This window comes from Mesoplodon bidens (genome assembly GCF_964165515.1).
Source record: "Mesoplodon bidens genome assembly, chromosome: 19".
NCBI lineage: Eukaryota > Metazoa > Chordata > Mammalia > Artiodactyla > Ziphiidae > Mesoplodon > Mesoplodon bidens.
Window position 1 is genome coordinate 22,223,386 of NC_138179.1, and position 68,189 is coordinate 22,291,574.

The 68,189-nt window shown below is 49.6% G+C and overlaps 5 protein-coding genes across 13 annotated transcripts in view; 2 read left to right on the forward strand and 3 right to left on the reverse strand.

The window, feature by feature from the left end:
- Positions 1 to 5,516: 5,516 nt before the first annotated feature.
- Positions 5,517 to 6,936, forward strand: RANGRF (RAN guanine nucleotide release factor). 3 transcript variants are annotated; one of them, XM_081219147.1, is made up of 5 exons: positions 5,517 to 5,716; positions 5,805 to 5,921; positions 6,123 to 6,258; positions 6,370 to 6,455; positions 6,678 to 6,933. In XM_081219147.1, the coding sequence occupies exons 1-5, from the start codon at positions 5,640 to 5,642 to the stop codon at positions 6,799 to 6,801; spliced, it is 540 nt and encodes a 179-aa protein (XP_081075273.1). In that variant the 5' UTR covers positions 5,517 to 5,639; the 3' UTR covers positions 6,802 to 6,933. The 3 variants fall into 3 exon arrangements, with proteins under 3 accessions (XP_081075273.1, XP_081075274.1, XP_081075275.1); XM_081219149.1 differs by having other exon boundaries at positions 5,625 to 5,716; positions 6,123 to 6,279; positions 6,678 to 6,936; XM_081219148.1 differs by lacking the exon at positions 6,370 to 6,455 and having other exon boundaries at positions 6,123 to 6,279; positions 6,678 to 6,806.
- A 167-nt stretch (positions 6,937 to 7,103) lies between these two features.
- SLC25A35 (solute carrier family 25 member 35) lies at positions 7,104 to 10,625 on the reverse strand. Of its 2 annotated transcripts, none has more exons than XM_081219146.1 (5): positions 9,711 to 10,625; positions 8,753 to 8,818; positions 8,171 to 8,323; positions 7,680 to 7,814; positions 7,104 to 7,384 (listed from the first exon to the last, which is right to left on the reverse strand). In XM_081219146.1, exons 1-5 carry the CDS (start codon positions 10,083 to 10,085, stop codon positions 7,352 to 7,354), a joined length of 762 nt encoding a protein of 253 aa, XP_081075272.1. In that variant the 5' UTR covers positions 10,086 to 10,625; the 3' UTR covers positions 7,104 to 7,351. The 2 variants fall into 2 exon arrangements, with proteins under 2 accessions (XP_081075272.1, XP_081075271.1); XM_081219145.1 differs by having other exon boundaries at positions 7,104 to 7,525.
- Positions 10,626 to 19,107: 8,482 nt separating this feature from the next.
- On the forward strand, positions 19,108 to 30,807 carry ARHGEF15 (Rho guanine nucleotide exchange factor 15). 4 transcript variants are annotated; one of them, XM_081218498.1, is made up of 16 exons: positions 19,108 to 19,213; positions 20,948 to 21,606; positions 22,092 to 22,424; positions 22,656 to 22,710; positions 23,523 to 23,581; positions 23,684 to 23,895; positions 24,020 to 24,180; positions 24,355 to 24,507; positions 24,642 to 24,771; positions 26,163 to 26,237; positions 26,340 to 26,432; positions 26,521 to 26,681; positions 26,765 to 26,917; positions 27,078 to 27,160; positions 27,271 to 27,375; positions 28,839 to 30,807. In XM_081218498.1, exons 2-16 carry the CDS (start codon positions 20,997 to 20,999, stop codon positions 28,988 to 28,990), a joined length of 2,535 nt encoding a protein of 844 aa, XP_081074624.1. In that variant the 5' UTR covers positions 19,108 to 19,213; positions 20,948 to 20,996; the 3' UTR covers positions 28,991 to 30,807. The 4 variants fall into 4 exon arrangements, with proteins under 4 accessions (XP_081074624.1, XP_081074625.1, XP_081074622.1 ...); XM_081218499.1 differs by having other exon boundaries at positions 23,684 to 23,736; XM_081218496.1 differs by having other exon boundaries at positions 23,523 to 23,895.
- Positions 30,808 to 53,470: 22,663 nt separating this feature from the next.
- On the reverse strand, positions 53,471 to 63,150 carry KRBA2 (KRAB-A domain containing 2). 3 transcript variants are annotated; one of them, XR_014013908.1, is made up of 4 exons: positions 62,304 to 63,150; positions 59,758 to 60,572; positions 54,996 to 58,438; positions 53,471 to 54,884 (listed from the first exon to the last, which is right to left on the reverse strand). XR_014013908.1 is itself a non-coding variant. In XM_081218244.1 (4 exons), the coding sequence occupies exons 3-4, from the start codon at positions 59,789 to 59,791 to the stop codon at positions 57,183 to 57,185; spliced, it is 1,290 nt and encodes a 429-aa protein (XP_081074370.1). In that variant the 5' UTR covers positions 59,792 to 59,943; positions 60,135 to 60,572; positions 62,304 to 63,150; the 3' UTR covers positions 53,471 to 57,182. The 3 variants fall into 3 exon arrangements, 2 of the variants coding, with proteins under 2 accessions (XP_081074370.1, XP_081074369.1); XM_081218244.1 differs by having other exon boundaries at positions 53,471 to 58,438; positions 59,758 to 59,943; positions 60,135 to 60,572; XM_081218243.1 differs by having other exon boundaries at positions 53,471 to 58,438.
- A 1,085-nt stretch (positions 63,151 to 64,235) lies between these two features.
- Positions 64,236 to 68,189, reverse strand: part of RPL26 (ribosomal protein L26) — a 4,942-nt gene continuing 988 nt past the window's right edge. Inside the window, exons 2-4 of the mRNA XM_081218502.1 lie at positions 68,099 to 68,189; positions 66,822 to 66,962; positions 64,236 to 64,407 (exon numbers count right to left, since the gene is read on the reverse strand). The exon at positions 68,099 to 68,189 is cut by the window's right edge and continues 82 nt beyond it. Of these exons, the coding sequence (XP_081074628.1) occupies positions 64,279 to 64,407; positions 66,822 to 66,962; positions 68,099 to 68,189 (361 nt within the window). The 3' untranslated portion in view covers positions 64,236 to 64,278. The remainder of the gene's footprint in view (positions 64,408 to 66,821; positions 66,963 to 68,098) is intronic.

Genomic DNA, 68,189 nt, shown 5'->3' on the forward strand with positions numbered 1-68,189 from the left:
CAGCCTCACAGCTCCCTGCCATCCATTCCCCAGGGCACCCTCGCCAAACTGATATACATACACTCCCCAAAACATGGCCCTCTCATTTCCAAGTCTTTGCTCCCAACGTTCCCCTTGGCTAGAATACCCCTAGGTTACCCTGGTGAATTCTGAGTCAACCTTTAAGACTCAGAGTGTCCTCTACTGTTCATTGTATACTCCTGGTGAGGCAGGGGCTCTGTCCTAATAGCCTTTATATCTCCAGCCTTTTGCTTAAGGCCTGGTAAGGTGAGGGACCAAAGAATATGTGCCCCTTGGCCCCAGTGTCACAAAATTATTACGGTCCAGAGGTATGATCGGCACTTGGAACCCAGTGGGTAGACAGGCTGGGACCTGGGACCTTTTGCTGCAGTGCTACAATGCTTCCACCTGGACACACCTCTCCTCCAGCAACCAAATACAAAGAAACGGTATGGGACTAAAAATAACTATGTGTGCATGCACAGTTGGGGTAAATTCTGGACAAAAGATACAAAGAGACCAAAAAACCCAACTGCCACTTTTGAGGAGCCTGGAGCAAAAGCAGGGGGTGGCAGGGCCTTGGCTTCTATGACTTCATCTAGACTAACTGTGGCATACCCTGCCTTTCGGTTTCCCATTTCTAGAAAACTGCTCCCGTCAGTAAACCATTCGACCTTAGGGCTGTCAAGAGGCTCATCTAGAAGATCAGGCCTGCTGGAGTAAGTAAGTTTGTTCTCTGGTCTCTATGCACTGGTGCAGCAAGTCTCCACTCTCCACTGCTGGAAGCAGAGTTGCTGGGTTCAGGGTTTGGCACACCTTTAAGGTAATGTCGGGGGTGTCCATTAGGAGGGACAGATATCTTGTTAACCTTCCTCTAGTCAACCAATGATGTCCTTTGACCTCCAGCACAGACTGTACCTGATGAGGGGTCAACACATCTAAGTTGTAAGGCCAACTGGCCCGAAACGCAATCAGATTCACAGGTTGCATCAGACCGAAACTCTCCGGACCACCCAGTTCCAGGAACTGACCTGGGGACCTTCCACCCGGCCCAGCCTTCCCGCCTTTCGAGGGACGGGACTAACGGTCCCAAGACTGATGCAACCGGCACCAGATATTGCCACGATACCCCGAAGAGACCACCAAATAAGGAATACCCTGCACCCTCCCAGATTCACCACACCCCTTTCCCTTCTTCCCCTATAAAATCTTGCCCAACCCTCGCCGGGGTGCGACTTCTCTGGCCCCTTTCTCTTGGACCAGTGAACCTCGCCCGGGAGCGCCCCCTAATAAAGCTCACTTGAAGCTTTCCTCTGTTTCGCGATGCCGTTTGTTAAGATCCGACCTTACATAAGTGTTGTCCCAGGGTGAGCTTGGAAGCCTCATTAGCCAACAGGGCTGCAGCTGCTACTGCCCGCAGGCAGCTTGGCCATCCCAGGCCCACTGAGTCCAGTTGTTTTGAAAAGAAAGCCACTGGTCTCTGATCTGGTCCCAGCTTTTGGGTCAGGACTCCTGGTGCTCTCCCTGACCTCTCGTGAACATATAGGGTGAAGGGCTTGTCCAAACGTGGAAGCCCCCGTGCTGGTACTCTGATCAACTCAGGCTTTAGAGTCTCAAAGGCCTGCTGGCGGTCCTTATTCCATTGAAGGCATTCCCTTTCTCCTCCCTTTAGAGCGTCATATAGAGGTTTTGCTACAAGGCCGTAATTTGGAATCCAGGTACGACAGAACCCAGCCATCCAGAGAAAGTCTCGGAGCTGCCTCTTTGTGGTTGGAGACGGTAATGCACTAATTGCTATTTTTCGATCTGTGGCCAGGACTCATGCCCCTGGGGTCAAAACAAATCCTAAATATTGAACCCCTTGCTATGGGATCTGAGCCTTGGTTGGAGAGACTTTATATCCTCTTTTTGCCAGAAAATTTAGGACCCTAACAGTATTTTGATCTGAATCTTGTTTGGTCTCACTACTTATCAATAACTCATCAACATACTGTAACAGAGTTCCCTTCTCAAGGCTCAGTTCCTTCAGTTCCCTTGCAACGCATTTCCAGAAAGGTGGGGGCTGTCCCGAAAACCCTGCGGACGCACCATCCATGTATACTGGGTAACCTCCAGGGGGTCAGGGTCCCTCCAATCAAAGGCAAAAAGGTATTGAGAGTGTGAGTGTAGGGGAATACAGAAAAATGCATATTTGAGGTCCAAAACAGAGAAATACTGGGCGCTCCCTGACACCTGAGTGAGGAGGGTGTATGTATGGGTTTGGCACCAGAGGGTGAATAGGGATGACTCCCACATTCATGACTGTTGCACAAACCGACACTCCCTGAACGGGGAGGATCACGGTGGTGCAAGGCGATTGGCAGGGCCTAATGAAGTCGTGTTTTAGGTTGGATTCCCCTCAGGGCCTCAGGCTTTAAAGGATATTATCTCTTCCAGGGGTATTTTTCCCCAGGCCTTAACCTTATTTTTATTTGGGGAACACATTTTGCCCTTCCTGGCACCGAGGTATCCCAAACTGCAGGATCTACTTGTTCTCTAATTTCTTGAGGGATGTCTCAGGGAATATTTTGATGCCCAACAGGTGGGTCACCTGGGGCTACTAATAGATGCACTCTCTGTTCGAATTCTTCACCTCCTTGGACTTCACCCTGTCCTAAGAATACACTAGCTTCTAACTTATTTAGCAAATCTCTCCTGAGGAGAGGGACAGGGCGTTCTGGCATGTACAAAAATGAGTAATAATAACGGACCCGATTCCGCAGGCAAGGGGAGACGTAAATCGCCTTACCTTTAGCTGTCCATCAACTCCTGTCACAGTACAGTCATGGTTGGAGAAGGGGCCGGCTGGCCAAGTCAGAACAGAGCAGGCAGCTCCAGTGTCTACAAGAAATTCAGTTCTCCTACCTGCCACATGGAGGGTGACCCGAGGCTCCACTGGAGAAATGAGGATGGATCGAGCGGGATCTGGAGCTGGGCAGGCGATCGGGCTGTCAGTCAGTGTGTGGGAATTTCTCATCTGAGACATTGGCAAGGAACTGGGGCCAATCGGGTTTGCCCCTCGGGCGTCCCACAGGAGGGCGCTCAGGGCATTCCCCCTTCCAGTGCCCCTCCTTCAGACAAAAGGCACACTGGTTTGGGCCCAGGTGGTTTCTTGGTGGTCTGTCCCGCCTTCTTGTCCTTCCAGGGTCCCCTTGAGGTGGTGGGTGAATCAGAGTAGCCAAAAGCTGCGTTTTCTTTATTAGCCTCTTATCCTTATTGGCCTCCTCCGTTAAGTCTCAGTTGTTATAGACCTTGAAGGCCTCCTCTACCAGGGTTGACAATGGGATTTGGGGCCCAGCCTCAAGCTTTTGTAATTTTCTCCGGATATCAGGAGTAGCCTGGGTGATAAAATGCATGGCCGACAGTGTCCTCTCTTCGGCAGACTCAGGGTCAGTACTGGTGTCCTTCCTGAATGCCTCTGTCAACCGGCTCAGGAAGACTGCCAGGTTTTCATCTTTTTCCTGTGCAACCTCTCAGACCTTATCATAATTTACAGGCTTCACCATACACCTTTTCATTCCTTCTGATAAACGAGTAATATAATGTCTCATCCTAGCCTGGCCTACACAGTATTCATAGTCCCAGTGTGGGTCATATTCTGGGATTGCATCCCCATCCACCTGATAAATCTGGTGGTGTGGATTGGTGGCCAGTAGGCCATCTGTGTGTTCCCTGGACTTCCTCAGTATACGCTCCTTTTCATCCGGGGTACAACAGTGGGCCAGAATAGCCATGATGTATTTGGGGAGTCTGTCAAAAACTTTAAAAAGTTTTAAAACACCCGGTTGGATAGGATCATATGTTGCTGTGAACCAATATTGATTCCTTGAGCCAAGGTAGGGAAAAAAATCAAAAGTAAATATAGATAATTTAAAGGCACAGGAACTCACACGATCTGTTCTCAAAAGCAGCATTCCAGGACAACTTTGTTCTCTTATGAGAGACACAAACCAAATCCAGTCTTGCATCAGCCTGATCTTCATAGTCTATCTACCTAATTAAATTTAATCCAACCTTAGAAAATCCTGATCACATACAAAATTCTTTTCTCACTGTTCCTGTTCCGCAAACCTTCTGAGGCCATACTCTGTCCCGTATTCTTTTCCCATTCAGAAATAGCCAGCTCTAGTGATACAGGCTGCAACATGGGACCCTTTGCTGCAGTGCTGCAGTGCTTGCACCTGGACACACGTCTCCTCCAGCAACAAAGTACAAAGAAATTGTATAGGACTGAAAATACTGCACGCATGCACAGTCGGGGCAAATCCTGGATAAAAGATACAAAGAGACCATAAAACCCAACTGCCCCTCTTGAAGAGCCCAGAGCAAAACCAGGGTACTGCGCATGCCTCCTGCACACACCACCTACGGGGTGGTAAAACCACCAAAGCCCCCCCTCCGGCCTGACCCCTGGACACACCCCTACCCTCACCCACATAAAGAACAAGTTCACCACGCCCTCAGGGAGCCGGCAAGCAAGGGAAACTGTTGTTTGCTCTCACTTCCCCCTGCTGCAGCAGGGGCCCCAATAAAGCCTTGCCTGAATTTCTTGTCTGGCCTCTGATCAATTTCTATTAATTAAGGAGGCCAAGAACCCTGGTCAGTAACAGGATGGCCTCAGGATGAGAATCACTCTTGCTCAGTTTTTGGATTGGAAGTAGATGACATCTAGAACCCCTGAGGGTATGGGTGGTCCCCTGGGTTCCAAAATTCACCCTGTTGGGTTTATTCAATCACTCAACAGTACATCATGGGTCTGTTATGCTCTAAACACTCTTCCAGGTGCTGGGGATCAAAGATGAATGGAGCAATTAGCTGGGAGGATACACTTGAGCTGAAACTTTAAGAACACTCAAAATCTATTAAAAAAAACAGTTTATTCTGTGCTTTCGTCCAGGCCTGTGTGTGAGGGGTGGGCCACGCCTCCCTCCCCACCCCTCCATCCCCTCGCCTCACCTCAGTTTCCAAGGCGAAGATTTGAAGGGGATCACATGTATAATCCCCGGTTTGGGTCTTGCTTTCAGGAAGGCGTGAGGCCTGAATCCTAACCCGGCCCCGCACACCTGGCCCCACTGTTCCCCTAATTCCATGCATCCGAGAATTAGCGAACTGGCTGGCAGCTCACTCCCTGTCAAGAGGCCCGGGAAAGTGATATGGGAGACCCTGAAACTATCCCCACCAACTCAGGAGACCCCAAAGATATCGGTCCCTTGGACGAGCAACGCCCCTAAGGAGGGTCTCAGGCAACACTCTTAGAAAGTGCGACCCCTTTAGAAGGGGGAGACCGGCGGGCGCGGGTGAGTGACCACGAGAGTGTCACAAGTCCTAAACCGAAGTCTCAGCTCCTAGCGGACCCCGCGGTCCCACCCCGCGCCCTTCTAAGAGCTTGGCTTCCGGGAGGAGCTCCACTGGGGCACCGCCCCCCCAAGGCGCGGGCGCCAATTGGCCAGCGTGATCGCGGGGCGGGGCCAAATCCTAAAGGGTCAGGAGCAGAGGAAGACCTGAAGGGGGCCGGGGCTGCTGCGAAACGGAGGTGATGCCAAGTGGCCCCATGTGGGTTTCTTTTAAATCTTTAATGCCCATACCCTAGTCTCAGGCCCATGGAGCCTACGCGAGACTACCCACTGTTCGGGGGCGCCTTCTCCGCCACTCTCCCTCCGGGGGCCATCGACGTAAGGTAAGAAGGCCCGGGTGCCAAAGGAGGCTGACCAGGTGGGTTGCGGAAGTAGCCGGGGTCAACCAGGGCCTGCCTCGCCTCTCTTCAGCGACCTCCGACCGGTCCCGGACAATCAAGAAGTTTTCTGTCATCGCGTGACAGACCAGAGCCTGATCGTGGAACTTCTGGAGCTGCAGGCCCACGTGCAGGGCGAAGAGGCGGCGCGGTGAGGGAGGCGGGCCCGCGGCTGGCCAATGGGAGGACCAGAGCCGAAGGAGTGGGCGGGGCCTGTGGCGGGAGGGTTAATCTGGGCAATGAAAGCTCCAAGGGTAACACCACATCACCAGAAATGAGCGAAGTTTAGGATGAGATACTTGTAAGGGGCAGTGAGAAATGCCCCTCCCTGACCCTGCTCCCCCAACTCCAGGTACCATTTTGAGGACGTTGGCGGGGTGCAGGAGGCTAGGGCTGTGCAAGTGGAGGCTGTGCAGCCCCTCCTTTTGGAGAACCTGGCCCTGAGGGGCTGCTGTCAAGAAGCCTGGATCCTCTCTGGCAAGCAGCAGGTAGCTAAAGAAAACCAGCAGGTGAGGGCCAGGGGAGTGTGAGACGTCTTGGAGGGGTGAAGGGGGTGGCTCTAGGGAATCAGGTAAGCATCCTGACTCTGATCACTTTAGGTAGCAAAGTATGTGACAATGTACCAGGCCTTGCTGCGGCTGCCCCAGTACCAGACTGATTTCCTGCTCACCTTCAATCAGCCCCCGTAAGGAGAACAGAAAGGGCACATGGCTCATGACTGGGTCCCCAGGAGAACTGGCTTGGAGGGGCAGAGTAGGGAGACTGGCTGGTGGGGTCCTCCAAGGAAGTGGGAGTGGGCCAGGGGTTTGGGGTCACAGATAACCAGGTCCTCTGGGAAACAGGAAATGGGAATTTACAAGCCCAAGGCCCGGATGATGTTCTCTCTCTATCTCTTCCCCACCCCAAGCCCTGAGAATAGGTCATCTCTTGGCCCTGAAAATCTGTCACTTCCGCCCTGGAGCCTGGGTGACTTTGAACAGTTGGTGACCAGTCTGACCCTTCACGATCCCAACATCTTTGGTCCCCAGTAAGGAGGCTGAAATGCTGCATGCTGCTTTTGAAGACTTGGGGCCTCTGTTCTGCAAGGGGATCAAAGGGTTGGATATATTCCCCTAATTCCTTCCCAGTGCATAAACATAAGACACCTCCTCTCTGCAGAAATAAACTTGCTTTATAACCAATATAATCTGTGCCTTTGAATCTAACAGAACACCTGGGTCCCCCCAATTCCCTTTGGTCTTGGACAGTGGAGTTTAAAATTGTGCATGGGATCAGAAGGGACCCAAGGCCGGCAGTGGAAGAAGGGAGGACATACACTTTGCAGTGACTGGTTCAGCCCTGAGAGAGGGGTGTGAAATTCACAGGGGTACGGGTAGGGAAGGTTTAAAGCGACACCCAAGGAAGGGAGGGAAACGATCCCTTGTAGTGATTCAACCCTGAGAAAACAGATGGGGAGTGGGGTTGGTGGTCCCCCTCTGATGGATGAAAGATCATCTAGTCAGAAGTCACCAGGTCATAACAATGGAGTCAGAAGAGTCCAAGGAGTGCCGACTTGGTGGAGTGTTGGAAGAGTGGCTGTTGTTATTTGGTATACATGTAGTAGAGTGTGCGCAGCTGGTCCCAGAAGAAGAGGGAGAGGATGGTGTGGGGGCCGAGGCGGAAGTAGGAGGCACCTATACCCTTGTACATGCCCCAAATGCCCTCTATCCGAGCTGTCTGCAGCAGAGCATCCAGCAAGCCCCGGTACATGAGGCCCTGAAAGGTTGAAGAGGAAGAGCAGAGTTTGTCAGAGTCCACCAGGGGCCTCACCTCAGCAGGCTGCATTTTAGGCTTTCTACCTGCACCCACAATCTGCTTCCCTCACCCCATGGCTTTCCCCGCCTGCCTGCACACCAGAGCACTCCTTTACCTTGCCCTGAGCATCTGTGGGCTGGTTGTAGAGCCTTGTGCTGACCACATCAAAGGGTGTCATGGCCAGGACCACCGCAATGCCACTCACCATGGCGGCCACCAGAGCCACCTTCCAGCTCTGGGGTGGAAATATCTAAGGCGGGGAGGGAGGAAGAGCTCTGTCAGTCAGCCAATCATTCAGCCCCTCGGAAAGCCCAGGCCCTGCGCTGGGGGTACAGTGGAGAGCTGGTAACTCAAGGAGCTTCCACTCCACCGATGATAACACTGTGAAGGTGGAAGAGCAGAAGGCCCTGAGGACTCAGGTACACCTGGGAGGAAGTGACGACAGAACTGTGGGAAGGTTGTAAAGAGACAGTGATCCCCCCAAGCCCTCCTGCCGCTCCCTCACATTGAATGTTGGCACTGTCCCTCTTCAAGCTGAGCCCACTTCAGCTTGCCCTCCCCCTGCCCACATTCCCAGGGTGGCCCCACCCCTTTCCCAGGCAGTACCTCCTGCTGGGTCACGAGGTCCTTGGTGGACGAGAAGGTGCACAGCTGGGTGGAGGAACCGACGATAACTCGGGGCAGGCCGCCCAGGGCCCCACGCCACAACCCCACCAGACCATGTTTCTGGCCAATCTTGATTAGCGCCTGAAACATGCCCTGGTTGGGGGAGGGGGGGCAGAGAAAAGACCATGGGGGTGGTGTTCAGTCACCCAGGCATCAGGGACTGCCACCCCTTAACACTGCCAAGTATGGGTCCATAAAAGGCACCTGATGTCTAGACAACCAGTGCCATGTGGGCTTAGAGCATGAATGTGGCCCTCACTTGCCACCCCAGAACAGGGCAGGGTATATGCAAATGAGGACATTAGCAGGTCAGGAGAATGGGGCAAGAGAAATAGGTGCAGAAGCTAGAGGAACAGGGAACATGGGGATAAGAGGGTCTGGGTGGACTCCAGGGGCAGAGTAGGGCTGAACTGATGGGCTGGGCAGAGCCGTGGCTGGGTTGCAGCTGTTGGGTGCAGGCAGAAACCTGGGGGAAAATGGAAGAGAATGGGCAGGGATGCCAGTGGGTTGGAAAACCCTCACCTGATGGTTATACTGGTGCCCCACAGCAATTTCTGTGGCTGCCTGTGCCTGTAGGTGTGTCTTCACCTGGAGACGAGAGAGTATCACAGCCTATGGCCCAGCGGCCAGCCCCCCACCTCAGACAGCCAAATGCCTGACCCCTTCACACTTCCTCTGTGGTGTTCAGCAATGAATATCCTTCTAATCTGACAATTGTTGTTGTTCCCACTTAATAAATTGGGCGTGAGACTGTGTCCCTTGGCTCCAGTCCCGGGGGATGGCTCTCCTAGCGCTGCAAGACCCCCTCTACATCCTTCTTCCCTTGGGGGAAGGGGCGGGGATGGAGAGGTTGGAGAATGGCAACAATTCCTCAGACTGTTCATGTTAGGCAAGACCTGGTGTCCAGCCTCTCATGCCAGCTCCTACTCCCAGACCGGCAGACAGGATCTTCAGCCACCATCATGACCAGGCTCCCCATCAGACTCTGGGGCAGGTTGTGAGAGGTCATCGGCAAAACTTGCTCTCTGGCCCCCAAGCCCTGTGGGGGGCATGTGTCCAGCTGACTTTGGAGAAGTCACTGTCCCTGAATCTCATACCCTGGGAGGGAGACCAGACTGCCTCTCCTTTTACAGAACTCATTGCCTCCCAACGTCTTTCCAGAAAGGGCGCTAAGCAGGGCCAAGTCCTAGCAACAAGCAGCTGTGGTGACCTTGAGCTAGTCACTTCCCCTTTCTGGGCCTCAGTTTCCTGACCCTTCACCGATACCAGATTAACTCAAAGGGGCAGACTGTGGGATAGTAATTCTGTAATGCCCAGGACTTCCCCTGATCCCCACGCTCAATGATGTATGTTAATCAAATTCCTCACCCTCCCCTACACAAATCCACTTCCAACCTCAGTATCAGGTTGTGAAGGCCCAGGCACCCACCCTACACCAAAGGTCTGCCCTGAAGGCCCCAAGCAAGACCCTTCTTCTCACCATGTAGATGGGGCTCCCCAAGTAGGCTCCCATGACCCCAGCCAGGGCCCCAGCTGCTGCGCTGCGGACAGGGCTCAGGGTGCCTTCAGCCGTGTGCAGGCAGCCCCCAGCTTCAGCCAGCCCGTAGGTGCCCAGCCGGACTCCGTTCATCAGGAACTGGTATAAGAGGGCAGGGGCCAGGCCCTTCTGCAGGGCTGCCAGGCCGTCCACCTTGCCGATGGTGATGAAGGCATGGAAGACGTTTCGGTAGTGTCGTCGGTAGGTCCCAGGGGCCTGCAATTCTCCCTGCAGCTGCATCCTGGTCTTCACCACCTCCAGGGGATTGGTGAACAAACAGGCCCCGCAGGCTGCCAGGCCGCTCATTAAGAAGTCCATGGTGGGACAGCAGTAGCAGGAACTGGCCCAGGGGCAAGAAAGTTAAAATGAGCTTCAGAAACGGAGTCAGAAAATCAGGGGAAAGCCTCAGTTCTAGCAGTCCAGGCTGCAGGAGGTAGAAATGCAGAAGTCTGGAGTCAAGAGTGTCAGGGTCAAATATCAAGAGGTCAAGGGTTAGCTGGAATTTGGGGGTCAGGAGATGGCAAAGAGAGAAGAAATATGAGTTTAGGAGAGTCTGGCGAGAAGGTTATGACAGGGGCTTGTTAATCAAGGGATTTGAGGTCGAGGGGCAGAAGCCAGGAGGGCGGCAGGTGGGATGCTGAGGATGGCCGGCTATGGGGGCCGGGAATAGGTGAGGGAAACGCGGAGCTGGGAGACCGGAGCCAGGGAGGAAGGAAAAAGAAAATCAGCAGGAAAAAGAAAATCCAGGAGAAGATCCAGTGGCGTCCCCGGACAGCAACGAGGTCTGGATCGGGGAAGGAAGTCGAGGCTCCGGCCGGGTATGAGCGCCCTCAGGCAGCTGCCGGAGCCCGCAGCAGCTTCACCCCAGGGAGCCTGCGGAGGCCGGGCCGCCACACTCCAATCACTGGAGAGCGACGCCCAATGGGGAGCCTTAGCCGAGAGCCTCAGCCAATCAGCGCCGAGCCGGCTCTGCGGCCAATGGGAGGTGCTCTCGGCGACCCGGCCTCCGGAATCCGCAGAGAGGCGATTGGAATTAACTCTCCCCACCCCGGTACCAGTGCCTGGGCTGCGGACTCGGAGTGCTGGGAGGGGTCCCCGGGGAGCAGAGGTTTTATCACTGGCGGGGAGGAGAGGTTGGACCCTGGGTTACTGGACGGGCGCAGAGGCCGAGTACGGAGGCAGCGGTCCCTCATCTGCATGTTTTGGGCTGTTGCTCTTGCGGGCGGAGGGCTCCCCTCCTTCGCCTTGTATCCCGGGTCATCGCCGGGTGGGGTTGCCAAACTGTAGGTCCACTCCCTTCTCGGTTCAGGCGCCAGGAGAGCCCGGAAACTGCGGCTCTTCCCGCGAGGCAGGTGGGACACACCTGCTGGACGGGACAGATCTCCTTAGGCTTGGTAAAATATTTGTAGGTTCCAGCGCGGGGGTGTGGTGGCTGCGGGCGCGGAGGAAGGGGTCCCGAAGGATGGCGAGGGAACATAGTCACATCCCTACGCTCTTTTGATCCTCACAGCAAACCAGGGAGAAGACCAGACAGGCTAAGTAAGACGGGATTTTGATCCCTGGGCTTAGGTTACACAGGGCCAGCAAGTGGTGGGAGAGGTCCTGAGACTCTGGACTCCCTCCTGTCCTAGTTCGTGAGCCTGGTAATGGTTAATTACGCAAGAACTTCTGAGGAAAGAGACTAGGGAAGCTAGCTGGGAAGGGGTTGAGGGGGGAAGGCTTGGAGAAAGGTGGCAGGAGGATAGGGGATGTCTTCTGGGGCAGGAGGAGGAGGCAAGGGGGCACAGCTCTGTGTGAGGCAGCCACCAAACTTAGAGGTCTTTGGAGTTCCAGTTTGGGTCTTCCTGCTTACCAGCTGGACAGCCTTGGGCAAGCTACTTAACATCTCAGAGCCTCCTTTGTAAAATGGGAATGATAATTATTTATTGCACAAACCTGAGTGAAAGTGTTGCATTTTCTCTAGATTCTCAATCACCAGTCTCCCTGTGCCCGTGCGTATCCTGTTCCCACTGCCGGTGAAAGTCCTTGCACCCTTATTTTGGTGACCTCCAAATCACTCTTCATCTTGAGCTTCATCTCCTGATCCTTGAAGCTTTTTAGCCACTTCCATCCTGCTTTGCTCCTCAGGCATTTACCCTTGTTTCTCATTTGATTAGTAGTTGTTTACTCTGAGTCCTCCAGTACTCTGGGAGTTCTTGGATGCCCCCGGGGCTGGGGGGCTGAGTCTGGGTCTTATCTCCCCAGTGTACTGCTAAATCATTGAGCCTCTGGGTTAGGCAGGAGGGGTGGAGCAGATAACGGGGCTTCTCAGGAGACGCTCTGAAAGGGTCCCCTGAAAATTTCCAAGGAATGCTCCCCAAATGCCTCCATCTGCTGGCTGGGATTGACACCCAGAAAACTGAATTCATCCCTTGGTGAGTGTCGAGCCAAAATACACAACCAAGCCAAAGAGCGGGAGAAGGAAGGATTTGTAAGTAAGTAAGGAGAACACAGGGGATCTTTCCCAAAACAGTGTCTCCCGAACAGCAAAATTGGAGACAGCAAAATTGGAGACGTTTTAAGCTAAGGATACATGCATATTAGTGAATGGGTTTGGATGATGTTTGCTTATTCGTGAAGGGGATTGAGCAGAAGAGGAATCAGCATAGAATAGGGGTGAAGGTCGCTAGAGTCCAAGCTTTAGTTGATTGAAGTCTCAAGCATCTGAAGAAGGTTAACATCATTAGGTTCCCACCAGTCTGCGTTTTAGCCCCTAGTTACTTACCAACCTCCACCTGCATGGGGGACCTTGGTTCCGGTAGAACAACTAAAAAGATCAGATTGTTATGCATATCCCTTGAGGAGGACCTAGGACTCTGTTTTATCACTGAATTGTTGCTTCTTGAATGCTTTTCCTTTGTTCCTGCATTCTTTTTTTCCCCTAAGATCATTAATTACTGAGACCTGTTCTAGGGCAAGCATTGTGGCCAGGCTGAGATCACAAAATGGCTTAGGCCTAAAATGGCTTCTCTTATGTCAAGCCATGCGGGGTTATCTTTCTCCAGGACCCCCTACCCTATCTACTTATAGGATGGGAGTTCATCATTGTTTTAATCTTTGAGTTTATACCAGTGATTCTCAAAGTGTAGTCCCTGGAGCAACAGCAGCAGCACCTGGAGACTTAATAGAAATGCAGATTCTCTAGGCCCATCCTAGACCTCCTGCACTGAAGGTGGGGGCCTGACAGGGGCTTAACAAACCATCTAGGTTATTCTGATATGTGCTAAAGTTTTAGAACCACTGCTGAAGCCTTTCATTTTTAATATCCAGATGCCCTACAGATAGACAACTTTTAAAGTGTTATTTTTTTAAAATAAGCTTAATTTTTATTTTTTTTTTTTTATTTTTTTTTTTTTTTTTTTTTTTTTTTTTTGCTGTACGCGGGCCTCTCACTGCTGTGGCCTCTCCCGTTGCGGAGCACAGGCTCCGGACACACAGGCTCCGCGGCCATGGCTCGCGGGCCCAGCCGCTCCACGGCATGTGGGATCCTCCGGGATAGGGGCACGAACCCGTGTCCCCTGCATCGGCAGGCGGACTCTCAACCACTGCGCCACCAGGGAAGCCCTTAATTTTTATTTTTTAAAAAAAATATTTATTTATTTTTGGCTGTGTTGGGTCTTCGTTGCTGTGCGCGGGCTTTCTCTAGTTGCGGCGAGCAGGGGCTACTCTTTGTTGTTTCGGTGGCTTCTCTTGTTGTGGAGCATGGGCACTAGACATGCGGGATCCAGTAGCTGTGGCACATGGGCTCAGTAGTTATGGCTCTTGGGCTCTAGAGCACAGGCTCAGTAGTTGTGGCTCACAGGTCTAGCTGCTCCGTGGATGTGGGATCTTCCTGGGCCAGGGTTCGAACCCGTGTCCCCTGCATTGGCAGGTGGATTCTTAATCACTGCGCCACCGGGGAAGCCCTTTTTCCTGTTTTTTTTTTAAACTGGGTTGTTTATTGTTGAGTGTGAGTTATTTGTGTATATTGGATAATAGTCCTTTATCAGATAAGTGTTTTGCAAATATTTACTCCCAGTCTATGACTTGTCTTTTCATTCTCTTAATAGTGTATTTTACAGAGCAGAAGTTTTTAATTATAATAAAGTCTAACATCAATTTTTTTCTTTCATGGATCATGTTTTTGGTGTTGTATCTAAAAACTTATTGCCAAACCCAAAGTCACCTAGATTATCTCCTATACTCTTAGAAATTTCATAGTTTTGTATTTTACATTTAGGTCCATGATCTTTTTTGAGTGTGAATGATGTCTGTGTCTTTTTTACATATGGATATCAGTTGTTCCAGGAAGTTTTGTTGAAAATACTATCCTTTCTCCATTGAATTGCTTTTGCTCCTTTGTCAAAAATAGGTTGACTCAGGGAATAGAGCCAATATTTTATCATAACTATAAATGGAATATAATCTATAAAAATTTTGAATCACTACGTTGTACACCCAAAACTAAATAAACTATACCTCAATTTTTTAAAAATTGAAAAAATATCAGTTGACTGTATTTGTGTTGGCCCATTTCCATTGATCTATGTGTCTGTTTTTTGACCAATACCATGCTGTGTTGATTATCATAGGCTATTATCATTTTATTTCCCCCTGGGTATGAATGTCCTGAGACACGTGTGAAAGGAGTGGAGGGGAAGCACAAAGATGGCCCCAGGTCTGAGAGAGGGGGTGAAACCACAGAGACGGGAGAGTGAACGATGCAGAGGCCTGGAAGGCATGGAGCTGTGCCTCTTCTGCCCCTCTACCTGGGGTGGCCTAGACACCCATAGCTTCATATTGGCTGCCAGGCCCCACACCTGATGTGCTCACACTCCACCTGGTGGCAGTTGGACAGAATCCTCTATCCTCACGTAGATTAGAACCTGCTCGGATTCCCAGAGCAGGCCAGCGTTTCCTCACTGCCCGCTTCCTGATTTATCCCACACCACAGGCAGGCTACCTACCCCTAATAGCTTTCTAGACAGAAAAGAGGGCCTAGGTGTTTTGTACTCCGTGAAGGATTCTACTGGAGTTCAATGTCCTGGCCCTATCAGAGGCCAGTGGGACTCAGCACTTCTTTCATCACTCCTCTCCCATTGGAAGGGATTTTTTTGCATGAATTAAGCTTTGTCCCTGCTTGTGTCACACGCTCACCCCTGAGCCAATCTCAGTAGCTAGGGAAGAGGAAATGTGCTGACTGGCTGCTTCTGGGCCATACATTCCCCCCAGAATGGGCCATGTGGACCTAGAATGATGGAAGGGCGGGTCCCCAAGAGAAAACTAGGTGCTGGTACCAGAAGGGGGTGATGGGTGGGGAACTGGTTAAAACTCTTGCCACCCACTCCTCCGCCTGCTCAGAAACCTCAGTGCCTGTTCTGCCCTGTCTGGTTGCCTGTGGGGTGGCCTCTACATGTTCCTCCAGCCTCATACTCCTCTTTTCATATCAGCTAAGCTTCCCTTTCACAGTCCTCCAGATGGGCCTACTCTCATCTTCACTGTTTCTCTACTTCCATGGTCTCCCCAGATGGTCACCCATGCCTTGCCTCTTGGCATGGCCAAACTTTACCTGATTTTCCTAACAACCAGGTGAGTGACGTAAGGAGGACTGAAGGAGGGTCGAAGCCACCTGATGTGGAGGTAAAGGGGTGAGATAGAAAGACCTAAGGACTCCTCCAACCTTCCAACAAAGAATCTTTGGGCAAAATCAAGACCAACCACCTTGAAGCTTCTGGGGCTACTTTGTTAATCATTTTTATTTTTTAAAATGTTTATTTATTTTTTTAGCTGCACCTCACAGCTTGCAGGATCTCAGTTCCCCAACCAGGGATTGAACCCAGGCCACGGCAGTGCAAGCCCGGAATCCTAACCACTAGGCCACCAGGGAACTCCCCTTAATCATTTTTACATCAAAAGTATTTCGTTTTGTTTTTCACAAAGATGTTTACTGCAGCATTAATTGTAATGCCCAAAACTGGAAGCTGCCCAAATGCCCTGCACTCGAGAATGAATTACAGTGTTTAAGATTCTTTCAACAGTAAGTGACAGAAGCTCAGCTCAAACTAGCTTAAGCACAAAAGGGAATTCAGTGGCTCCGGAAACTGAGCAGTCCAAGGGGCTTAAATGATGTCAGGCCCCCTCCATCTCTTGGTTCTGCTTCCCTCCAGTGTGGGGCTCATTTTCTCTCACTATTGACTAGTTTCCTCCATTGTGGGGAAAGGGAGGCCAAGACACAGATTGCTGCAGACTTATATTATTCCTGCTTTGTGACCTTGGAAGAAAGAGAAAGATGCCCTTTCCCAGAGACCCAGGGCAGGACATCCTGGCATGGGTGATTTGCTCATTCCTGGGCCAGTCTCTGTGGCCAGAGGAATGGGATCCTGTGATTGGCTGAATCTGGTTCTGGTGGCCAGGAGGACGTTGCTGTGATTGACCGACCCACCGGAACCACATGGAGTGGGGTGGTGGATGAAGAGTTTCCCAGAAGACTTTTACTGCTGTTACCAGGGTGACAAAATCTAGTTGATGTAATATTACATTCCAGGAAAAATTATAATTACAGAGTCCATGTATGTAGTAACATGGCAAATAGTTATGAAGCAGAAAACAGAATTGAAACTATGATGGCACGTTTGGAAGGTAGAAAAAGAGAAAACTTTTGCTTTGTTGGGGTGGTGGAAGAATGTATCATTATATTAAAAATCTTCTGGGACTTCCCTGGTGGTGCAGTGGTTAAGAATCCACCTGCCAATGCAGGGGACACGGGTGGTTCGAGCTCTGGTCCGGGAAGATCCCACATGCCACAGAGCAACTAAGCCCGTGCACCACAACTACTGAGCCCGAGTGCCGCAACTACTGAAGCCTGCGCACCTAGAGCCCATGCTCCACAACAAGAAGCCACCACAATGAAAAGCCCGCGCACCGCAATGAAGAGTAGCGCCCGCTCACTACAACTGGAGAAAGCCTATGCGCAGCAATGAAGATCCAATGCAGCCATAAATAAATAAATTTATTTAAATAAATAAATAAATAAATAAATAAAAATCTTCAGTACCTTTGCAAAAATATTTGTACAATAAATAAAAGGTGTTTGTGCAAAAATAATCTGGCACATATCACAGGATACAATTTTCAGAGCTAAGTTTCTTTTCGGAATGAGATGGGGCATAAATAGACGGTGATTTGTATAGATCTGAAATGTCATGCTTTTCATCTTTGTGGTTGCTTTGAGCAGGGGGCCCAATGGAACCTCTTTGTCGGGAGTATTAGAACATTCTCAGTGTAGTTCCAGTGAACTTTAGTTCCCCAAAACATGCTATCCTGCCTTTGGGAGTAGAGGAAGTCTCTCCCCACCACGCAGGCAGGTGAAAAGCCTTCAGGTGGGTCTCTGATAAGGACAGAGAGAGGACAAGGAAATAAGCTTAGACGAGCCAGGAAGGACAGGTAAAGGTGCATGAGCGGCCCAGCCCACCTAATTCCTCTTTTTGTGCCCATACCCCCATGCAGAGCTGGGGTGGTTCATGTAGTACCAAGTGCCAACATGTCTGCAGCCAACAACCAGCACTTTGGGGTTATCTTTTTATTTATTTTTCTTTTTGGCCGTGCTGTGTAGCTTGCCGGATCTTCCTTCCCCAACCAGGGATGGAACCCGCACCCTAGGCAGTAAAAGCGTGGAGTCCTAACCACTGAACCGCCAGGGAAGTCCCAGTTATCTTTTTAAATGTTATTTTTGTAAGTAGTAAAACTAATAAAGACATTCCTATTTTAGTAAAAACAAAAAACAGGATTTGTTTGGCTACACACATGTATCTAGCTTTCTTGATAGGGTCTCTGAGGCACTCTTGTAGAGATTTCCTCTCCCTGGAAGCCGAAAAGGATCTAGAGGTGAGGGCTGGGAGACTGGATGTCTGGTCCTGGGGGGTGTGTGTGTGTGTGTGTGTGTGAGAGAGAGAGAGAGAGAGAGAGAGAGAGGGGAGATGGGAAACTGGTGAGATCAACAGAATTATGGAAATGGTCTGTAGGAAAGGAGAGCCAGGGAGTAGTGAGTGGGCTGTGGGGAGGATTCAACTCAGTTTGTTCAATTCACCAAAATATTAAGCACCTCTTATTATGTGCCTGAACTTGTTCCAGAATTTGAGGGTATATCAGTGAACAAAAAAGATAAAGATCACACCTCCAGGAAGCTTACTTTCTTCTTTGTAAAATGTCATCATTTATTTATTGACAGGAAGCTCACTTTCTAATGTGTATGTAGCTATAAACATACTATGTCAATTTAATAGTAATACACTATATGCTATGTTATAAGGCATGATTGCTATGGGAAAAAAGGCAGGTCAGGAATTTGGTGTGATGCAATTTTAAAGAGTGGTAGGGCAGCCTCACTGAGAAGGTGATATTTGAGAAATGAGGTGAGGGAATCTTTCATGGGGATGTCTTGGGAAGGGGGTCTCCAGGCAGAAGACACAGCCAGTGCAAAGGCCCTGGGGCAGGAATGTGCCTCAGAGGAGAGGTTTAGGTTCATTGTTGGACCTTGTCTTTTACTCTGAGGAAAAATGAGTTTAAACATATGTTTTATCCCAGTTTTCTGGCTTTTCTTCTTAGTGTTTTGTTTGGAGTGTGTGTGTGTGTGTGTGTGTGTGTGTGTGTGTGAGAGAGAAAGTCTGGCAAAAGCAGGCACCTGGGCGTGGGCAAAGGACCCCTGAGTTCCTAACTGCCCTTGCATCTTCCTCTCATTACCCTACTTCCCAGGCTGGGGTGTGGCTCATTCCGCCCCCTCAGTTGTTTTTATGACACACTCTGAGCCCTGGGAACTCAGCTCTTCAATCACAGAGCAAATTAGAGGTGAGAGGGACCCCTGCCCACTGCCCCCGCCCCCAGGGGTACCGACTCCAAGCCAGTCAACATCAAAGCCTCCCAGGGGGACAGGGAGAGTCAGGGGCTGGGACCCTGCGAGACAGGGACTGAGAATGGGGAGCAGGCAGGGGGCCCAGCAAAGGGCATATCCACCTGGGGTGCACCGAGATCTCACACCGACCCCTTGGTCCACTACACACACACACGCTCGCCTGACACAATGGCCGGGTGGGGCTGAGGAACTGGCTTCCTCTGCGGAGATCTCAATCTGGGCCCTCAGTTCCCGCCCCAGAAACACAGGAACAGACCATCAGAGACCTGGCCCCGTGTTCCTTGCTCCAAGGGGCAGGCAGGACGGGCTGAAAATAGAAACCGCTTCCAAAAAGATAAAGGTAAATTTACGGAGGGGGAAACCGGGGCGGGCGGTGGGGTCCCTTGGTGTGAAATAATGGGCTGACTCACCCCCAGGGGACAGGTTGGACGCGAAAGGGACAGGCTGTCATGCAAGGTGTGGAAGAGATGGTCAGACACGCCGTCGAGGGGCACACACCCCATCCCTCAGCGATCCAAAGGTGTCTGGAGCCCACGCCCTCCTGCCAGCCCAGCCAGTGCCATTACCACCCTGCCCTCACCCCCACCCCCGTCCACCCCCGGCCGCTGTCCACACAGCAATGCAGACCCAGGACAGAACGTGCACATACAACGTGCACAAACAGCTCACTCTCCACGGCTGAGTTTCATCCTTTCCCCAGACTCTGTTATCCTCCGAAACCCAGCATTCGGGGTCCCTCACATCTTCCAGAGCCCCAGTGTGCGCATGTGGAGTGTGGTGTGGTTTGGGGGGGGGGTGTCCGGTTGGGAGGAGGATCCGATTCCTGTTTCCTGCCCCTACTCACTCGGCCCCGGGAGGTGACTGAGAGTGGAGAGGCCTCGAGGGTGAGTGCTTGGGCCGAGTACCTGGATCCCTGCGAGAGGCCTGAGTGGGGGGCGGGGGAAGGAAGTTAGGGCAGGTACCTGAGGGGGACAGGGATCTCTGAGGGGGGCAAGGCTGGGGAGGAGCTGGCCAGCTGGCAAGGCTACTGCCTGGGGTCACCTAAGGAGCTTCCTGCCAGAACACAGAGGCCATTGAGCTGCAAGACTCCCAGCCTACAGCTCCCAGCCCCCACCCTGCATCATTTCTCAAAAACCAATCTGGGGCCTGGAGGGATCTGACTCTCCTGCTGACTCCACAGGGGAGTTTGGGGGTGCCAGGTCTCCCAGCCCGGACCTTGCTGCCTTCTCAGGATTACAGCGCCTTCCCGACGGGAAGAAGTGAGCCCAGGCCCCAGCATCTTGGCCCCATTGGTCCTCACCTTTAGTCTGGCCTCCTGACCACCCTCTAGGCATCCTGGCAGGACCCAGGCTTCCACCGGGGCCTCTCTTCAGGACCAGGTGGGGGGCTGGGAGACAGGCAGGGATGAGGATGGGGCAGGAGAGACCATGCCGGGGCCTCCTGGTCTCTTGGGGTCAGAGGCTCCAGGAATCTTCATGGCAGGAAAAGGAGACTAAAAATAATCCGGAAAGGGAGAGTCCGGAGAGAGGAACTGGGAAATGGGGGCGGAGGGCCCGTTGGAGCAGGGAAATAGTGATGCATCTCTCACGGCCCAGGCATGGGCGGGCGCGCAGGCAGACGCACACCGCACATACGCCCCACACGACAGCACGGAACACACACACCCTTGCAGCCCCATCTCACACAACACACTAGACACACTGTGTACTCCACTCTCCCACTGCATACTCGCGTGTAACAGATACACTCTGAAACACAGCATCCAACACCCCATTCATGTAGCACTAGAAACACACCATGTCCACTCACGCTTAAACCACACACGCAAACCTCCACAGCACACACTACAGACACAAAACACAATAAATCAGGTAGACACATAGCGGCTCTACCGGCATACCCCATTTCCCTTACTGATCCAGTTCTCTTGCACCCCTCCAGCAGCCTGGGTCTCTACCCAGGTGCCCCAAATCTGGCCTCACTGTCTCCTCTGGCCTGACTGGGGCAGCAGAGGCTGAAAGACAGAGCACAATGGAGGCTGGGGGTGCCAGGGAGGGTTCAGAGTCCTCAGGGGATGGAATAAGGAGGGGTGAGAGGTAAAGGGAGAAGACAGTGGGAATGGGAAGAGAGGAAGTGTACCCGCCTTCCCTCCTGACTCTGAAATCTTGGCTTATTTACTTGCAAACATTTCTGCTCACAGGCCTCAGTCTACTCCTGGGCACTAAGGGTCTCTCCTCCTGCCCCTCTTCCTCAGGGGATGACTCCAGCAGTGTACCCCACTCCTTGGAAGAGCTCAGAGGAAGATGTCAGCTCAGTCTCTTCCTGCAGCAACACCCCCTACCCAGAAGCCCCCTCGGATCATCCGGCCCCGCCCCCCTTCTCGCCCCCGGGCTGCCCAGTCCCCGGGGGCGCACCACAACGGCTCCTCTCCACAAGAATCTCCCCTCACTGCCAATGAGGCACCAACCCTGATGTGCACCCCCATCTTCTGGGAGCCCCCAGCCTCGTCCCTCAAGCCCCCAGCCCTTCTGCCCCCTTCAGCTTCTAAAGCCAGCCTCGACTCCCAGACTTCCCCAGACTCGCCTTCCGGCACCCCCAGCCCAACGTCCCGGCGCTCCATCTCCCCAGAACCTGCTCCCCGGTCTCCAGTGCCCCCACCCAAACCCTCCGGGTCACCCCGAACACCTGTGCCCCTGCTCCACTCGACCCGGGCCCCTGGCCAGGATGGTTCTGCCTCGGCCACAGGCACCGTGCGGAGACTGGCTGGCAGGTTCGAATGGAGGGCTGAAGGCAGGGTCCAGGCTCCAGATGCCCTGGAGCCGGGTCCTCCCGGGGGACTGGATGTGAATGGGGAGAGAGAGACCGCCCAGGGCATCCTCGCTGGGAGTGGGTCCCAGGAGAACGGCACTCCAGGTAAGCCCGGGCTGGCTCAATCCGGCTCCTCTTCCTTGTTTTCAGGGCTTTAAGATTGGGTACTTTAAGGGGCTACTTTTTTTTTTTTTTTTTTTTTTGCGGTACGCGGGCTTCTCACTGTTGTGGCCTCTCCCGTTGCGGAGCACAGGCTCCGGACGCGCAGGCTCAGCGGCCACGGCTCACGGGCCCAGCTGCTCCGCGGCATGTGGGATCCTCTCGGACCGGGGCACGAACCCGTGTCCCCTGCATCGGCAGGCGGACTCTCAACCACTGCGCCACCAGGGAAGCCCAAGGGGCTACTTTTTAAAAACTGGATTCCATGTTTGGAAAATCTGGTTTTCAGATTTCGGGGGGTTTGAAGAGAGTCAGGGTAGAGGGGATAGATGCCTAGGGCTGACCTCCACGTTCCTGCTGCTGGGCAGGTTAAGGAGAGGGCGGAGGCCTGGGGAGGGTGGGTGTCCTAAGGATGCCCCTGTCTCCCACAGATGCTGCGCTGGCCTGCCCTCCCTGCTGCCCTTGTGTCTGCCACGTAGCCCCGCCCGGCCTGGAGCTCCGATGGGTGCCACTGGGGGGCTATGAGGACGGCCCCAGGGCACCCTGCCGGGCCTCCACGCTGCGGACCTCCCGCTCCCGCCCCAGCCCTCCAAGCCTCAGCCAGCCCCCAGTCGTCCTCACGTCCTACCGCTCCACTGCTGAGCGCAAACTCCTGCCACCCCTCAAGCCCCCCAAACCAACTCGGGTCAGACAGGACGTCACCAGCTCTGGGGACGCCCCACAGGCAGATCTCGATCTGCCCTCCGAAGATGGAATCCAAACAGGTACAGGGCCCCCGGGGAGTGGAACTCTGGGCTGGGAAGGAGCCTCTGGGCTCCACGGGGTGGAGGTGGACCCCCAGCGGGCCCTGGGCTTCTTGTTCCTCCACCAGCTGCTGCTCTGGGACTGACCGGAGTTGTAGTTTTTATAGTAACAGTCTCTGCTGGGCGGGAGTCAGGAGTCCTGGGCTGGGAATCCTGGAGGCTTGCTCTCTTCTCTCTGGATTCTCTCTCTAGGGGACAGTCCCGATGGCGCCCCTCAGAACGATCCTCCAGCCACCGCGGAGGGCAGGTACCGAACACTCCCACCCTTATTCCTACCTGAGAGCAGACTAACCTTCGGGTCCACCTGAATCCCACCCCCACAAGTGTGGAGTGAAGAAGGCCTAGGCCTCTAGGGACAAGCAGTGCTGGTTTCTAATCCCAGCTCTGTCCCTTATCAGCTGTGTGACCTTATACAAGTCACTTAACCTTTCTGGGTCTCAGCCGCCTCACCTGTGAAATGGGGGTAAACATACCAAATACTTCATAAAGTTGTTGGGGTCTGATATTGGTGACGAGCCAGGGCCATAATAAACCATTTTAGTTCCCCCACTTTGAGCTGCTATCGAAATTATTGTCTGTGAATCCATGTACCAACCAGGAACATCTCTCCTGTGCTATCTGGGCCTGTTAATCATTTCACCACCATTATCAGAGTTAATCTGAGGCCATCCATTTATTCAACAAACATTTACTGGAGTTTATTCTCCCGGGCTTTTACTTTGGGTGAAAGGGTGCATGGTGGTGCTGATGACCAGAACAGAGCGGGGAGGTGTAAGAGCTGGGTTTGCCCATGTTGAGTTGTACCGAAGCACCCATAGGACATTCCAGACAATGGTCATTTCCATGAGAGCCCTGGAGATGGAGGCTTGGAAGTCTCCGGTGCACAGTAGTTGAGACTGCAGGAATGGATGGGGCCCACTGGGTACAGGGCCTCACATACAACAGGCATATACAACGATCCGGGGTTTGGTCACAGTCCCTGCACACAACCTGCAGGCAGGCCGTGTACCCTCTTACACTATCACGTGAGGAGCACTCCATCCCTTTCTCTTTCCACAGGGAGGATGAGGAGCTGGAGGAGCTGAAGGGGCAGAACTGGGAGCTGCCCCTGCAGGACGGTGAGGGCCTCTGCACCTGGGGCGTCCCTGCTGAGACCGTCAAGCGGTGGGCAAGGGTTCCGGGGCACCGGACTTCGCTGATGTGCGACATCTGCTCTCCAGAACCCCTGTACCAGACCTATCGCGCAGCCGTGCTGTCAGAGGAGCTGTGGGGGGTCAGTGAGGATGGGGGACCCTCTTCAGCAAATCCTGGGGAAGCTCCCCCCTTCGCCCGGCCCCCCGGACCTCGCAACACGCTGTGGCAGGAGCTTCCGGCTGTGCGAGCCAGCGGCCTCCTGGACACCCTCAGCCCACAGGAGAGGCGCATGCAGGAGGTGGACGCACCTGGGGTCGGACGCGGCAGTGGGGGGGGGGCGGGGGCGAGGAGGAGCCTGGGACCCGGCGCCTGGGCTGCCTGGGAGCTGGGCTTTCCATTCCGGCCCTGCTGTTCCTCCTCAGAGCCTGTTCGAGGTGGTGACATCCGAGGCCTCGTACCTGCGCTCCCTGCGGCTTCTGACCGACACCTTTGTGCTGAGCCAGGCGCTCCGGGACACGCTCACCCCCCGGGATCACCACACCCTCTTCTCCAACGTGCAGCGCGTCCAGGGAGTCAGTGAGCGGTCAGCGGGGCCGCCACCTCTCCGCAAGCGGGCCTCGGGAGGAAGCACTCCTCAGCGCTCTCCTGTCCCCGGGCCTCCCCTCCAGGGCCCCCTTAGTGCCCAGCCCTTCCCTCGAGAAGCCGGGACACCTGGCTCTCTCTGCCCGCCTCCATTGCTTGTCGCCCACTCCTCCAGGTTTCTAGGGAAGTTACTGTCCCGTGTGCGCTCTTCCCCCCACATCAGCGACCTGTGCGACGTGGTGCACGCCCACGCCGTGGGGCCTTTCTCCGTGTACGTGGATTACGTCCGGAACCAGCAGTATCAGGAGGAGACGTACAGCCGACTGATGTGAGCGTCCCAGGGGCGGGGCCACGTCACCAGTGCTGGCGGGAGATGGGGAGCAGGGTCGGGGTCCAGGCCAGGGCAGGTTGCAGGGAAATCGGGGCCTCGAGGCAGATGCCAGCCTGCGCCTGCTTCTACAGGGACACGAACGTGCGCTTCTCCGCGGAGCTGCGGCGGCTGCAGAGCCTCCCCAAGTGCCAGCGGCTCCCGCTGCCGTCCTTCCTGCTGCTGCCCTTTCAGCGCATCACGCGGCTCCGCATGCTGCTGCAGGTACCCGTCCTGGCTTGGGCCCTTTTCGGCCCCACCAACCCCGTTGGAGAGCTCTCCCCAGGGGCCTCCTGCCCCGCCATCACCATTTCCCAGCCCACCACAAACACAAGAATCCCCTAAGTCCGCCATCACCATTTCCCAGCCCACCACAAACACAAGAATCCCCTAAATCAGGACTCCTAATCAGGGCCTCTCCATCCAGGACCCACCAAACCCTACCTGGAGCTACCCAAATGTTTCAAGGAGCCGTCTGGGTGCAGGAAAAGAGCCTCTGGCTAGAGGCCTGAATTCTAGCTTTAACTCTGCCACTAACTGGCTGAGCGACCTTGGGCAAGTCCCTTTCTCTCTCCAGGTCTCAGGGGGAATGTGGTGAGTGGTCTTTGAGGTCCTCTCAGTCCTGCCTTTGACCGTATGCCTTCCCAGTGGGGTGATATCACCCTCAAGGAGGAAAAAACTCGTTCTTTGGGGGGCGAAAAAATCTTCAGTATTCCAATGGTTTGTGGTACTCCAAAGGGCCAGGGTGTATAAATAGATATACAGTATATTTGTGGTATTAAAATTTGATGGGGGCGGGGGGAACAATTAGGGAAAAAATGTCTAAAAAGACGCCTTAGTGGGTTGATACTGAAAAAAGGGGTGAGAAACACTCTTCTGTTGCAGAGTAGAAACTTCCCCCTAAACTAGGTCGCCTGATGTGGGGATCTCAATGTGAAGAGTCCCCAACTAGATCATCAGTGCCCTTGCCTTATTCAGCTTTATATATCCCCAGTGTAGACAACACCAATGTAATAATGATGATGATATTAATCATAATAGCTAAACAACTCTTGGGTGTCTGGTCTAGACATGGTTCTAAGTGCAATACGCTCCTTTAACCTTACCAACGACTATGTGAGGGTAGGAACTATTATTGACCCCACTTTATAGATGAGGAAACTGAGGCTCAGAGAGGTTAAATAACTTGCCACAGGTCACACAGATAATAATTGATGGAGACAAACTTTAAATCCAGGCACTCTTAACCCCACGCTATATTGTTTGTACTAATAGCTGTGGTTAATAATTATTAAAATAATAGCAATCCTCTTTTCAGCATTTACTATGTCCCAAAAACTATGCTATGTACTTTATGTATATTTGCTTGCAGAATCCTCACAACAATGCTAATGGTTTGGAAGGTGGGAGTTATCCCCATTTTACAGATGGGGTAACTGAGACTCAGAGAGGTAACCTGACTTGCTCAGGGTTATGCAGACAGTGAGTGGTGAGGCTGGTTCCCCAGCCCTGTGAACCCCCAAATGCCAAGCCAGGCAGGGTCCTCTGAGCTGCATCCCCTCTGAATCCCAGAGCCACAGCGCAGGGGCCCAATTACCCTTCTTCCTCATCCCCAGAATATCCTGCGCCAGACAGAGGAGGGGTCCAGCCGCCAGGAGAATGCCCAGAAGGCTCTGGGTGCTGTCAGCAAGGTTGGAGGGGGATGCTGGGGCTGGAGGAGGTGAGGAGGTGGTAGGGAGGGATGGAAGGGGTGGACGGGAGGAGGGGTGGGTGACTTGGCTCCCCTCACCCAGATCATTGAGCGGTGCAGCGCCGAGGTGGGGCGCATGAAGCAGACAGAGGAGCTGATCCGGCTCACGCAGAGGCTGCGCTTCCACAAAGTCAAGGTTAGATCCTGCCCAGGCTCCCTGCTTCCCTTTCCCCACGGTGCTGGTGCTGCAGGGAAGTCAGAACCTCCTCCCTGCTTCCTCACAGGCCCTACCCCTGGTCTCCTGGTCCAGGCGCCTGGAATTGCAGGGGGAGCTGACGGAGTTAGGATGCAGAAGGGGGGGTGTGCTCTTCGCCTCCCGCCCCCGCTTCACCCCCCTCTGCCTGCTGCTCTTCAGTGACCTGCTGCTCATCACTCAGCCCAAGAGGTGGGTCTCCAGGAGGGAGGGAGCCCAGGCAGGATTCCAACTGGACCTCTGCTCGCCCTCTGAACTTCCTCTTCCCTGGGCAGCGGTCAGCGGCTACAGGTTCTGGACTATGCCCATCGCTCCCTGGTCCAGGCCCAGCAGGTCCCGGACCCATCTGGACCACCTACGTTCCGCCTCTCCCTTCTCAGCAACCACCAGGGCCGTCCCACCCACCGGCTACTCCAAGCTTCATCCCTGTGAGTTGTGTCTCCTTCAGAAAACACCCTGGGGACCCTCACCTGACCTCTCCGGGTCCACCACCCTCCTCCCTAATCTCTCTCCTCCGAAGCCCCTGCCTAACTAACCCCCAGGAGGATCTCCCGGGCCAACTGTGACCCTTCCCTATATTCCCACCAGATCAGACATGCAGCGCTGGCTGGGAGCCTTCCCTACCCCAGGCCCCCTTCCCTGCTCCCCGGGCACCATCTATGAGGACTGTGGTGAGTGTTCCCTAGAGGGGAGGAGGGAAGGAAAAGTGAGTCTTCAGGGGAATATGGGGAGAAGCTAAAAAGAGTCTGGATCCCACTGTAATGTTACCCGCCCCGACCAGACTGTTCCCAGGAACTCTGTTCAGAGACTTCCACACCTGCCAAGACTGAGGGACGGAATCTGGAGTCCAGGGCTCCCCACAAGCACCTACACAAGAGTCCCGAAGGTGAGAGATTCTTTTACTTATTCATTCAATAAATATTTATTAAGCACCTATGAGGTGCCACTCACTGTTCTCGGCACCAGTGAACCAAACACACAGATATTCCTGCCCTGCTGGACTACACATTCTAGTGGAGGAGAAACAAGTAAATAAGTAACATATATACAAGGGAATATTACTCAGCCATAAAAAGAAACGAAATTGAGTTATTTGTAGTGAGGTGGATGGGCCTAGAGTCTGTCACACAGAGTGAAGTAAGTCAGAAAGAGAAAAACAAATACCATATGCTAAGCATATATATGGAATGTAAAAAAAAAATGGTTCTGATGAACCTAGGGGCAGGACAGGAATAAAGACACAGACGTAGAGAATGGACTTGAGGACACGGGGAGGGGGAAGGGTAAGCTGGGACGAAGTGAGAGAGTGGCATGGACATATATACACTACCACATGTAAAATAGATAGCTAGTGGGAAGCAGCCGCATCGCACAGGGAGATCAGCTCGGTGCTTTGTGACCACTGAGAGGGGTGGGATAGGGAGGGTGGGAGGGAGGGAGACGCAAGAGGGAGGGGATGTAGGGACATATGTATACATAGAGCTGATTCACTTTGTTGTACAGCGGAAACTAACACCACATGGTAAAGCAATTATACTCCAATAAAGATGTTAAAAAGAAAGATAAGTAAGTAAATTATACTGTCTGAAGGTGGCTAAGTGCTGTGGGAAAACGAAAGTGGGGCAGAGTTAAGGGGGTCAGGAGTCCCGGGGTTGGGCAGGCTTCCATGTTTAAGTAGGGGGGTTGAGGGGGACCTTGTTGAGGAGGCACCATGTGAGCAGTGACTTGGTGGAGGTGAGGAATTTAGGCACATGGTGTCTGGGGGAAGAGTGTCCCAGAGGGAGGCAGGAGTCAGGCTGGTGTGTTTGAGGAGCAGTAAGGAAGCCAGTGTGGCTAGAGGGAGTGAGGAAAACGGGGAGAAGCAGATGACATCGTAGGCGTAACGGGGACCAGATCACGTGGGTCCTCGTAGGTTCCTGTAAGGAGTCTGGCTGTCACTCTGAGTGAGATGAGCAGTCAACGCAGGGCTTGACAGAGGAGGGAGCCCGATCCTCTTTTCTTTTTTTTCTTTACCTTTTTATTTTATATTGGAGTATAGCCTATTAACAACGTTGTGATAGTTCCAGGTGCACAGCAAAGCGACTCAGCCACACATGTACATGTATCCATCCTCCCCCAGACTCCCCTCGCATCCAGGCTGCCACACAACACTGAGCAGAAGGACCCCGACCCTCTTTGATGTTGATGTTTCCTCTACCTCTAATGGCCTTTTTACCAATTCTCCAAGGCTTCTCCACTAATCCCTGCACCCGCCATGACCTTCAGGCATTAGAACCCACTGGGCCTCCTCTCCGTCCTGACCTGCTCCCTGCCCCGGTCCCACTTAGGCCCTTGTCTCTCTTTCCCCAGGCTGGCTGAAGGGGCTTCCTGGGGCCTTCCCTGCCCAGTTGGTGTGTGAAGTCACGGGGGAACATGAAAGGAGGAAGCACCTTCGTCAGCACCAGAGGCTCCTGGAGGCTGTTGGGCCCTCTTCAGGCTCCCCCAGTGCCCCCCAACCCTAATGCAGGCCAGGGGGATGGGGTGGCGGCACAAGTTGGGACAGCTGGCAGCCTGGCACAGAGGAGACAAAGTCCATCCATCCATTGGATTTGCTGTCAGTGGAAACGCTACCTCAGTGGCAACCAGTAGAGACCGAGCTTCAAGACTGGGCAGCCAATGAAAACAGGGCCGTCTGAGCCCACGCACAAGGGAGAATGAAGATGGCTTGAGTGGATTGCCAGTGGAGACAGGCTCCATGCAGAGTGGCCAGTGGGTGCTGAGCTGGCTGAGCCTCTGGCCAGTGAGTATCCCTGCTATGCTCACAGCCAAGAAAGAGGAAGCTAGGTCAGTGCAGCTAAAAGAGGGCTGCACTGGAGATAAAGTCCTGGGATAAAATAGCCAACAGCAGGGACACATCCAGCCAAAGAAGATGGTGATCTGGGCCCGAGAGACCGGTAGGAACCCTGCTTGGTGCTATAGCAACGACCGTCTTGCCTTTTGAGTCTGGGAAGTGTTAGATTCCATTCCTGGGGTGCCTCCTGTGTCCTCTTAAGCCACTTCCTCTCTTCTAGAAGAATCCAGAGTGTGTATCTCAGAGAATCTGTGTGTGTGCGTATGTCTGTATATGTATCAAGGAAGGTGATTCTGCTGAACATGATGTGTGTGATGTCTTGCCCCCTTCCCAGATGATTGAATCCTCTGTTTCTCCCCTCACTCCCCATTTTTCCTATTAGTCTCCTCAGGGAAGACACTAGGTCTGAGCTCCAGAGGAGAATGTGCTGGGTGTGGTTGGCAGCCAGAGACCAGAGCTGGGGATGAGAGGCCAGGGTTCCATGACAGTTGGAGGAAGATATTGTGGAGCAGCCAAGCAGCCTGGCAGAGGAGTCCAAGGGGCTGAAGATGGCCAGTAACTAGGGTCCAAGGCCTCCTGAAGCCTGCAGGCCCTCCTCCTTGCCCAAAGCTTGGCCTCCATAATCCCTACCTGCAGATCCTCCAACCTGAACTATAACTAGCCATTCAGTCTCAGCCTTGGGCTTCAGACTGGCTCTGGGTCCCAGGGTTGAGTGAAGAAACAGGAGCTGTGGATCTCGGGCCAGCTGAGCCTCTAGGGCTTTCTTGCCTTCCTCCTGATCCTTTCACAGAAACACTGGGCCAAGCAGTGGGGAGAGAACAGAGAACCAGCATTACTGCCTAATCCCACCCAGAGCATCTGCTTCCAGATGAGAAACTTCCTCCACACAATGCCAGAAGGAGGTGAAGAATGGAGACAGAGCGGAGCAGACAGTTGCTGGCAAGTGGGGGCCCGGGCCTGGCACAAGGTCGTCCCTGAGCTAAGCCATCACACCTTCCCTTCAGCTCATGCATGGCAACTTGCCCAGGACAGAAACTGCCACACCGACCACTGGAGGTGCAAGGACTCTGGGAGACTGAGCGGGAGAAAGGCACTGGCATTTGGCATGTCCATGACTTTGGAGATTCACCTAGCACAGTGCCTGACATATGAGAAACCCTCAATAAATGGTGGAGCTGCATTGAGGCGCTCCTGGGAGCATGCTTAAAGGAGCATGTGGTTTCCAAATGTGACTTTATTAGGGGGGAGCGGCTGGTTGAAAAGGGATCCTTTGAGAGCAGGGGTCAGCTCTGCTGGGAACTGGGGCTTGGAGACCAGGTGCAAGGCGTGTTGGCGCACTCATAGCTCCTGAGGGATCTATGGCGGTGTGATGGGAGGAGGGTTGCAGGTGCTGAAGCAGAGAGCTGCTGCAGGTTGGGGAAGAGGACAGGCAGAGCCAGGTATGGATGGGGCTCTGGCAGGGGATGAAGATGCAGCAAGAAGGACACAAAGGGCAATCAGTCAGCAATAAAGATCCTTTACTGACCAGCCAAGCATCTCTGTGTCTAATTCATTTCAATTCTACACCTATTTATTGGGTGCCTTCTATGTGCCAGGCACTCTTCTAGGATCTGGGGACACAGATGAAACAGACAAAGGCCTTGACCTCAAGGAGCCTACATTCTGGGGGAGCAGGTGGGGGGAAGTTACTAAGTAAACAAGTTAGTAAGAAAAGATCAGGTAGCAGTGAATGCTATGAAGAAAATACAGCAAAGGCTATGTTACAGAGTGCCGTTTGTGTGTGTCTGTGTGTGTGTGTGGCTTTGGGGAAGACCCTGGAGGAGGTAACATTGAGCTGAGACAAGAAGAGAGCATCTGGGAAGAAGATCTGGGCAAAGAGCACGCTAGGGGTGGTCTCAAGGGAATTGAAGTCCAGGAAGAGAAGGCAGTGGTCATGGGGACGGAGCTGGCCTACAGGCTCCTTCCTTTCCTGGTGCGGGATTTCCTCCACAAAAACTCCCCTCTTCCTCTGACATAGAGACAGACAGACACACATCCAGAGGCAGACACAAAGCTGCACATGTGCCCCATATATGTCCCATCTCAACTCCTCACTCCCTCCCCGACTCCTGCCACTTAAGGAAGCCTCCAGGCTCCAAGTCAGAGGTTCTAACATTGGGCTGATGGGGAGATGGAGACCAGTTAAGAATTGTTTGGGGGAAGTAAGGACACAAAATACAACCACATGTTCCAAAGGGACGGAAAGACAGGGAGTGAAGGGGACTGTCCTGTTTCTGTTATCTCAGAGGCCCCTTTCCATTTTGGGGTGACCTGAGTGTGTGTGTGTGGTCCTGGAGGGGTCTGCATTCTGCAGGCCTGTTGGAGAGAGTAGAGGGGCATGAAAGAGGCAGATGTGAGGGAACGAGGATCGCCAGTAGCATGGAGAAAGTGGATGGGAGAAGGAATGGGGCCCTGGTAAGAAAGACAGAGAAAATGGAATAATGGATGGTGGGGGTGGGGGAAGGTATGGGACGTCCCTGGCAGTCAGAGGGTAAGAGTCCGCACTTCCACTGCACGGAGCGTGGGTTTGATCCCTGGTTGGGGAACTAAGATCCAGCACGCCTCGCAGCATGGCCAAAAAAAAAAAAAAGAGGGGGTACAGGTGGCAGTAAGTAACTTAGTATTAGTTCCCCTAAGCTCCCTCCCTCCCTTTCCTGAACACCCTCTACCAGGCATCCACTTCTCTGTGTACAGCCTTCTCCTGATGTCCATCATCCTCTCCATCCTGTGTTGCTCCTCCCCTTTCTTGCCCCTCTGGCTGCCTTCTGCAATTTCCTTGTAGGTGTAGCATGAGGACCCATGGGAGGAGAAGTCTTTCTCAGTGCTGCCCTGTCTGGCATTCCAGGCACGGTGGTGTTACTAACATCCCAGGTGGTAGAGAGGTACACTGACTGGCTTGGGGCATCCTGGAGCTGCCATTGCCCCATTCCTTCATATTCTATCATTCTGGGGAGGTGGAAGAAACAAACATTTTCACAGGCTTAGGAAAGGCTCACGTGTGTCTCAGACCTAGCGGAGGTGACTGGGGAGACAGACTGGGGAAGCTGGGCTCTGGTTGCGAGGCTTTCTCTGAATCAGTATGTGCTCTCTCCACCCGCAGCCCTGCTCCTCATATTTGTGGCCTCCATATTTGGGGAGTCGATGATAATGCAGATAGGATAGGGCTCCGACCTCCCTTTGCGCTGGCCCTTCTATGGGCTCTGGGTCAACATCCTTATGGCCATTGTTGCAGGTGAGGCTGGTTGCAATCATGACCTCAAGCAACAGGTGTTTGAGAGGAGCCCGCTTCTCCCCACAGCCTGCTCATTAGCGTTCTCTCCTTTTAGCCCCACCGACCCCTCCAGCCCACTTCCTGCGATCCATTCCACAGCCCTTCAGTCTGGCTCTCTGTCCATCCCTGAAAGCTTTTCTCTCTCCGTCCTTCCTCGCAGGGCTCGCATCTCGTCAGCTACAGTGGTATCTGCTGGCTCCTGTCCTCCGTGTTGGCCAGTCGCCCAGGCAGGCATAGCATCCCGGTACAGGAGTACCTCTCCTCCGACAGCGTCTCCAGAGAACTCCCAGAGGCCGCCCCGTCCTGGCTCCCCAGTACGCCCTCTCCAAACTACCCGTTCTCCACCCTCCAGCGTCCCGAGAGCGCCCCAGGCCATAACAAGGGAAGCAGAGGGGCAGAACTCCCCAAGGATTCACTGGGACCCAACCCGTACTCCCCTCACCCCGGGGCGTGACCAGGACCCTCCATGGCCCCGCCCCCCGGGATTGGCCCCGCCTCCAGGCCGAGCTCCGCCTCTCCCCTTGAGGCTGAGCTTTCACTCTCCCTGCGGTGGACCCAGACCTACTGGACGAGGAGAGCTTCCCGCACCCGGCCTTAGCAGGATATCTGGCCAGGCTCGGTCTCCTGCTTCCGCCCCCACGGAGGAATCCTCACGAAGTTGAGGTGCAAGCTCTTGGTCTGCAGTCAACCGCACGCCGACGCCTCCTCCCCGCGCCGACCCGCCGAACTCTTGCTGTCGCCCCGCCTTCCCAGGGCAGGCGTTTAGCAGATTATCAACTTCGGACCCTGTTGGTCACCTAGGCGCTCAGCTCCCGAGCATCGGAGGCCGGGTTGGCATTTTTCATCGGTCCCTGCACGCACCTCTGTCACTGGGAACTCAGCCTTGCCTTGATGCTTTTCCAGATTCACAAAGGGAGGCAACCTTGAGTTTAGCCGACTCTAAACCAAGAATGCATAGAGGCAGCCTGTCTGTGTCCTTCAGTTTATTGCCCAGGCCACAGAACTACCCTGAACCCTGGTCCAGAGAGCTCAGAAGCATTTTCTTTTGGGGAGGAAACTGATTCATTTCTGAAAATTTGTTTTCTATTCATATTTGGGGTGAGAAGAAACAAAGTAGGCTGAGAAGAGATGAGAATCAGAGAGAAGAGCTGACAGGTGTTGGGGAAATGTCAATTAAAACCAATAAACATTTCCTGAATCTCAGCTAAGTGCCCAAATCAAAAGGAGGATGGAATGGAGAAAGAGGAAGACAAAGTGGGTTAGAGAGAGAGAGAGAGAGAGAAGAAACATAGGAGGGAGGGCTTGGGGTCAGATGCAGGGGTCAGATCTGGCCTGCAAAGGCAAAGAGGCCTTGGATTCAGGAGCAGGACCAGAGACTGATTTTCCATAAAGCTAATATTGCTGATTTTTTTCCAGGATGCTTTGAATATACCCAAAACTCTCGAGTGAGACTGTCCAGATTCAAATGCTGGCTCTACCACTTACTAGGTCTGTAACCTTAGCCCTGGATCGATCCCTGGTGGGGGAGGATCCCACATGCCGCAGAGCAACTAAGCCCGTGCGCCACAACTACTGAGCCTGCGCTCTAGAGCCCGAGAGCCACAACTACTGAGCCTGCGCTCTAGAGCCCACGAGCCACAACTACTGAAGCCCGCATGCCTAGAGCCCGTGCTCCGCAACAAGAGAAGCCACTGCAATGAGAAGACCACACACCACAGCAAAGTGTAATCCCCGCTCGCCGCAACTAGAGAAAGCCCGAGTGCAGCAACAAAGACCCAACGCAGCCAAAATTAATTAATTAATTAATTAATTAATTAAAGAAAGAAAAATTAGAAACTGACCATTTGTTTTCCAACGTGTCTGTACCATTTTGCATTCCCACCAGCGATGTATGAGAGTTCTGGTTGGTATCCTACTCTGTGTCTTGGCCAGTACTTGGTGTTGTCAGTTTTGTTGTTTTTGTTTTGTGTGCCGGTCCATTAGGTGTGTGGTGCTATCTCACTGTGGTTTTAATTTGTGTTTCCCTAATGACTAATGATGCTGAGTATCTTTTCATGTGCTTATTGGCCATTCACATATCTTCTTTTGTGAAGTGTCTGTTCAGATATCTTGGCCTTTTAAAAACTGGGTGGGTTTATTTTCTTATTATTGTGTTTTAAGAGTTCTAGATATAAGTCCTTTATCAGATATGTGATTTGAAAATATTTTCTCCCAGTCTGTGGCTTATATTTTCATTCTTCTAACTGCATTTTTCCAAGAGCAGAAATTCTTAATTTTGCAGTCATTTAAAAAAATATATGTTTATTTATTTACTTATTTGGCTGTGCTGGGTCTTAGTTGCAGCATGTGGGATCGTCATTGTGGCACATAGAATCTTTAGTTGCGGCATGCAGGATCTAGGTCCCTGACCAGGGATCAAACCCAGGCCCCTGCATTGGGAGCGTGGACTCTTAGACACAGGACCACCAAGGAAGTTCTGCAGTCACTTCTTGCTTTGTTTTAAGCAGCCATTTTTTTTCTTCCTACTTCTGTTTAGTTGGTATATAGAAGAAGGCAATGGAATGTCCCAGAGGGGCAGAACCAAGTAAGCAGGACACACACTGGCAAATGGGTCTGCCCATCATTCTCCCATGTGCCCAAAGCCTCAAGGTCAAAGGGCATCCTGGGAGGAGAGTGGACCTAGCAACCCAGATCTTTTACAGTCTCATTCTTTACTCAGTGTGTTATCCTTGGGCTGGCAGCATGGGCACCACCTGGGAGCCTGTCCGAAGTGTGGCGTCTGCCCAGGCCAGGAGTACCCACATTAGAGTTTGAGGAACACCAGCAACGACAGGCCCACATGAAGGAAGGATGCATATTTCATAGATGTGAAAGGGAGGGAACATTGCAGCCACTGAAATGAATTCTGGCCACTGAAATGTCCTAGCAATGCCATGGGTCTGGGAGCTCACCACAAAGGAGATTCATGCTGGTGTTTGTACCGGGATGAGCTGGCCTGGGGTAGGACTGTTCCTGAGTGTAATGCAGGTGGCAAAGCACGTCCACGTGGACAGTCAAGGAGTGACCAATAAGCCTGTGTTCTCAAGTCCATGTTCTAAGCCCAAGTCCATGTTCTCCAGGTCGGCTTTGCCCATGGGCACTGAGAGGCTATTGTCCCCTAAGGATGTCTAAGCACCTGCCCTTACGGATGGAACAGTGGGGCACCTTCCTTCTCAGAAAGCTCCCAGCCTTGCACTCCATTCTGGCTGCATCTCTGTACCTGTGTGAGCAAGTGATCATTATTTGCTGACTGCTCAGCTTCCTTTCTTTTGGGGAACGATCCCTTCCCAAATCCATGTGGTTCTGGTGGGCTGTCAGTCAAGGCATCCAGGCCAATCAGACTCTTGGGATTTGGAACCCTGCCCAGGAATAGACAAGGATGGAGGTTTTGGGGGAAACAGGAGGGAAACAGCGGGAAGAGAGACCAGCTCATGCTAATGGTACATCCATGCTCCCCTGGTCTCTGTTTAGTTCTAGGCCTGGATGTTCTGCTTCCCCCTGAGTCTATGTTTATTCAGTATCGCCTCAACACATTCCTTTTTTCTTAACTTCGTCTGGGTTTGCGCTTGCAACCAAAGAACTCTCACTGATACAATACCTTACAAGATAATTGGCCAGGACTTCCCTGCGGTCCAGTGGTTAAGATTCTGTGCTTCCACTGCAGGGGGTACGGGTTTGATCCCTGGTAGGGAAAGATCACTCCTGCTTTGCGGTGCAGTCAAAAAATAAGTTAATTTAATTTAATTAAAAAAAAAGATAATTGGCTAGCACTGCTGCTAGCCCATAAGGGGTCTTTGTGCCTTTAACCTTGTGGTTAAAAGGCAGCCCTTCTGAATAGATGTAGGGGTAGTTGACTTGGCAGAGAACAGCACCTTTATGAGATACAGAACAAAGCGCCTCTTCCTCCAGGCCACTGGAGCCCCCTTGGCGGGGCATGCCTTGTTGAGCAGAATGCTGACTGGAGTTCAGTTCTCACTCACCTCATTTGCTACGTGCTCTTGTGCAGTGCCCATCCTGCACACCCTTACGTGGAGACTCTGTTGTCAGGTCGCCCACATTTCCCTTCGGCTCTTTCTCTTCCTTCCGCCTTCTAGTTTACCTCTTCTAGGCTTTCACTGTGGCAACATCAAGGCTGATAACAGCTATGTTTACTTTCATAGCTGTAGTTAAGTTTTCCGCGCTTTGTCCATCTGTTGATTCTAAAAATTGAAACTCAATGAAGAGTGTTTACCTTACATACTGTGACTGTATAAATATCTTTCATTGCAGAGCTAGTAATCACTAACATTATATTTCCTTTCTTAAGGAAATGCTGTTGGACTACTTTTAATTACCTTTTGCAAAAGAATATTTGATACATTCACAGGGTTATATGAAATATATTTTAGTTATAAATGATTCGAATATAATGAATACCCATGTACCTATCACCCAACTCAGGAACAAATTACCTATTGCCAATAACATGTTATGTACCAGTGTAACCCTCCCTGTCCCATTTCCCTGTCTCCCCTGAGAAATAGCCACAATTCGATATTTCATGTTTATCATTCCAGTGCTTTTTAAAACATGCCATGCCATCATAAGAGTATGTATGCTTCAACAATGTTTTGCTTAGTTGTGCTTGTTTATGAGCTCTATAAAAATGGAATCATATTTATGGTACAGTCTTCTGGGAGTTACATTCTTCAGGAAACATATTTCCAAGATTCTTCCATATTGTTTTGTGTTGCTGTTAGAACTGCTTACTGTGATTAAACACTTTTAGGAACTCCAGGAAAAACTAAAACAGGTCCAAGGAAGAAAAGGCAGTCCTGATGGTCACCAGTTCTGCATGAGTGACGTTCCCGGTAGGTGCAGCCCCCATCCCCCCAAAATTGCTGCCTCAGTTTTGCATCAGAGTTATCCCAACCTGCAGCCACGGAAGCTAGGGAATTTGCCCACCAGTTCCCTATCTGTCATTAGTTCATAGGTCAGCCTCCAGACCCGGGTGACCCTGACCATGGCTAATGGGATGGCACTTGTCCCTGGCAGGGCCAGAGAATGTTTGGGCTTGGGACGGAGAGACAGCCCGCGGCTCTGGCGGCTAAGGACAGCCCACAATGTAAGGGTCACATTTCTCACCATGTGGACCAGAGGAGGAGGTTGGTTTGCAGAGAAAGAGCAAGATGGTCAGGGAAGGGACTTCCCTGGTGGTCCAGTGGGTAAGAATCCTTGCTCCCAATGCAGGGGGCCCGGCTTTGATCTCTGGCTGAGGAACCAGATCCCGCATGCCACAACTAAGACCCAGCACAGCAAAAAATAATTAATTAATTTTAAAAAAAGATGCTCAGGGAGGAGCAAGACCAGAGTCCAAGTGCTATGGTCTGAATATTTGTGTCCCCCAAATTCATATGTCGGGAAAGTAATCCACAAGGTGACGGTTTTAGGAGGTGGGCCTTTAGGCGGCTCCACTTTCATTAATAGGATGTGTCCTTATAAAAGAGACCCCATAGAGCTCCCTAGCTCCACGTGAGGACACAGCAAGAACTCAGTGACCTGGAATCGGGCTGTCACCATGATCTTGGACCTCCAGCCTCCAAAACTATGAGAAATAAGCTTCTGTTGTTTATAAACTACCCAGTCTGTGGTATTTTGTTATAGCAGTCCAAACAGATTAAGACACAGAGGAAGAGTCCTCACAGGATTTGAATTCTGTTTTTTTAAATTTTATTTTATTTACTTTTTATACAGCAGGTTCTCATTAGTTATCTATTTTATACATATTAGTGTATGTATGTCAATCCCAGTCTCCCAATTCATCACACCACCATCACCAACCCCCCACCACTTTCCCGCCTTGGTGTCCATACGTTTAGGATTTGAATTCTTGATTCCAACTACTCTGAGGTCCAGCTGGGCACGTGACCTCACAATCCGTAATTAACTCCCCTTTGGCTTAAACTAATTTCGGTTCCCTTCCATCATTTGCAGCCACTCATCGGCAAGGATGCCTGCCAAACACCTCTGTGTTTTTTGCTCCTTCTCTGTTTGCTAGTAAAAGAGTGAAAAACAGTTAAAACAACTTAGCAATAATAACTCCACTTTCTGGGAATTTACCAAAGAGTGCTTTTTGTTCATTATCTTATTCCATACTCAAACCAAATCTAGATGAGTATTATTGTGCTGTGTTATAGATGAGTAAACTGAGGCATAAAGAAGCTATAGGGGGACTTCCCTGGCGGTCCAGTGGTTTAGGTCGTGGCACTTTCACTGCCGGGGCCCGGGTTTAATCCCTGGTCACAGAACTAAGATCCTACAAGCTGCACCAAAAAAAAAAAAAAAAAAAAAAAAAGGAAGCTATATGAATCCTGCAGGTTCACAAGACCATTAAGAGAAAGGACCGTTATCCATGCCTCTGCCTGCTGGACCCAAAAGCCTGCGTTCTTAACCTCATGTATCACTGTCTCTGCAAAGTGAACCACCTCTGGTGAGATCCAAACTCACATCCCAGATTTGAAAGGCTCCCTCCTCATGAGAATTCCAGAGGCTGACTGAGGTCTGGAAGGCGTGGTGATCAGGCTGCTGCGGGTGAGTCAGATTTATTTTCCTATAGCTTAAAAGGGAGCTTAGAAAAATCTCAGACTGTGTGACACCCCCATGTCCTCTCCTCATCCTATGTCCTTTCCCTCTGGTGCTGAAAAAAAAAGAAGGGAAAAAGGTCAAAAGAAGGGAAGGAATGGGAACTGTGGACCAGAAGTGAGTAGAGGTGGGGGAAGTAGGGAGAAGGTTGATGACACCTGTGGAAGGCATGTCCAAACGTCTCCCTGGGGACAAGCTCCCTCCCTCCCCCTGCTCCATCAGTGAGCACTTGGGGGTGGGGTTAGGGCAGAGGATGTGGGAAGAGAAAAGGAGACCCTCAGCGACCACTGCTCTTAGACGAAGGGCGGCATCAGACCCACAGTTCTGAGTTGAGGCCATGGGAGCAGGGTTTCCAGAAAGAGTTGGAGGTGAAGCTGTGGGCCCCCTCCCCCATTTGACATCCCCCTACCCCAGGAATATTCCATGGTAGTTAGGGGCCCTGTCCTGCTGAATGTGTTGTTCTTTCCCAGATCCCAGGCCCTGTGGTGGCCACTGCTTTGCCTGATGAAAATACTTAAATGATGAAGGACAACTGACCCTGGCAAGGGAAGGGGGCGATGGAGTGGAGGATAGAAGGAGAGTCGGGGGTGCTCAAGATGGGGACAGGGGCCATTAGGGATGAGTTCCCTGGGTCAGGAGGAGAAAGTGATGAGCATTAGAAGCCCGAAAAGGGCTGGGAAGCAGGATGGGGTGGAGGTGAGCCTGGGACGAGATGAAGGGGTGCCGAACTGCGTCTCCACCCCCGAAAGTAACAGGCAGGTGACCAGGGACCACAGGGAGCATCGCTGGGTCTCTCTGATGCCCCTGCAGTGGAGGATTACACACAGCTCTTGCTGGATATCGCAGGTGTTGGCCTCAGAGCTCAGCCTGATCGCCTTCATCCTGCTGCTGGCCATGGTCTTCTCCAAGAAATGGCTGTACCTCCCAAGGATCCGTTTCTACCAGCACTAGCCCATGAATGTTAGCATCAAAATCGTCATGTTGGTTCACATGATGTCCCTGGGGCTCCTGCAGATCTGCAAATCCAAGAGCTGTTCCAACTCAGAGAATGGGAAAGGTGAGACCCTTGCTCTCCCAACCCACCCCAGGGCTCTAGCCTGCCTTGGCCTCGATGTCTGTACCCCTGTATTCTAGGCCCCTCCCTCTGGTCATCCCCACGTTTTTGGCAGGTAAGATGGTTCCGCTGGCCATGAGACCCCCAAGGATCATTTTTTCCTCCCCAGTCTGGCCAAACTGACTCTCCTGACCCAATGGAAAGCATCACCGCTTTTTGTTAAGTCTCGCAGCCAAGTGTGCGCTTACAGAAATGCATGAGGGGGCACATGGATCACTCAGTAATGACACAATTCACCGTTATCCTGGGATAAGAGCCCCAGGGAGGTGGGGATTTCCTTCCTCGAGGTTTGCATACCCAGAGCTTGAGGAGTCCCCAGAATGCTCTCCCCCAGGCCCACTTTCTCACCACTGTTCTTCCCTCCGGCCTCAGGCTTTGCTTTTCTGGGCCAGCTCTGGGTTTCCATGTCTGGTTACCTTGCTTCTTCCTTCCTGGAGTTCTTGCAACTACTTCATTCCCTATTGTTGTTCATTTCATGCCTGCTGTTCCCTCACCTCCCAGGTTTGGGCCTCCTTTCTCAGCACCTGTGGAAAACGAGAGCTTTTGCCCCTCAATCCCACTTTTTTACCTCGTTAACTTTTTTTTTTTAAGTTGCACAGCTATTATTTACTTCCATTATGAAGGTAATACATCCTTATTCTAATAAATTTGGGGCAACAAAAGCTATCATTTATTGCACCCTTATTCTATTTGCTTAATTTAATCCTCTATCAATCCTAAGAGACAAGACAATAACTTGAAGAAGGAGAGGAAGGGAGAAAGAACAAGTTTGTTTCCCAGATCTTCCTGCCTATAGGTCCCCTTTGGTCCCCTTTGGTCCCCAAACCTGCCCAACCTCTCTCACAGCACACTGTGCACAGGCAAACACCTCTGGAGTGCTAAGCCTCTCTAAACTTTGTTTCCCCTATCCCAGCATTCGTTATTAGTAGGTGGGGGAGTAATCAGGAGAGAGAGATCACTAATGAACCTGCTGGTTTATTCATGTGAAGGGTTCACAGCAAAATGGCTCCAGGGTAGAGCACAGTAGGGGATGTGGCTGTACCGGGTGCCCAGGAGCAATCTCACCCTCGGTGTCCAGCTCAGATGACTGAGAACTCACAAAGCCCTGTGCCTGGATACCACCAGCATCAACTCAAAGTCCACCTCCACCACCACCTGCATCTCCTCCACCACCACCATCAACATCACCACCAGCACCGCCACCACCTTCACCATCTCCAGCACCTTCACCACCATCTCCAACACCTTCACCACCATCTCCAACACCTTCACCATCTCCAACACCTTCGCCACCTCCAACATCCCCCAAACCTTCACCATCACCACCTGCATCTCCTCCACCTTCCCCACCTCCACCTCCGCCACCATCTCCAACACCTTCACCACCTCCAACACACCCAAAACCTTCACCATCACCAGCTGCAACTCTTCCACCTCCACCACCACCATCTCCAACACCTTCACTACCACCCCCAACTTCACCACCTTGATTCTCTGGCTGCTACAGCTTTCTACTCAATCTCCCATGTTCTCCACTCTGTAACAACAGGACTAAAACAAAGCAAGAAAGGAAAACAGTAAAATCAGGCCATAAGGTCAAAAAACAAGTTACATGAAGACATGTGACAGCTGGCTTGGGTGGTGCTAGCCATGACTATTGGGATTCAGATATCTTGCACAGCAAGGCTGGTCTCCCACGACTGATCTGTATCAGGTAATATCCCTCCAGATAGAGCCATGATGCCAGCAAGCCGGAGGAGTGCAGGGACAAATTGTGAGTGGATTTGGATATGTTAAAAATGTATGTATTATTAGGCTGAATCATATGATATTGCTGTTTCAGCAGTTAAATATTGACAATTTCATATGATTCAACCTAATATATATGACTGATTTCTACTTTATTTGACTCTTTTTTAAGATTCTTATCCTTACCATACCTGACCAGCAGTTGTGGATTTTTTAACCTAGTTACAAGCAAATATTCTAAGCAAAGAACGTAATACAGGGTCTTGAAAATTAGGCAGAACAGACATTCCACAAATCCCTACTCAATGTCCTCCTTATGCTCCTCCTACTGGTAGCTAGCAAGGTTTTATTGGAGGACTTATTGAATCAGTCATCCTGGGGAAGGGACACAAAACATAGGGATGTCATGACTTCTGCCTTATAGATAAAATCTAATTAGAGAAAGTGATTTTGTAATTCTGTAGGAGTCATAAACTCAAGTGCTTACAGAGGCTAGGCAAGTACCATAAATAAATAAAGGGGCCACTCTTCCAGTCTATATGTAATTTTCCTCTTTCAATAAAGACCTGCTATATTATTTATTGCTGGATAACAAATTACCCCAGATTTAGCAGCTTAAAATAATAAATATTTATTATCTCGCATGGTTTCTGGGGTCAGGAATCTGGGAGCAGCTTAGTTGAATTGTTCTTGCTCAGGTTCTCTCATGAGGTGATAGTCAAAGTGTCAACTGGGTCATCTTTAGTCTTTTGATGTCATCTGAAGGCTTGACTGGGGCTGGAGGATCTACTTCCAATATGGTTCACTCACTGGGCTGCTGGCAGGAAGCCTCATGCCACAAGGGCCTCTTCATGGGCTGCTTCAGGGCTAGCTGCCCCCAGAGTGAGCCATCTAAGAGAGCAAGCTCCATTGCCTTTTATGACCTAGTCTTGGAAGAAAAACACTGTCGCTTTCATCATATTTCTCTTTGTTGGAAGCAAGTCACTAGGTCCACCCCACATGCAAGGGGAGGGGAATTAAGCTTCACCTATTGAGGGAAAGAGTATCAAGAATTTGTGGGGGGACTTCCCTGGCGGTCCAGTGGTTAAGACTCCATGCTTTCACTGCAGGGGGCGCAGGTTTGATCCCTGGTCAGAGAACTAAGATCCCGCATGCAGCCAAAAAAACCAAAAAAACAAAAAAGGAATTTGTGGGTATATTCTAAGACTACCAGAGTCTGCCTTCTGGTCACAAATTACTTACATTCCTCCCTCATGACAAATATGCTCACCTATCCCAAGGTCCCCAAGCATCTCATCCCATTCCAGCATCAACCAGCTGAAAGTCCAGACTCTTGCTGTGTTGTAAGTGGGGGAGTTAAGTCCCCTTTGTGGAGTCTTTGAGGATTATTCCAACGTGGCTGTGGCAGTGCCACCTGAGAGGCATAAGAAATTAGAGGTCCCAGAAGAGGGGGGCACGGCATGCCACGCAGGGGCCACATGGGAGGAACACCCAGGGAGCGGGCTCAACCAAGCAGATGGAGAGCTGAGAGCGAGAGTGAGGACCCGTGGGCAAATGTCTTTATGGGGTCAGGGTGGAGTCCATAAGCAAAAGGCATGAGGGGATTTCATTGGTGCGTTTGAATGTCACTAGGTCACAGAGAGGGGAGACCAAGAAGGGGAAATTGTGCCAGGAACCAAACCAGCCTGATCACACTGGTGCACCTGGTTACCTGGTGAGGCATCAGGGAAATATGAAGTTTCAAAATTTTACAATACGTTTGCCAGTTGTTATGGGCTGAGTTGTGTCCCCTGCAAATTCATATGTTAAACCCCTAATCCCCAGTACCTCAGAATGTGACTGTACTTGGAGATAGGGTCTTTAAAGAGGTGACTAAGTTAAAATGAGGCTATAGGGTGGGCCCTACTTGAACTGACTGGTATCCTTGTAAGAAGAGGAGATTTGGAATAGAGACACCAGGGTTGTGTGCTCATAGAAGAAAGACCATGTGAGGACTCAGTGAGAAGGTAACCATCTGCAAACTAAGTAGAAAGATCTCAGAAGAAACCAAACCTACGTACACCTTGATCTTGGACTTCTAGTCTCCAGAACTGTAAGAAAATAAATTTCTGTTGCTTAAATTGCCCAGTCCGTGGTACTTTGTTATGGCAGCCCTAGCAAACCAATACAACATCTCAATCAAGTCCAGGTACATGTGAGGCTCTTTGGATGTAATTCCTTAAGTACAGCTCCTGAATACCTGTGAACTAAAGAGACAAGTGATCATCCCCTGCATACCCCAAATACAATGGTGGGACAAAGGATAACCATTGTAGACATTACTGTTTTAAAAGGAGGGACATGAGAGGAAGACAGGAGTCACTGGTTCATAGCAATTCTGAAATCCACCTGGGGAAATGTTGAAATCTCCTTGATTAGAACTCAATCCTGGGACTTTCCTGGTGGTGCAGCGGTTAAGAATCCACCTACCAATGTAGGGGACATGGGTTTGCTCCCTGGTCCGGGAAGATCCCACATGCTGCAAAGCAACTAAGCCCGTGCACCACAACTACTAAGCCTGCGTGCCTAGAGCCCATGCTCCACAAGAGAAGCCATCTGCGCACCGCAAGGAAGAGTAGCCCTCATTCTCTGCAACTAGAGAAAGCCTGTGTGCAGCAACGAAGACCCAACACAGCCAAAAAAATATACCTATATATTTAAAAAAAAAAAAAAAAAAGAACTCAATCCTACTTCTGCCCAGGAGTAAGTCTCCACAGTTTCTTTCTTTCTTTTTCCTTTTACTTTTCTTCCTTTTTTTTTAAAAGATAAAATCCATGTAACATAAAATTTACCATTTAGGGAATTCCCTAGCGGTCCAGTGGTTAAGATTCAATGCTTTCACTGCTGGGGCCCAGGGTTCAATCCCTGGCCAGGGATCTAAGATCACGCAAACTAAGCAGGGTGTCCAAAAAAAAAAAAAAAAATCACCATTTAACAGTACACAATACAGTGGTTTTAGTATATTCACAGTGTTGTGCAACCATCACCACTATTCAATTCCAGAACATTTTCACCACTCTAATCAAGCCCCATTCCCCATTTCCCCCAGCCCCTGGCAACTACTAATCTACTTTCTATGGACTTGCCTATTCTGGGCAATTCATTCAACTTACAAATGGATAAACAAAATATGGCATATGCATACAAAGGAATCATACAATATGTGGCCTTTTGTGTTTGGCTTCTTTTACTTAGCATAATGTTTTAAAGGTTCATTCATATTGTAAAGTGTATCAGTACTTCATTCTGTTTTATGGCTGAATAATATTCCATTGTATGCATATGCCGTACTTTGTTTATCCATTTGTAAGTTGATGGACATTTGGGTTGTTTCCACCTTTTGTCTATCATGAATAATGCTGCTACAAACATTAATATATGTTTTCATATATATGTTTTCAATTTTCTAGGGTATGTAATTAGGAGTGGAATTTCTGGGTCGCATGGTAACTTCCACAATATCATACGCTGGCAATGATGTGGAGCGACAGGAACTCTCATTCATTGTTGGTGGAAAATGCAAAATGGTACAACCACTTTGGATGACAATTTGAAAGCATCTTGCAAAACTAAACATACTGCTACCATACAATCCCACAGTTATACGCCTAGGTGTTTACCCAAATGAACTGAAAGACTTACGCCCACTTACAAACTTGCATATAATTATAGCAGCTTTATTTATAATTGCCAAAAATTGGAAGCAACCTATATGTCCCTCAACAGGTAAATGGAGGGAATTCCCTGGTGGCCCAGTGGTTAGGACCCGGTGCTTTCACTGCCGAGGCCTGGGTTCCATCCCTGGTTGGGGAACTAAGATCTCACAAGCCATGTGGCATGGACAAAAAAAAAAAAAAATTAAGAAAAAAATAGGTGAAGGGATAAAATGTGATACATCCATACAACGGAATATTGATCAGTGATATGAAGAAATGAGCTATCAAGCCACAAAAAGACACGGAGGAAACTTAAATGCCTATTAGTCAAGTGAAAGAACCCAGTCTGGGGACTTCCCTAGTGGCACAGTGGTTAAGAATATGCCTGCCAATGCAGCGGACTCGAGTTCGCTCCCTGGTCCGGGAAGATCCCACAGGCTGCGGAGCAACTAAGACCCTACGCCACAACTGCTAAGCCCGTGTGCCTAGAACCCATGCTCTGTAACAAGAGAAGCCACCGCAATGAGAAGTCCGCACACTGCAACAAAGAGTAGCCCCCACTTGCCGCAATTAGAGAAAGCCTGCACACAGCAATGAAGACCCAACGCAGCCAAAAAAAAAAAAAAGCCGGTCTGAAAAGGCTACATACTCTATCATTCCAACCATATGACGTTCTTGAAAAGGCAAAACTATGGAGACAGTGAAAAGATCAGTTGCCCGGCATTAGAGAGTAGAGAGGGAGGGACAAATAGAGGATTTTTAGGACAGTGAAACTATTCCATATGACAGTATAATGGTGGACACATGTCATTTTACATTTGTCAAAACCCATACAACGTACAACACCAAGAGTGAACCCTATGTAAGCTATGGACTTTGGATGATAATGATGTGTCAGTGTTGGTCCAACGATTATAACAAATGTACCACACTGATGCCAGATGTTGATGGTGAGGGAGGCTGTGTGTGTGTATGGGGGGGTGGGTAGGTGGGAACTCTATGTACTTCGTGCTCAATTTTGCCATGAGTCTAAAACTGCTCTCAAAAATAAATTCTATTAATTTTTAAAAAAGGAAAAAACCAAGTGTGAAGAAAGAGAGAATATAGAGTTTAATTTTCTACAATGGAGAAAACTCAAGGGTTATACTTTCCGGCCTCCACAGAGCATTTGACAGAAACATGTTGAGAACCCTTGCTGTACAGCAAGGAATGTCATTGAAGGATTCAACCACTGGGAAGGAAGAATTGTTCTCTGTGGGGGACCACTGTTTGAGGGTGAAGCTTGGTCAGTGGGATAGAAACTGTCCGTGGTATTTGTGAGAATTCTGGCTCTGTGTCTGTTTATACGCACAAGGATTTGTCAGACACTACGTTCTACTGAATCCTTGAAATATACTTATGTACAGAGGGGAAAATGGCACAGGGGCTGGGGACTTTCAGTCACCTTTTGGGATCTGCAGCCTGGGTGATGAAGACTGATTGCATGGGAATTCCCTGGTGGTCCAGTGGTTAGGACTCTGAGCTTTCACTGCTGGGGCCATGTTTCAATCCATGGTCGGGGAGCTAAGATTCCCCAAGCTGCATGACGCAGCTGTGTTTGCATGGAACCCTGCTTCTGCAAGCCTAAGAGTTACTGCCCTGTATCCCCACGTTCACAGGTCCCCAGGCCTAAGGACTGGTCACAAGAAGGCAAAGCTGTCTGTCCACTTGGTGGGACTCTGACAATTAAAAAAATTTGTGGTGGGGTGGAGACACCATTTCAGAGTTACAGAAAAGTTGCAAGAACAGTACAAAGAATTCCTTTATATTCTTCACCCAGATTTTCCCCAAATGTTAACGTTACTACATTGCTTTGTATCTCTCCCTCCCTCCCTCCCTCCCTCTCTCTACACACATGCACACACACACACATACACACGTATTTTTCTTTACCATTTAAGTTGCAGACATGATGCCCCTTTCCCTCCCAGTACTTCAGTGTGTATTTCCTAAAAACAAGGACATTCTCTTCCATAACCACAGCACAAGTCTCAAGATCAGGAAATTAACATTGATATAATAATATAACATCAGATTTTGCCAATTGTCCCAGTGATGTCCACAGAAAACAAAGTCCTGGATCATGCACTGAATTCATTTGCCATGTCTCTTTCGCCTACTTTAACTGCAACAGTTTCTCAGTCTTTCTTTGTGTTCCTAACGTTGACCAGTTATTTCATAGGATGCCCCTCCATCTGGGTTGGTTTCATGTTTCTTCATAATTACATTCGGGTGATGCATTTTTGGTAGAAACATCAGAGAAATGTTGTGTTCTTCTCAGTGCATCATATCAGGAGGCACCAGTAGTTGTACCAACAACGGGGATGCTCATTTGACCACTGCGTTAAGGTGGTATCTGCCAGGTTTTTCTACTGAGGATCTTACCAAGTCTATTTCCCCTGTAAGAAGTCCTCTGATGCAAAGGAGGCAGAATGGAGAATGTTCACTGGTGAACTGCAAACAGTCCTTCAAAACTCAGCTTAAGTGACCTTTGTGTGGATCCCTTCCTTGTAAATCTTTGCTTTGTGCCCTATTTCAGCACTTAGCACTCTCTATCACGACCAATGACTTGATGGTAAACCAGCATGATGTCTGGCACATGGTTGGTGTTTATAAATGTCGAATGGATGGATGAAAGAGATAGGCTAGAGAAGTGGGTGGGTGAGGAGAGATGGAAGAGGGAAAGCCAAGACTGATAGATTTCAAGGAGGCTCTCTCCCTCAGTACAGAGAACACCTGCATCTGGAAATGAGGAAGGGTGGCAGCTGCCAGGTGTCAGGACTGGCTCCCTCCACTCCACTGAGGGCAGAGACAGTGTTTCAGGGTTATTCCTGGTGATGTGGGGTAAGTGTTGAGGCAAGATCCTAGGTGTCCCTGCAATTAAGGCAGCCATTTCCAGGATTCCTGTCACTGCATCAGGAGAAAGGCATAGGGAAAGGGGACATCCTCCAAAGAAGAGAAAAGAGGGGGGCAAACACCTGGTCACTGCATGACCCACCTGTGCAAAACCCAAGGAGGAAAAGCTGATAAGACCTCACCTGCTAGTCATGTCAAGGGAAGTGCCTAAAAGTGAAAAGAAATCCTAGACCAGCAGAGAAGTTATTCTGAACACAGAGCTGCTCGACAGAAAGGATGTACTAGTTCAAATTAAATAGAACAGGAAGATTCTACAAAGGAGACTTGGGGAAGCAAAAGACAAAATGTCAGGACCAAATTTCAAATGGAAAAAGAGAAAATATAATTAGATCTAAACCAAAAAATACATATATTTAATCAATTATAAATAAGAAAAGTAGACATAAGATAAATGCGTCTGTGAAACGCAAAGCCTCATATTAAAGCGGAAAGCCAACTGCCTCAGGAAGCTCAGATTTCCTGTCCACTTTGTTTGCTAGGAAAACACAGCAGAGCAGACCATCTGGGGTAATTAATTCTGGGGTAAAAATATCAGAGCCTGGGTAAACAAAGATTAGTACCAAGATAACAATGATAAAGTGGAACCAGGAACCAAAAAAAGAAACCAAGTTTCAATAATTCAAAGGAATAGAATTTTGGATAAATTTCAGAAGAAGATTCCAGGGACAAACTTATTCTGCCATTGGCTAACTTGTGCACAACAGAGGGTTCTTACTCTTTTATATTTCAAAGTATCTCAGGTTTCAAATCAATTTCTGGAAAATTTCTCCAAAACAAAAGGAAAGATGTGTAAATCACATATTTAAAAACGGCTCCCCTCCCCACCAAAATGTTTCCCCTTAAAATTCTATTGCTACAACCCAAAGCCACCAAATCTGAAAAAGTTAAAATAACTAGGCAGAGGTAACTGGCCCACACAGTGTTGAAGCTCACCTTGGCAAACCATGCTTTAAATGGTCTGTTGCACAAATGTCCAGAAAGCATGCAGAATAATTTGGAAGCAAGAGTTTAAGTCTGAGCTTCTCAGACACCTCCCCCTTCCTGTCTCAGAGCTAACTAATGACATTCCAACGTGTAGACTCAAAAAACTACTGGGAATAGAATCTCAGAAATATCAAAAGAAAATGTTTTTTCTTTCCCTACAGCTGCAAAAAAAGCAGATTCTATTCCACAATATTAGGCTAGTTTTGATAAAGTCATAAGTGGAAAATATTCACTAAAGCATCAATCTCTGAGTCTCCCATCTTCTCGCAAAATATTTGCAAACCATATATCTGATAAGGGGTTAATATTCAAAATATTTAACTCCTTCAACTCAAAAGCAAAAAAACAAATAGACCAATTAAAGAATAGGCAAAGGGGAACTTCCCTGGCAGTCCAGTGGTTAAGACTCTGCTCTCCCACTGCAGGGGGCACAGGTTTGATCCCTGGTTGGGGAACTAAGATCCCACATGCCACACAGCAGATATCACCTCACACCTGTTAGGAATGGTATTACTAAAAACAAACAAAAGCTAAGTAAGTGTTGGCAAGGATGTGGAGAAACTGAACTCTAGTACAGTGTTGGTGGGAATGTAAAATTATGCAGCTGCTATTAAAACAGCACGGAGGTCCCTCAGAAAATTAAAAATAGACATTAGGGCCTCCCTGGTGGCGCAGTGGTTGAGAGTCCGCCTGCCGATGCAGGGGATACGGGTTCGTGCCCCGGTCTGGGAGGATCCCATATGCCGCGGAGCGGCTGGGCCCGTGAGCCATGGCTGCTGGGCCTGCGCGTCCGGAGCCTGTGCTCCGCAGCGGGAGAGGCCACAACAGTGAGAGGCCCGCATACCACAAAAAAAAAAAAAAAAAAAAAAAAAAATAGACATTAAAAAGACATAATCCAGCAACCCCACTTCTGCATATTTATCCAAAAGAATTGAAATCAGGATCTATATTTGCACGTTCATGTTTGCTGCAGCATTATTCACAATAGCCAAGATGTGGAAACAATCTAAATATTTACTGACAGATGAATGGATAAAGAAAATGTGGTATACATATAATGGAAGTTTATTTTATTCAGGTTTAAAAAAGAAAAAAATCCTGCTATATGTGACAACATGGATGAACCTTGAGGACACTATGCTAAATCAAATAAGCCAGTCACTGTGTAATTCCACTCCCACTCACATGAAGTATTTTTTTTTTTTTTTTTTTTGCGGTACGCGGGCCTCTCACTGTTGTGGCCTCTCCCGTTGCGGAGCACAGGCTCCGGATGCGCAGGCTCAGCGGCCATGGCTCACGGGCCCAGCCGCTCCGCGGCATATGGGATCCTCCCAGACCGGGGCACGAACCCGTATCCCCTGCATGGGCAGGCGGACTCTCAACCACTGCGCCACCAGGGAGGCCCTGAAGTATTTTTTAAAATAGTCAAACATATAGATGCGGAGACTGAATGGTGGTTGCCAGGGGCTGGGGGGAGGGGGAAATGGGGAGTTGCTACTCAAGGGGGTATAAAGTTTCAGCTATGCAAGATGATTAAATCCTAGAGATCTGCTATACAACACTCTGCCTATAGTCAACAATACACTTCAACTTCGTTAAGGGGGGTAGATCTCACGTGAAGTGTTCTGACCACAGCAGAAGCATGTTTGAAAACCGGAGTTGCTCTGTCCACTGCACTCCTGAACCACCCCGGGGGCAGATGGAGAACCGAGGTGCATTCAACCTTGAAGGGCTGAGTGTGTCCTGACCCAGGGCTCCAGGACGGGCCTGTGGCTTGGAATGTGGCTGGATGTGTGAATAGGCACAGGGCACTGAACCTTGCACCAGTGGCAGAAGCCAGGAGGGAGGACCCAGTCCAGCATGGACTCGAATAGGACTTGCCCACGTTGGCTGCTTTCCTGCCTCCAAGTCTCATTTTTTTTTTTTTTTTTTGGAGGAAAGGACTTGCCTTAGTTTGGCTGGTCATCCTGGGTAGAGACGGAGCTCTGTGAAAGCTCCCTAAACTGGACGGAAAACAAGCCCCTCCCCCCATGCCCATCCTCTCTCACACACCTTATCACAATTGGGATTATTATTATCAACATCCCCATTTTACAGGTGAGCTTTGAGCTCAGGGGATTTGTTCAAGGTTATGTATCAAGTTTACAGGCTTGAGCCTGTGGGAAAAAAATGCTGCAGGATCCTCACTTCACTGTTAAGTCAAATCATCTTTAGCCCATTCTCCATTTACTTTTCCTAGTAAAACTGAGTTCCATAGGCCACGTAACAGAATCCCAGAGATTAGCCTTAAAAAAATGTGCCTTAGGGCTTCCCTGGTGGCGCAGTGGTTGAGAGTCCGCCTGCCGATTCAGGGGACACGGGTTCGTGCCCCGGTCTGGGAGGATCCCACATGCCGCGGAGCGGCTGGGCCCATGAGCCATGGCCGCTGAGCCTGCGCGTCCGGAGCCTGTGCTCCGCAACGGGAGAGGCCACCACAGTGAGAGGCCCGCGTACCGCAAAAAAAAAAAAAAGTGTCTTAAAAATGTAAGTCTTCATAATTAACAAAAGGAGCCTCAGAAAGATATGGCAACATTCCCTCTCTCCTGCGGACGATGTGGAGGGAGAGACACTGTTCTGCATTTTAAAATTAAGCCAAGGGTGGGCTTCCCTGGTGGCGCAGTGGCTGAGAGTCCGCCTGCCGATGCAGGAGACGCGGGTTCGTGCCCCGGTCCGGGAAGATCCCACATGCCGCGGAGCGGCTGGGCCCGTGAGCCATGGCCGTTGAGCCTGCGCGTCCAGAGCCTGTGCTCCGCAACAGGAGAGGCCACAACAGTGAGAAGCCCGCGTACCGCAAAATAAATAAATAAATAAATAAAATTAAGCCAAGGGGAATTCCCTGGCGGTACAGTGTTTAGGACTCCGCCAAAACAAAGCCAAATAATCTAGTTGGACAAGGTATTAAATGAGGATCTTTCTCAAGAATTGATATTGGAGATTTGTATGAACGTTTGTAACTGGTAACTCACTTCTGTTTTCTGTTAAAATAAATCTGCCCTTGTAAGTATCATTTAAACAGGAGGGTTTTGTAGGTCTTCTGAGACTTTGGAAATTGTTGCCATACCTCATAAAAACTACCTCTTAAAAAACGGTCATACTGATTGGCTCCTGCTATATGGGTTTAACTGTGTCACCCCAAAGATGCTTAAGTCCTAACCCCCATCTCCTGCCCTGTACCTGTGAATATGACCTTATTTGGAAATGGGGTCTCTGCAGATGATCCAGTTAAAGTGAGGTCATCAAGGGTGGGCCCTAATCCACTCTGCTAAGGGGAAATTTGGACACAGAGACAGACACGCACAGAGGGAAGATGATGTGAAGGGAGAATGTCATCTACAAGCCAAGGAACGCCTGAGGCCGCCAGAAGCTAAGAGCGGGGCCGGAACAGATTCTTCCTCACGGCACTCAGAAGGAACCAACGCTGCTGACATCTTGGTCTCAGACTTATGACCTCCAGAACTGTGACACAATAAATTTTTGTGCCACTCAGTTGGTTACAGCAGCCCCAGGAAATGAAAACTGCTGTCCTGAATACAGTATGACCATTACTGTAGTTCCTTATCAGTCAGATATCTGTTAAAACAAGACAGTATCACGAAACATTTTTCTCCTCTCCCCCATGCATGGCAGAAAAAATAAAAACCCTCAAATAACTTGAATCTGTTTCATATAAATGGACAGCCCTGATCTGATTACAAGTCCAGTGCGCTTCCATCCCACCACAGCTGCACCAGGGCACAGCTACCTGTTTTTCTTCTGCAGTTAACCTCTGCTCTTTCCTTTTGGCTGCTCTTCTCATTAATTTGTAAATGCTCTTTTAAAAATTAGGTTCTGTGGACAAAGAATGTCGCCTGCAATATCAGTAAACAAAGGATGTTGTGACCATCAAGTCATGAGCCCCTGCAGCCGCCCACGACTGTGCACCCTGAGGAGATTCAGGATGGAGAAAAACAGGATACTGGTCCCTAGTTAAGATGCGTATCAAAGGGATAATTTCAATAAGCCCAGACTCTCTTCCCATACATAGAAAAGTGCTAAATTTCATTAACTTGAGATGTCTGTTTTTAAAAAAAAATTAGCAGTAATCTTTTGATGTTCAGTTACCTGTTTTGGGTTTTTTGGTTTTGTTTTTGTTTTTTCCAAAAACTGCTATATATCCTGGCTCCTCCCTTACCTCTCTGGACCAGTCCCTCAGAGCTATCTGAGAAGCTGTATCCTGGGCTTAAGTCCTCAGTAAGTCTGCTGAATAAACCATAATTCTCAACTTTTAGGTTATGCATTTTTTTTCAGTTGACAGGCCCTTATGTCTGTTTTAGATGTTGCAAATATTTTCTTCCAGCCTGTCATTTACCTTTCCTCACTTTTTTAAAGGTATTATTTTTCATAGATATTTAAACTTTTTATGTAGCCAAGTATAGTAACCTTTTATGGCTTTCTCCATTCCAAGATCCCCCAAATCTCCTTTTTCTCCAATATTTTTTAGTTTTGTTTTTTATATTTAGGGATCAGACTTCATTTTTTTCCAGTTGGATAGCTATATGATCCAGCACCGTTATTTTTTTTAATTGAGGTATAACTGACCAGCACCATTAACTGAATAATACAACCCCTCCCAGTTGTGAAATGCCCCTTTTATCATAAATTCCTAGAGGCATGGGTCTGTTTCTGACCTTTATTCACATTCTGACTTCATTTGCCTTTCTTTAGCAACAGGCCACAGAAATGCATATGCAAAAATACTGGAATGGCCCAGATGGTGGCCAAGTGTAGAACGCAGGCCTGCTTCCTGGGGGTTACCACTTGGTTCTCTGCTGCCATGAAAAAATGCGGGGGGCCAGATCTTCCAAGTTTTCAAGAGGTGCTGGACATCCAGATTTTTATATGAAGTCTTCTGTTTTGAAAGTGATGGCAATTCATTTTTTACATTTAAAAAACATTAGGTGGACAAAATATATTTGCAAATTGAAAGCAGTCAGTTCTGTTCCAGATGCTGAAATGTGTTAATGCAGAGTAAGGCTGGATTGGGTCTAGGTGTCCACTCCCGCTCTCTCCACTGCTGACCCTACGGAGCAAAGGAGGAAGACAGATGCAGCCGCTCCGGAAGCCTAGGTTATTTGTGGCCACCCCCCCGGGAGAGGCAGTACCGTCGTGCCTCATTTCACTTCTCACCCACACGAGTTGATGATGTGGTTCCTGGTTTGCTCCGCAACCAGGAAGTCAGCACGCAGGGAGGGGTGGCAACATCAGTGGAGTTGGGCCTCCAAGGCCCTGCTAGCCTGAGTGACACAGAAAAGATGGAACGTGAGGTGCTGGCCAAGGATAGGGCAAGATTCTGCCCCCACCCCACCCAAACAAGCGGGAAAGTGCGATCATTTCCTTTCTAATAATAATGCAGCCTTCCTGGATATCCAGCTTAACACTGTTTAATCAGCAAAGGAATGGCAACGGACAGAGATCTCCAACGATCACAAGGATAAGATCTGCTGATAGCAAGGACAACTGACATCTAGAACTCCACATGCATTATCTCACTGTCTTTCACAATGACCCCATGAGGTAGCGGCATCAGGACTGTTCCTGCCTCCTTCAGAAGAGGAAACCAGCGCCGGGGGCAATCAGAATGGTTCTGAGATGCAGGAAGAATGAACGGGAGAATAAGGGGCTGCAGGCCCCTTCTCCTTCCCAGTGTCCATCTCTGAAGAGTCATTTGTTCACTCAGCAAATCCTTACTGAACACCTCCGATGGGCTATGTACGCTTCCAGGCCTTGAGAATACAGCAGTGCACAGATCCTGGGCACTACTCTTCCCTTTACTCTGAACTATGACCCAGACTGGCCTTTGCTCTATTCTTTTCTTCTCTGGTTGGAGCAGTGACCTCAGGCCAACTTTTGTATTTTGCTCCGGAGTGCTTAGTTGTTTCCCTGCTACTAGTCACTTCCTGGAATGCACTGACCCTTTCCAAGAATACATGTTGTGCTGTGCCTGAGGCATAGAAAACTGGCAGACTCAGACCCAAATCCCAACCATGCCTTAATTTTGACCTATTTTTAAAATATGTTTCAGACACATCACACAATAATCCCTGTGGGTGCCATTCTGAGAGCGGGCATGGTACATCAGGTTTCTCTTGAAGCAGGAAACTTGATTGCCTGGTGGGGCAGGCAATCTCGGGGGCATGTTAGATGAACCTCTTTTCTTCTCGTTGTCCTTCACCTACATCTTTTTCTCTGATGACCCCATCTTTTGGGTTATGTGTCTAGAAGCAGGAACAGGCACTAGATATATGTAGGGCAGTCCCACCGGCTCTACAGGCCTCAGACCCCATCAGTTCATGTTCTTCAGGCAAACATACTCTTCCACTGACTGTAGTTGGTAAAACTGCAGCCCCCCAAAAACATACGTCCAAGTCCAAACCCCTAGCACCCGTGAATGTGACCTTACTTGGAAAAAGGGTCTTCACAGATGAAATTAAGGATCTTGAGGGGCTTCCCTGGTGGCAGAGTGGTTAAGAATCCACCTGCCAATGCAGGGGACACGGGTTCGAGCCCTGGTCCGGGAAGATCCCACACGCCATGGAGCAACTAAGCCTGTGCGTCACAACTACTGAGCCTGTGCTCTAGAGCCCATGAGCCACAACTACTGAGCCCGTGGGCCACAACTACTGAGCCCGTGTGCCACAACTACTGAAGCCCACAGACCTAGAGACTGTGCTCTGTAACAACAGAAGCCACGGCAAGGAGAAGCTGCAACAAAGAGTAGACCCCGCTCGCCGCAACTAGAGAAAGCCCACTCGCAGCAACGAGGATCCAATGCGGCCAAAAGTAAATAAATTAATTGAAAAAAAAAGGATCTTGAGATGAGATCATCCTCAGTTAGGATGGGCCTTAAGTCCAATGACATAGATTTGGTGTCCAACAGTGTCCTTGTAAGAGACAGAAAAGGAGCAGACAGACAGACAGAGGGGAGAAGGCCACATGAAGACCCACGTGCAGACAAGGCAGAGACTGGATTTGTGCTACTCTAAGCCAAGGGATGCAAGGACTGCCGGCAGCCACCAAAGGAGAAAGGCATGGAATGGATTCTCTCTTAGAGCCTCCAGAAGGGACGAACCCTGCCAACACCTTGATTTCAGACCTGTAGCCTCCACAACTATGGGAGAAGAAAGTGCTGTTGTTTTAAGCCTCCACATTTGTGGCAATTTTGTATGGCAGCCCGAGATCAGAGACCCAAGTTGCTTTCCCCCTGTGAGCCAGGACTACCATGGACAGCTTTCCTGAGATTGTGGCTTTCATTCCTTTCATCTGGGGCCTTGGCAACAGTTCTCAGGTGGCTACACGGTGCCCAGAGGCAGGTGTCTGTTCACCAGCAGAAGAGACCTGGGGCCCCTTGGGAGGTGCTGGGCTCTGCAGCTTTGGGAGGAGTGGGATTGATGTCCTCGTCCATGTCAGATCGGTCTGCTCCGACCTCAGCTCTTTCTTCCTGCCTGATCCAAAGGCTGCTTTCTAGCTGTTCTTCAGCCATTTCTAGTTCTTCTTCTGTTTGTAAGACAGCCACGGTTTCCCGGGGTAAGTGTGAGGAATAGAGTCCAAATTTGGCTTTACAACCAAACATCGCCTCATATGGACTTTGCTGCAAGGAAACATCAAAGGCCTGATTCCTCACCATCTGCATGAATCGCAGGCCTTCGGCCCAGTGATGTGAGTGGTTACTCTGCATCCAGGCACTTAGCATGTTCTTGACATCACGGCTTGCTCGCTCCAGGGAGCCTTGGCCTTGGCCAGCATGGTACTTACCAGGGACAATCTTTAGGTCTGGCCATACCTCATTGAGCTCATTGACAACCTGGTTTGTGAACTCCAAGCCACTGTCAGATTCTAACATCGTGGGTGTACCAAGAATTGTGAAAATATCCAACAGGACAGCGACCACCTCATGGGCCTGTTTGGCTTTTAATGGCCGTAAAATAATAAACTTGGTCAAGTGGTCCTGGTAATATAAAACAAACTTGAACTCACCATCAGCATTTGACTGCATGTCAAGGATTTCAACTTGGCACCTGGAGTCAATGTCCTTAAATGGCATGGGCTTGGGTGCGAGGCCTCTCTTGGATACTGGGTTCTTCTGGTGGCACTGTTTACACAGAGTCAGATATAAGACAATGACTTCTTTGGTGACATTCCCGTATTTTCCTTGCAGCTCCTTGAGCATGCGCGTCCGCCCACCATGGCCAATATTGAGATGTGTGTCATGAAGAATATCAAACAGCTCTTCCTTGTGTACATAATACCGTATTCGATCTCGTTCTCCGTGAGTAGCCTCTATTAGTTTCTCCGTGCCTTGTACAGAGATCACGTCATATTTTGCTGCACGGCGATAATCACGTGATGACTTCCTCCCCTTCTCCTTAGCTTCTTTCACTTCCTTTATTGTTTGAAAGTACTTTTCTTTGGAAAATACCTTGCTGTTGTAACTTTTGCTTTCCACTAACTTTGTCACGCTGATGAGAAACTTTTCTCTCATGTTACTTATCTCCTTTTCCATTTCACTTGGATTTGAAACACCAGGGGGATCATTTCCAGCTCTCTGTGGCATCATGGAGAACTGTAAGAAGGATCCTAAGAAAGGCAGAAAGAAACAGAACAAGGCTAAATTTGCTGCTATTCCATCTGGAAGACTTTCCCTTCAAAGTTCCTCATTAACTCTTTCATCTGATTTTTTTTTTTTTTAAGATGTTGGGGGTAGGAGTTTTTATTAATTAATTTATTTATTTTTGCTGTGTTGCGTCTTCGTTTCTGTGCGAGGGCTTTCCCTAGTTGTGGCAAGCGGGGGCCACTCTTCATCGCGGTGCGCAGGCCTCTCACTATCGCGGCCTCTCTTGTTGCGGAGCACAGGCTCCGGACGCGCAGGCTCAGCGGCCATGGCTCACGGGCCCAGCCGCTCCGCGGCATGTGGGATCTTCCTGGACCGGGGCATGAACCCGTGTCCCCTGCATCGGCAGGCGGACTCTCAACCACTGCACCACCAGGGAAGCCCCTTCATCTGATTTTTGAACATATGGAAGAAAGATTACTAAAGTAATGGTATAAAGCAATAACAGAATAAAGGTAACTAGAGGGACTTCCCTGGTGGCACAGTGGTTAAGACTCTGTGCTCCCAATGCAGGGGCCCCGGGTTCAATCCCTGGTCAGGGAACTAGATCCCACATGCATGTCGCAACTAAGAGCTCGCATGCCACAACTAAGGAGCCCACGTGCCGCAACTAAGATCAGGCACAACCAAATAAATAAACAAACAAAGAATAAAGATAACTAGAGGGCCCACTGGGCCCATTCATAACCAGAGCATGTCAACAGAATTTTAAATCAGCAAGATGTATACACAAATATGTAGTAATTTTTGACTTTAGGCAAACAGAGTAATTAATAAAACTGTTAGCTCAAACAGTGAAACCTATTAACTTGTCTTTGCTAACTGAAGAGGAGAGGATGAATGAAAATTCCTAAGGCAATAATAGGCTGATATCTCATCCTCCATTCCTTTTAAAATAATATAAATGGGAGAATGTTGCTAGAAGGAACCCACATAACAATAGTAAATTGTGAACTTGAAGTTAGCACCAGAGAGGGCTTTTAGCTTTCCCACAATCAACTTAATTTCTTGTGGTTGAAGAGTCTGTCCTCGTTTTAGGAGACTGAAGGAGAACACAGTGGGATTTTTTTTGGGTTTTTCTCGTCGCACCACGTGGCTTGCGGCAGGGTTGTGGGGGGAGGGCGGGGGGATCTTAGTTCCCCGACCAAGGATCGAACCCGGATCCCCTGCAGTGGAAGTGTGGAGTCTTAACCATAGGATGGCCAGGGAATTCCTGGGATATTTTTAAATGATGGTTTTTCCCATCGATTGTACACAGGATTAGTAAAAGAAGACAAGTCCTTACGCTGAGGGACTGGCTTCTTGCAACTGTCCAGCATTGTGTCCCTGCTACAATCCTTCTGAGAGGCCTCTTGACTCTTGCAATCTCTGGTCACATCCTCAAATGTCACTGCCTCCTGAAATGATGCCAGCTGCTGCCACAGGGACGGTTCTGTCTTGGGTCCTGGGCTAAGGAGTAGCTGCAGCAGGACTAGGAAAGAGACAGTGGAGGTACTGGGAACAAAGGCGTGCCCACATGCATGACTGAATGTCAGTCATATGAGTATTACACAAAGAAAAGATAACAGAGGGAGAGGAAAGGTCTCATATCCAGCAAGATGAGTCCAGCTATGTGGGTGAGGAAGAGGGGTTTTGTTCTCCTGGGAGGTCTGTAGGCCTGACCTGTTTTGACACTGCCTGAGCTGGAGCCCACATATTTCCAGAACGAAGCAGAGAGTCCAAGAGAACTTGAGCACTCCAAGGCCGGGAGACACTTCCAGGTACAGGCTTGATGGTTCTGAAGAGGCAGCAGGGGCTGTTTCCAGAAATGAAAAGGTTACATCTAGGGACACAGAGATATGTCAGGAGGTTACCATGCCAAAGAGATACCCCCAGATGGAGTCCACACTCCACCAAGATCGGAGAAGTCCTCTGGAAGAGAACTGGATACCCAGGTGTCTAAACCGAGGTTCCTTAGTTAGAACAACTCTGGAACACAGGATGGTGATGAGGCCAAGGGAAGAGTTCATGTGATGATCACAGGAATTCCAATAATCTTAGGAAAACAAGATCCCCGAGATGCCAGCCATCAGATGAAGAGCTGAGGGGTAGGGCAGAATCCTGAGAAGCAGAGAAAGATGGAAATATATATTTTTTAAATATATATTTTTTTAATATTTATTTGTTTGGCCGTGCTGGGTCTTGGCTGTGGCACACGGGATCTTGGTTGTGGCATGTGTGTGGGATTTAGTTCCCTGACCAGGGATGGTACCCGGGCCCCCTGCATTGGGAGTGTGGAGTCTTAACCACTGGACCATCAGGGAAGTCCCGATGGAAACAATTAAAAGCTCTGAGCAAGAGTCTCAGTTAAGCTGAGCCTGCTTCCAGATCCTGAATGTCCTCCACTAAAAAGGCTTCGAATTCTCTCGACTGGCATCACTGGTTAACCATGGAACATTCCTGATTCTAAAGACACTACTGACTGTAAAACCACTGACATAATGACAGTTTTCTTTTGAGAGGAAAAACTGAAGCCCTATATTAAACGAACATATCCAGATTTTTTTTTTTGCCACGCTGCGCGGCATGCAGAATCTTAGTTCCCCAACCAGGGGTTGAACCCGTGCCCCTTGCAGTGGAAGTATAGAGTCTTAACCACTGATCCGCCAAGGAACTGCCCACACATCCAGATTTTTTTTTTTTTTTTTTTTTTTTTTTTTCGGTAGGCGGGCCTCTCACTGTTGTGGCCTCTCCCCTTGCAGAGCACAGGCTCCGGATGCGCAGGCTCAGCAGCCATGGCTCACGGGCCTAGCCGCTCTGCGGCATGTGGGATCTTCCCAGACCGGGGCACGAACCCGTGTCCCCTGCATCGGCAGGCGGACTCTCAACCACTGCGCCACCAGGGAAGCCCCAGATTTTTTAAAGGTGAAAAATATGCATTTCAGGATCGAAGAAACAGAATGTTTATAATATGCTCTTTAAGCCTGAGCTCAAGACCCTCAGTGCAAACTGACATTTTTAAAGGCTCTGAGAAGTCCTGCAGTAAATAAGCCAGTCTATTTCATCCACCAGTCCCATATAATCATTGACATGGGGCTTTGTTTCCCAAAGAATATGCATTATCATCCCACAGTCCTTAGAAGAGACTTGAAACCACAAGATATTCAACGGGATCCAGGAGGAGCACCTTCCAGACTCCTCACCGAAACCAGCATCTCTCAGAAACTGGCTGCACTGGCTGCTATTTGAGGCCCTTCAAGGAACTACACGGGAAGGAAAGACCTCATCTCCATCCTATAAAAGAATGAAGAAGACACGCTAGAAATAGTTTATAATCAAAAGATGGAAAAATCTCAGTCTTTAATATGAGAAATGGTCCTTATTACCCTATACCATGAAATTCTAATGCACAGCCCTGGAGTCACATTTGACTAAAAGACGTATGTTGGTTAGTCTACCCAGTGTTTGTTTTTTAAAAATTGAATGGTTTGCCTATATTTACAGACTGGGGAGTTCATATAAAAATCTAGATTTCTGGCTTTCATGAAAAATGGGACGATCCAGCCATACTGGGAGCTTTGCTACTTGGCAACAACTGGCTGGAGTGGAGAGGCAGCCACTCCCTTTAGATAGTCAACACTCTGTTTCCCACAGTCTTTAGGCCAGCAACTAACTATTCACCTTAGCTGCCCACCCCTGTAGTTACCTGAGTTTTCAACACCTGTTCTAAAGCAAAAGGAAAGAAACGAGGCCCCAAAGAAAGATGGCCAACTTCCTGGTGTGATCTGTGTTGGTGGGATGATAAATGAGCCTGTTTAAAGAAAACTGGAAAGATTTTCCTTCCTCACCCACCTGCAAGTCTTTGCTTTGGCTGTCCCGGACCTGGAACAGGTTCTTCCAAATCACACCCAGCTCAAATCAGCATCCTTCTTGATGCACTCCAGCTGACTGCCATCTCGCCTGCCTCTGAACAGCCTGCACCACTCACTGGAGCGCTTTGCATTTTCAGTCGACTGGTTCAGGTGTACAAACCTAGAAGGCAGGGGCTGAGGCTTCTACCTCGCTGTATCCCCTCAGAGGGCAGATGAATACAGAGCTGGGACGAAAGATGTTCAAAGGGCATTTGTCAAACACTTGGCTTACAGGTATGGAAGAGAGGCATTGCAGAGGCATGGTAAGTCAATTTCTGACGCTATCATTTACTGTGTGAGTAGGCTGGGCAAAGTTTCTGAGGCTTCATTTTCCGCAACTATAAAATGGGGAGAATACCACTCTCCATCACAACGAGTTGTTGGGAAGACTCCGTGATAATGCAGATAATGCACTTAGTGCAGTGTCCCCGCACCTTCCACAATACCAACTCCCGATTATTCCCGAAAACCTGGTTCGGGCATCAAGTCCTTTGTGCCGTCCTGAGTTCCGAGGTCTCTGCACCACCGCGCCAGGCTCCACGAGGGTTCCGCCTGCTAGTCGGGCCCGCCCACTCCTCCAAGGGCGGCCAACTTCGGGGGAGGAGTGAAATGAATGAGCCAGGCCAGCGGGAAGAGAGACCGATCGGGGTGGTTTTGCAGGAGAGGGAGGTCCGGAAGTGAAAAGGAATACGCCAGGGCCGCAGGGTCGGGAGCCCGCCCCACCCACGGCTGCGTCCGCCAGCGCCGCCCGGTCCCCTCCCGCTCCGCGTGGGCCCGCGGCGGCGGAGGCCGGCTGTGCCGGCCGGAAGCGGCTCCGCGCCGGCCGGAAGCCCCGCCCCTCCCGGGGGGCCGTCCACAGACGCCGCGGCGGGGAGAAACCTTACTCCTTTTCTCGGTAATGAAGGCTGTGTTCCGGGGTCCTGCCCAGCCTGCAGCGTGCTCGGCGGAAGCTGCGGTGAGTGAGATTACTGAGGTGATAGCTGGGGCCGGCCCAGGTGCGACCTTGGCTAAGCCAGCCACTAACTGGTCTCCGGCGGTGGCAAAATTGGTCACCTATTTCCCCACGTTGTCGTAAAGGCTCCAAGATAAATGAATGCTCGCCTCCAGCCTGGAAAGTAAACCCCATTCATCGTCCTACACGTTTAAATGCTTAAGTCTAAAGTGAGGAAGGTGTTGTCAACAATTACTCTGTGCACGGTATCGCTTAATCCTCTAGGAGAAACTGCATTTTAGGTGAGCACTTTTTGCTTCAGATTGTAAGCTAAAGATTCATTTTGGTCTAACAGCACTCACACAACATCAGTGCAGAAAACAAGGTGGGAAAGGGGGTCCTCGGGTATTCAGCTTTACCCCAAAGTGCTGCTGCCTGCTGTAAAAGAAAATCACTATTTTATTAGTCCCGATTTCGGAATATCGTTAGAAAGCATTTCAATCATTAAATAATTGATGCTTGGGACTTCCCTTGTCGCGCAATGGTTAAGAATCCGCCTGCCAATGCAGGGGACACGGGTTCGAGCTCTGGTCCTGGCAGATCCCACATGCTGCAGAGCAGCTAAGTCCGTGCGCCACAACTACTGAGCCTGTGGTCTAGAGCCCGTGCTCCCCAACAAGAGAAAGCCACCGCAATGAGAAGCCCAAGGGCAGCAACGAAGACCCAACGCAGCTAAAAATAAATACATTAAAAAAAAAAGAACTGATGCTCAAATTTGGTTAAAAAACCAACTCTCTCTAAACAGTACTTTTCATTACTGGAATCAAGCCACAAGATAAGGGTAGTCTGCCTCTAGATAGCTAACATCACCTGAACTTCCCTGAAAACTGACCCACCGAAATCTAGTCAGCGTCTCAAAGCACCACACATAAACAAAGGCTCTTCATTTTAACAGTTTTTAATGAAAGTTGTATACAAGATTACTTCATTCCTGCATCTTCTCAATTGTTTCTTCCTTGTATTTGCCCTTTTCCTTTCCTACTTGGCGAGATTTGGCTTTACGTTCAAGGATCTTTTTGCGGTCTTTGTCCAGTTTTAGTCTGGTGATAACCACCTGCAGACAAATAAGAAAAAATGCTCCTGAGCTTTAAACAATTACCAACACAGAACACATGGGAAGGCCCAACATTCAGCGCCATTCCCCACACCTGTGGGAGTGGATGCCTAAACACTCTGAAGTGCCAGAAATGATCCTTTATCCCCAAACCTGGCTTAAATGTTCACTAATACTCAGCCAACAAAGGAGAAGGCAATGTGGCACTGGTGGTTCTTCTCACGTCCTCTTCTGTGCTTTATTAGAAAATCAGCTTCTTTTTCTACTGCAAAACGTTTCAACTATTCCACTCCTCTCAGTTTTATAAGCTAACAAAGTCATACACATTGGTTTCTATAGTAACGTTAGTACCACAAAGTTGGAAATTAAATGTAGCCTTCACACATGCTTCAACCTGCAAAACCTTTAGTGAAGTCATAGAACATACCTATTCCAACAGATTTGTCACCAAAGACACCCAGATTATGATAAATTTTAGTCTTAGAGAGGAAGGTGAGGGAAGGCAAAGACAGCACTGAACAAGGTCTGGAAATACAGCATAGCAACCAAAAGACAGTCTCCACCGCCATGGAGGTTGTATCTAATATGAGATGGAATGCTGGAGGATAGGGGCTAAATCATAATCGAGATCAGGCAAAGCCTCACGGAAAGGTCTGTATCTGAACAGAGACCTGATAAGAAGAGTAGAGTATTCCAAACAGAACCGCAAGCACCGAAGTCCAGAGGCAGAAGAACTTCTAAGTTTAACAGGCGTGTTTCTCAAATTTGAGTGTGTCTGGAGGGCTTGTTAAAATAGACCCCTGGGTCCCAGCCCCAAATTCTGCTTCAGTGGACCCGGGAACAGAATGTACAGTTCTATGAAGTTGCCAGGTGATGCTGCCGACCAGCAGACACACTGAGGAGCACGGCTGTAGGAACAGTAAAGAGGCTAGTGGACTAGAACACGGAGAGTGGAATAAGGTGACATCAAGGAGTAGCTGGTGATGGGACTTCCCTGGTGGCGCAGTGGTTAAGAATCCGCCTGCCAGTGGAGGGGACACGGGTTCGAGCCCTGGTCGGGGAAGATCCCACATGCCGCAGAGCAACTAAGCCCGTGTGCCACAACTACTGAGCCTGTGCTCTAGAGCCCACGAGCCACAACTACTGAGCCCGTGTGCTGCAACTACTGAAGCCCGCGCGCCTAGAGCCGGTGCTGTGCAGCGAGAAGCCAGCGCACCGCAATGAAGAGTAGCCCCCACTCGCCGCAACTAGAGAAAGCCTGTGCGCGCTGCAAGGAAGACCTGATGCAGCCAAAAATAAATAAATTAAAAAAAAAGAAGAAGTAGCTGGTGATCAGTCTTGTAGGCCACTCTGATGGTGACAATATCCTGGATACAGTGTGACAGCAACAGCAGTCAACGGGTCTTATCGACTGATGTGGGGTATATAGTAAGAATGACATTTTGGCTTGAGCCATTAGGACAAAGCTGCCACACACAGTGACGGTAACAAACTGCAAGAGGCTTCAAGGATAAAACCAGGAGTTTAAACATGTCAGGTTTGAGATATTGATTGGACATCTAAGTTGACATGCAAACTAGTCAACTGGATATTGAGGTTTGTCTGGAATAAGAGATGAAGATGAGCCATAAAGAAGGAGATCAACTGTCAAATGCTGCATTAAGTTCATAAAACACTAAGAATCGGTCACTGGATTGGTGACCTTGACGACGGCTGATCTAGTTGGGGGCAACTAAGACTAGTGAAGAATGGGAAAGTCATCGCTCTTAAGAGATACACACTTAAGTAATTAGAGGTGAAGTGCCACGATGTTTGTAATCCACCAGTGGGTAGGGAAAAGGGCAAAGAAAATGGTAGTTGTGAATTCTAGGTGAAAGATACGCAACAGCTGTACTAGTCTTTCGACTTCCCTGTAGTTTGCAGATTAGATTTGTGGTGCCAACTCAAGATCTTAAAAAAAGAACACCTCATTATTTGAATAGGCACCAAGCACGTTTATTACCTTTATATTAAACATCTTTTTAATTGAGAGAAATCAGACAGCAGTATTGGAAATTTCACATTAAAGTCCAGGACATGAGAATCAGACCATTATCTTCTATTTTGGCTTAGATACCACTATCAATGGGATCTAGACTCTGAGGTCCAGATTTTTTCCATCTGCAAATGACTTAATACCTACTTTGCAGGGCTGTAAATGTGCCTTACTGTTTACTCAATTCTGTTTAATACACAGGGTATGAGCTCCATATCATCTAAAAATTACCCCATTTCCTATATTTTAAGATCTATTCATTTTTAGATTGATCGATCAGCTTACTAATAGCTTTTAAGGAAAAGTTACATCAAATACACATACAGAATAACTGTTAAAATTTCCTTCTCCCCTCTCAAGCATTCTTAAAAACACCCACCTTGCTGGGGTGAATGCCCACATGGACAGTTGTGCCATTAGCCTTCTCCCGCTGCACTCGTTCAATGTAGATGACATACTTCTTCCTGTAAACCTGGACTACTTTGCCAATTTGCTGCCCTTTGTAGTGTCCTCGTACAACCTAAATGCAAATTCAAAAATAAAAGATATATGTGGTTAAAAGAATATTAAGCTTGAAAATCAGGAAACCTATGAATCAGGTAAACATCATTCACTTCATCAGATATACAGGATCTTCCAATTTTGAAAGATCTAATCATTAATGGAAATGTGCCAATAATTCTATCTCTGGCTTCAATTAACCTGGAAATAAACTATGCTCCATATCAATCTACAGTGATGTAGAGTGCATCCTACAACTGATGATCCACCAGCAATGGTGGGCTTGTTAAAAGGTTAAAAACGAGGAACAAGCCCACCTTGGTTTTTTGTACCAAGTTGACAAGGAAACTGTCACTCCATCTCAAAGGGAACAACAGGCCATAAATATTAAATTCACAACCCATTAAAGGGCCCAACTAAGTGCCAAAGAGTGGGCAGCAGCTAATATTTAAGGAAACATGCCACTTCTTTCCCTGAGGTTAACTAACATCGTTCTGTACCCGGAGTCCCAGCGATCCTCAGCTTGCCAAAGTGCTTCTGAGCAGATGTTTCTTTCCCAGTTACAGAAAGCACAGGAGACGGCCTCCGAAACCTACTGGCAATTTTAGCACCAGTACAGGAGCAACAAATGGCTATTCATCTCAAGAAATGCTGGTAACATGTAAGCTGCTTTAGAGACTGCTTGAATCTTAATCACTAGCTGCAAGTTACAGCTAAGAAACATTAATAGAAATATTCACTTAAATAGATTTGACAAATTATTTACTGGTACTCTCAAACAATCATATGAAACTACAGCTCAGTTGTAACTTATATATGGATTTTGATTCAGACACAGAATTGTTTACTGGTCCTCAAATGCCTCTCCAATGCCCAAACATACCCAGAAAAAGATAACTCCAAACTAAGATTCTGGTTCCAAACCCCCTTTCTTCTGCTTAATTATGACTGCATCTGACGCTTGAGACAACTGATTTTCACCAAAGTGTAAAGGTGAAGAAAGCTGCATACTTTTTGTTTAGTCCCCAGCTCAACTCCTTTTGCAGTCCTGTTGTGGGAGCCAATGCCTCAGTTGTTATCACTCTCAGAATGCAATCCAGCGTCTGTGCCTAATGTGCGGGATATTCGCCGAGATGACCTGAACACGGCACATACCTGAACTTCATCATCCTTCCGGATGGGCATGGATCGGACATTGTACTTCTGTCTCAGCTCTTTAGAAAGAGGGGAAGACATAATCTTCCTG

Excerpts from the sequence above, each read along its gene's own strand:
- RANGRF (XM_081219149.1), top strand. The coding sequence starts at position 5,640 with ATGGAGCCTACGCGAGACTACCCACTGTTCGGGGGCGCCTTCTCCGCC. Across the intron at positions 5,717-5,804 it reads CCGGGGGCCATCGACGTAAG|CGACCTCCGACCGGTCCCGG; the intron begins GTAAGAAGGCCC and ends GCCTCTCTTCAG. Across the intron at positions 6,456-6,677 it reads CTCACCTTCAATCAGCCCCC|CCCTGAGAATAGGTCATCTC; the intron begins GTAAGGAGAACA and ends CCCCACCCCAAG.
- KRBA2 (XM_081218244.1), bottom strand. The coding sequence starts at position 59,791 with ATGCTGGACAGTTGCAAGAAGCCAGTCCCTCAGC. Across the intron at positions 58,439-59,757 it reads CAAGAAGCCAGTCCCTCAGC|GATCCTTCTTACAGTTCTCC; the intron begins GTAAGGACTTGT and ends TGCCTTTCTTAG.
- SLC25A35 (XM_081219145.1), bottom strand. The coding sequence starts at position 10,085 with ATGGACTTCTTAATGAGCGGCCTGGCAGCCTGCGGGGCCTGTTTGTTC. Across the intron at positions 8,324-8,752 it reads GGCACCAGTATAACCATCAG|GGCATGTTTCAGGCGCTAAT; the intron begins GTGAGGGTTTTC and ends TCCCCCAACCAG. Across the intron at positions 7,815-8,170 it reads ACCTCGTGACCCAGCAGGAG|ATATTTCCACCCCAGAGCTG; the intron begins GTACTGCCTGGG and ends TCCCCGCCTTAG.
- ARHGEF15 (XM_081218496.1), top strand. The coding sequence starts at position 20,997 with ATGTCAGCTCAGTCTCTTCCTGCAGCAACACCCCCTACCCAGAAGCCC. Across the intron at positions 22,425-22,655 it reads CGAAGATGGAATCCAAACAG|GGGACAGTCCCGATGGCGCC; the intron begins GTACAGGGCCCC and ends TTCTCTCTCTAG. Across the intron at positions 23,896-24,019 it reads AGGAGAGGCGCATGCAGGAG|AGCCTGTTCGAGGTGGTGAC; the intron begins GTGGACGCACCT and ends GTTCCTCCTCAG.